The sequence below is a fragment of the Bufo bufo genome, chromosome 2, assembly GCF_905171765.1.
Source record: "Bufo bufo chromosome 2, aBufBuf1.1, whole genome shotgun sequence".
Taxonomy (NCBI): domain Eukaryota; kingdom Metazoa; phylum Chordata; class Amphibia; order Anura; family Bufonidae; genus Bufo; species Bufo bufo.
The window spans coordinates 270,393,648-270,465,736 of NC_053390.1; positions in this window are offsets into that span (position 1 = coordinate 270,393,648).

The following is a 72,089-nucleotide window of genomic DNA, read 5'->3' on the forward strand; positions in this document are numbered from 1 at the left end:
TCCATCTCCACTGTGAAGTGCCGTCCAATGAATTCTTAAGCATTTGGCTGAATATGAGCAAATATTGTCTGAAAAACACTTCAGAATTCATTCTGCTGCTTTTGTCAGCAGTCACATCATCAATATATACAAAAGAACCAGTTCCATTGGCAACCATACATGCCCACGCCATGACACTACCACCAGCATGCTTCACTGATGAGGTGGTATGCTTAGGATCATGAGCAGGTTCTTTCCTTCTCCATACTCTTCCCTTCCCATCACTCTGGTACAAGTTGATCTTGGTCTCATCTGTCCATAGGATATAGTTCCAGAACTGTGAAGGCTTTTTTAGATGTTGTTTGGCAAACTCTAATCTGGCCTTCCTGTTTTTGAGGCTCACAAATGGTTTACATCTTGTGGTGAACCCTCTGTATTCACTCTGGTGAAGTCTTCTCTTGATTGTTGACTTTGACACACATTCACCTACCTCCTGGAGAGCGTTCTTGATCTGGCCAACTGTTGTGAAGGGTGTTTTCTTCACCAGGGAAATAATTCTTCGGTCATAAACCATAGTTGTTTTCCGTGGTCTTCAGCGTCTTTTGGTCTTGCTGAGCTCACCGGTGCGTTCTTTCTTTTTAAGAATGTTCCAAACAGTTGTTTTGGCCACGCCTAATGTTTTTGCTATCTCTCTGATGGGTTTGTTTTGTTTTTTTCAGCCTAATGATGGCTTGCTTCACTGATAGTGACAGTTCTTTGGATCTCATCTTGAGAGTTGACAGCAACAGATTCCAAATGCAAATAGCACACTTGAAATGAACTCTGGACCTTTTATCTGCTCATTGTAATTGGGATAATGAGGGAATAACACACACCTGGCCATGGAAAAGTTGAGAAGCCAATTGTCCCATTACTTTTGGCCCTTAACAAGTGGGAGGCACATATGCAAACTGCTGTAATTCCTACACCGTTCACCTGTTTTGGATGTAAATACCCTCAAATTAAAGCTGCCAATCTGCAGTTAAAGCACATCTTGTTTGTTTCATTTCAAATCCATTGTGGTGGTGTATAGAGCCAAAAATGTTAGAATTGTGTCAATGTCCCAATATTTATGGACCTGACTGTACATGGGAAACTTTAACCCTTTAAAAACTTAAACAATTACGAAGAATTATCCCAGATTTGTCAAAAAAATGTTTTAAAAACTGAAACAGAGGTGAAGCTAAAAAAACATGAAAAATATGTTAAGGTTATGGAGGATTACCACACCAAACGGGTTTATAAATGGAGGGTTAAGGAGAGTGAATGCACAAATGACCATGACAGCAATACAGCCTTATCTGATAAGGAAAAATACACTGCAGCAGATAACCAGTAGTTGTATACATCACAGCAAAGGAGGTATTATGGTGACACACAATACAATTGTGAGACATATTTTAACAGACCAGGAACTTACAATAGGAATTATAGTCCTTGGCATCCGTGGAACAATGGCCAACATTATTATTATTATTATTATTATTTATTATTAAAGTGCCATTCATTTCATAGCGCTGTACATATGAGAAGAGGTATACAGACATAATACAGACAATTGCACTAATCATAAACAAGACGAGTTACAAACTGATACAGAAGGAGAGAGGGCCCTGCCCGTGAGGGCTTACAATCTGCATGGTATGGGAGAAGGACACAGTAGGTGCGGGTGAAGTTGGTCATGGTGGTATAGAGGCAGCAGGGTCACTGGTTGTAGGCTTGTCTGAAGAGGTGGGTTTTCAGGTTTCTTTTGAAGGATTCCACTGTAGGTGAGAGTCTGATATGTTGGGGTAGCGAGTTCCAGAGTATGGGGGATGCACGGGAGAAATCTTGGAGTCGATTGTGGGAAGAGGCTATAAGAGGAGAGGAGAGAAGGAGGTCTTGTGAGGATCGGAGAGTGAGTGTGGGGGTGTATCGGGAAAGTAGCTCAGAGGTGTAGAGAGGGGACAGGTTATGGTCGGCCTTGTATGTATTTGTTAGTACTTTGAAGTGAATTTGGTGGGCAATGGGGAGGCAGTGAAGGAATTGGCAGAGGGGAAAGGCAGAGGAGTAATAGGGTTAGCGGTGGATTAGTCGGGCAGCAGAGTTGAGGATAGATTGGAGGGGTGCGAGAGTGCTAGATGGAAGGCCACAGAGGAGAGTGTTGCAGTAGTCTAGGCGGGAGATGATGAGGGCATGTACAAGCATTTTCGCAGATTTAAAGTTAAGGAAAGCACGGATGCGGGAGATGTTTTTGAGTTGGAGGAGGCAGGTGGTGGAAAGGGCTTGGATGTGCGGTCTGAAGGAGAGGGCAGAATCCAAGGTCACTCCAAGGCAGCGGACTTGGTTGACCGGAGAGAGTGTGCAGCCATTGATCGTGATAGATAGGTCTGTTGGGGGGTTGAGCAAGATGGGGGAAAGATGACGAATTCTGTTTTATCCATGTTAAGTTTTAGAAAGTGAAAGGCGAAGAAGGATGATATAGAAGATAGACATTGTGGGATTCTTGATAGTAAGGTGGTGATGTCTGGACCAGAGAGGTAGATTTGTGTGTCGTCAGCATAAGAGTGATACTGAAAGCTATGGGACTCTATCAGCTGTCCCAGGCCAAAAGTGTAGATAGAGAAGAGCAGGACACCAACAGAGAGGGAATAAGACGAGGATGTGGTGCGGGAGTGGGAGACGCTAAACGTCCGGTCTGTGAGGTATGATGTGATCCAGGAGAGGGCCAGGTCCGTGATGCCAAGAGATGAGAGAGTTTGCAACAGAAGGGAGTGGTCAACAGTGTCGAAGGCAGTGGACAGGTCAAGGAGAAGGAGGACAGAGTATTGTTTCTTGGTTTTGGCTGTCAGTAGGTCATTGGTGACTTTGGTGAGGGCAGTCTAAGTCGAGTGGTGGGGTCAGAAGCCAGATTGTAGGCGGTCAAAGAGGGAGCAGGAGGAGAGGTGAGAGGACAGTTCAGAATGGACATGTTGTTCAAGTAGCTTTGATGCATACGGAAGAAGTGATATGGGGCGATAACTGGACAAAGAAGATGGGTCAAGTGAAGGATTTGTAAAGGAGAGGGGAAGACACCAGAGGTTAGTGATAGGTTGAAGAGATGAGTTAGGGCTGGGATAAACACTGTAACATAGTAACATAGTACATAAGGCCGAAAAAAGACATTTGTCCATCCAGTTCGGCCTGTCATCCTGCAAGTTGATACAGAGGAAGGCAAAATAAAAACCTGTGAGGTAGAAGCCTGTGGTGAGTCTAGGCATGAGGTGGGATGGGATTGGGTCAAGTGCACATGTGGTGAGATGTGATCTGGAGAGTAGAGTGGAGAGTTTTTCTTCTGTAATGGTGGAGAAGCGGTTTTTGGGAGAAGAGGACCGAGCAGTTGTGTAGAGGGTCTGTGGGAACTGTGTACTGAAGCTTTATCTGATGTTGACTATCTTTTGTTTGAAATATTTGGCAAAGTCCTCAGCTGAGAAGAGAGGAGAGGGTGGGGGCGCTGGGGAACGGAGAAGGGAGTTAAAAGTGCTGTAAAGTTGTTTAGGGCTGTGGGCAAGGGAAGATATGAGAGATGAGAAGTAGGTCTGTTTTGCACAGCGAGTGAGGATTTGAATATGAAGAGGGATTGCTTGTATGCGGTGAAATGATCTTTAGAATGGGATTTTTTTCCATCGCCGCTCAGCAGCCCTGGAAGCTTGTTTGAGTTTTTTGGTCAGGTTGGTGTGCCAGGGTTGTCTTTTCATTTTTCGGGTTTTGTTGTGTGTGAGGGGGGCAACAGTGTCCAGAACTGTACTTATTGTGGTGAATAACTGAGACATGGCTGGATGATAGCTATGACTGGGCAGTTAATGTACAAGGTTACAGTCTGTTTAGAAAGGATCGTCAAAACCGGAGAGGGGGAGGTGTCTGCCTTTATATAAAGTCCTGTCTAAAGCCCACAGTCCGAGAAGATATAAGTGAGGGACATGAACATGTGGAGTCACTATGGGTAGAGATACATGGAGCTAAAAACAACAATAAATTACTAATAGGAGTTTACTATAAACCACCTAATATACCAGAGTCCACAGAAAATCTACTACTAAACGAGATAGACGAGGCGGCAAATCATAATGAGGTGGTTATTTTGGGGGACTTCAACTACCCAGATATAGACTGGGAAACTGAAACTTGTATATCTCATAAGGGAAACAGGTTCGTGGCTATAACCAAAGACAATTACCTCTCCCAACTGGTTCAGGACCCGACTAGAGGGACGGCCATACTGGACTTAGTATTAACCAATAGACCTGACAGAACAACAGACGTGCAGGTCGGGGGACACCTGGGAAATAGTGACCATAAAGTAATAACCTTCCAATTATCATTCAAAAGAGCGTTTCTACAGGGAGGAACAAAAATACCAAACTTCAAAAAAGCTAAATTTAGCCAACTAAGAGAGGCCATAGGCCAAACTAACTGGGACAAAGTCCTCACAAATACAGACACAAAATGGGATATCTTTAAAAACATCCTAAAAACTCATTGTCAGAGGTACATACCGTATGGTAATAAAAGGTTAAGGAACAAAAAGAAACCAATGTGGATAAATAGAACTGTAAAGAAAGCAATAAATGACAAAAAGAAAGCATATAAAACACTAAAACAGGAGGGTTGCACGGAAGCACTGAAAAACTATAAGGAAAAAAATAGAACATGTAAAAAACAAATAAAAGCGGCCAAACTAGAGACCGAGAGATTAATTGCCAAAGAGAGTAAAACCAACCCTAAAATGTTCTTCAATTATATAAATGTTAAAAAGTATAAAGCTGAAGGTGTTGGCCCTTTAAAGAGTAATGAGGGGGGAGTCGCAGAGAGCGACGAGGAGAAAGCAAAGCTGTTAAATATTTTTTTCTCCAATGTATTCACTGAGGAAAATAAATTGTCAGATGACATGCAGAATGCAAAAATAAATTCCCCATTAAAAGTGTCCTGTCTGACCCAGGAAGAAGTACATCAGCGGCTTAAAAAGATTAAAATAGACAAATCGCCAGGACCGGATGGCATACACCCCCGTATCCTAAAGGAATTAAGTAATGTCATAGCCAGACCCTTATTTCTGATATTTGCAGACTCTATACTGACAGGGAATGTCCCACAGGATTGGCGCGTGGCATATGTGGTGCCAATATTCAAAAAGGGGCCAAAAACAGAGCCTGGAAACTATAGGCCGGTAAGTTTAACATCTGTTGTGGGTAAACTGTTTGAAGGTTTTCTGAGAGATGCTATATTAGAGCATCTCAACGGAAATAAGCAAATAACGCCATATCAGCATGGCTTAGTGAGGGATCGGTCATGTCAAACTAATTTAATCAGTTTCTATGAGGAGGTAAGTTCTAGACTTGACAGCGGCGAATCAATGGATGTCGTATATCTGGACTTCTCCAAAGCATTTGACACTGTACCGCATAAAAGGTTAGTATATAAAATGAGAATGCTCGGACTGGGAGAAAACATCTGTATGTGGGTAAGTAACTGGCTGAGTGATAGAAAACAGAGGGTGGTTATTAACGGTACACATTCAGATTGGGTCACTGTCACTAGTGGGGTACCTCAGGGGTCAGTATTGGGCCCTATTCTCTTCAATATATTTATTAATGATCTTGTAGAAGGCTTGCATAGTAAAGTATCAATTTTCGCAGATGACACTTAACTGTGTAAAGTAATTTACACTGAAGAGGACAGTATACTACTACAGAGGGATCTGGATAGATTGGAGGCTTGGGCAGATAAGTGGCAGATGAGGTTTAACACTGATAAATGTAAGGTTATGCACATGGGAAGGAAAAATGCAAGTCACCCGTACATACTAAATGGTAAAACACTCGGTAACACTGACATGGTAAAGGATCTAGGAATTTTAATAAACAGCAAACTAAACAGCAAAAACCAGTGTCAGGCAGCTGCTGCCAAGGCCAACAAGATAATGGGTTGCATCAAAAGGGGCATAGATTCCCGTGATATGAACATAGTCCTACCACTTTACAAATCGCTAGTCAGACCACACATGGAGTACTGTGTACAGTTCTAGGCTCCTGTAAACAAGGCAGACATAGCAGAGCTAGAGAGGGTTCAGAGGAGGGCAACTAAAGTAATAACTGGAATGGGGCAACTACAGTACCCTGAAAGATTATCAAAATTAGGGTTATACACTTTAGAAAAAAGACGACTGAGGGGAGATCTAATTAATATGTATAAATATATCAGGGGTCAGTACAGAGATCTATCCCATCAGCTATTTATCCCCAGGACTGTGACGAGGGGACATCCTCTGCGTCTGGAGGAAAGAAGGTTTGTACACAAACATAGAAGAGGATTCTTTACGGTAAGAGCAGTGAGACTATGGAACTCTCTGCCTGAGGAGGTGGTGATGGTGAGTACAATAAAGGAATTCAAGAGGGGCCTGGATGTGTTTCTAGAGCGTAATAATATTACAGGCTATAGCTACTAGAGAGGGGTCGTTGATCCAGGGAGTTATTCTGATTGGAGTCGGGAAGAAATTTTTTATTCCCCTAAAGTGGAGAAAATTGGCTTCTACCTCACAGGGTTTTTTGCCTTCCTCTGGATCAACTTGCAGGATAACAGGCCGAACTGGATGGACAAATGTCTTTTTTCGGCCTTATGTACTATGTTACTATGTTATATAGGGTGGTAGCAGCATCTGGGTCTTGGAGGGAACAGATGGTAGAGAGTGGGAGAAGAGAGTCAGAAAGCAATCGAAAGTCGAGATGTTTAAGGTTCCTGCGGGGGTGTGCTAGTGTGTGGACCAGGGGAGCAGCAGAAGAGACCAATGAAGAGAAGGTGAGTAGGTTGTGGTCGGATAGGGGGAGAGGTGAATTAGAAAGGTTAGATAGGGAGCAGAGGCGGGTAAAGATAAGATCCAAAGTGTGACCATCTCTGTGGGTGGGAGCTGAAGACTACTGTGATAGGCCGAAGGAGGAAGAGAGCGATAGGAGTTTAGAGGTGGTCGAGTGGCAGATGTCAAGAGGGATGTTGAAGTCACCCATGATGATAGAGGGGATGTCGGCAGAAAAAAAGTGTAGTAGCCAGGTGTTAAAGTGGTCAAGAAAGATGGTGGCTGGGCCTGGGAAACGGTAAATAACGGCTACTTGAAGGTTGGAGGGAGAGTAGATGCTAACAGAGTGTACTTCAAATGAGGTGAGCGTAATGGAGGGTGGCAGTGGAGTTGGGCTGTAGGAGCAGGTGTCTGATAGGAGAAGACCAACTCCTCCACCATGTTTGCAGCCGGGGCGGGGGTGTGAGTGAATTTAAATCCACTATAAGAGAGTGCAGCAGGGGAGGAGGTGTCAGAGGGTGTTAGCCATGTTTCTGTGAGACCCAGAAAGGAAAGGTTTTGAGAGATGAAAAGTTCATGAATGTATGACAGTTTGTTACAGACAGAGCGTGTGTTCCATAATGCTTCCTCAAGAGGAACCAAAGGAGCAGGGGTCACAGGAATGGTTATTAGGTTTAAGTGGTTGCAGAAATTTGTAGAAGGAGATTTGTATTGGGACGTAGAAGTTATAGTGGGGATTTGCTGAGGGGGGCCTGGATTTGGAGAGATATCACCAGCAGTAAGGAGAAGTAGAGAAAGTGTTAATAGATGTGAATAGGAGAGGGCAGGAGGTATCTGTGTGTGTTTGGGAAGGAAGTGTTTTATGTTGCCAAACAGGTTTGTGCAAGTGGTCAGATGAGATGGTAAGATGGAGGAAGAGATGAATAGTTCCTTACTTGGTGAATGGATGTGGGGGTATTTCAACATTATAACCAATCAAATTACCAACGGAGATCTAATTATGTGCCCTATTCCAAATATAATAAAGGGAGGAATATGAATGCAGGCAGAGGACAATATGGGTATGCAAGGAACCATATGAATTATGAAGATAGACAGGACAGACCAATTCAACCCTGCAATAACTATGCAAATAGCACTAAGAAAGAGATTCAAAATTTTCCACATCAGGGGAAAAAGGGAACACAGAGGGTAGAAAATGCAGGGAATTAAGAACAGGTTAACAGGTGCAGAACTCCATTAAAAATAAATCTAGTAGAGTATGTAGGGAAAACAGAAAAAAACCTCAGCCCCAGAACCAAAAGAATGAAGGAGAAATAAAAGGTATTTATAATTTAAGTTCATATCAACTCACGGATAATTTAAAAAACTGTCTTAGTAAAAGGTCTGAAATTTGCACCAACTAAAATAATGAATACATTTGAAACATTTTGGAATTTGCACAAATATATCAGAAGATAAAATTTAGCAAAGTATGCAATCCTGAACCCCAGAATAAAAACGAATGGAGGAAAAGATGATAGTGTCATTCACTCGGGGTTGCGGGAAAAGTCTAAATTTTGTCCGGTAATTAAAGGAAATGAATGTGTAGAGGCTTTTAGGAGAGGCATTTTGAAGGAACTAGAAACCATCAATACTAAACCTGTAAACCACTATTTAAAATATGAGGAAAGACAAGCATTGCTAGCCCTGGAATCTAAAACTGAGATAGTGATAAAACCCGCTGATAAATGGGGTGGAGTTGTAATAATGGATAGGACGAAATATGAGGCAGAAATGCTGAGCTTATTGGAGGATAAAATTACGTATGAAGTGTTAAAAGGAGACCCCACTATCGAGTTTAAAAAAGAAATGGAGGCTCTGTTGGAAAAAGGGCATAAAAAGGGTATATTGAGTGAAAAAGAACATGAATACCTGAGGGTTAGACATCTAGTCATACCAGTAATATATCAACTCCCTAAAATACATAAGAGCCTTGTAGATCCACCGGGAAGACCCATACTCTCGGGGATAAATTCAGTAATTAGTAGACTGACGGAATATGTAGATTTTTACCTACAGAAATATGTGACAGCAATGACCTCATATTTGCGGGATACGGGTGATGTATTGAAAATAATAAAAGAGTTTGGATCACTAATTGGTACGGTAAAGGGGGCGAAATTCGCCCTGTCTTTCGCAAATGTATTTATGGACGCTCAGGAAAGTGAATTTATAGACTCTATACTAAATTTGTGACAAGAAAAAAGTAAATTGTGACTATTGAAGCGATTCATTGATGACTGTGTTAATTTGGGAATGTGATCTATTGGGGTTGGAGGAATTTTTGCAGCACATTAATAATAATCACTGGAATTTAACATTCACAAACATCATAAGTTCAGTTAGTGTTAATTTTTTAGATCTCACTATTTTTGTGGAGGATAATGCACTAAAGACAAAAACATATTTTAAACCTATGGATGTAAACACATACATTGATACTACCAGTTGTCACTACGGTCCCTGGATTGAAAACATCCCGAAGGGCCAGTTTAAAAGTATTTTCTGGAATTGTACAGAGAAAAAACCTATAGAGAACAGAGCGATATGATACAGGAGCGGTTCCTGGAAAAAGGATATAAAAAGAAAGATCTAGAAAGATGTAGGGAAGAAATAGAGAGTAAAAAACTGGAAAACTATACCAAAAAAATGGAAAAACAAGATAAGGAGGATTATAAATTTTTATTCATTACCCAATATAACTGCAATGAGGGTTTAATTAAAAACGCCATAAGAAAAAACTGGTCAGTTCTTAAAAATGATCCCGTATTAGGTGAGTTAATCCCTGCTAATCCAGAATTTATATTCAGAAATACACCTAATTTAAAAGACCGCTTATTGCATAGTTGTCTACCTTTAAAAAATGAGGGTGTCAAAAAGCATGTGTTCATAGGGTGTCTATGAGTAATGGTGGTACCTGTAAAATTAGAGGTGAATTGTCCTGTGAGACTATGGTGGTCGTCTACATGCTGGAGTGCCTTTGTGGACCTCCATATGTGCTACAAACTCAGAAAAAACTAAAAACTCGTATACAGGAACATATCAGAAATATAAAGAAAGGGCTGGAAACACATAGTGCTTCGGCCCACTTTAAAAGAGTACATAATAAAAATCCATCCGGGCTAAAATCTGTTGGAGTTGACCGCGTGACCAAGAAATGGCGCCAAGATTAATCGCCGCGAGGTGGAATGGATTCATAAATTGGGTGCTCTGCAACCTGCAGGGCTAAATGTGGAGTTTGATTTAAAACCATGTTTGATATAAAAGGGATGTGTGGCTCCCTGCTAATAAGAAACGGGAACTTGATTATAAATGGATGCCTAGGGGAGAGGACTAATATATTCATGAATGGGATTTGATAGTATTCTCTGATTGGCTACACGGACATGTAATGCTGGAATGAAATGTATATGGATATTTGATGATGTAAGAAGAAGGTCTGATGATTTTATGTATTTTAAAGTTAATGAGTTATTTTATATGTTAAACTGAAGTTTTTATTTGATAAGTAGCGGCTTTTAATTGCTGTATGTGAACTAAGTGAGAGGAGGAGCTTACATTATGTATAAAAAACACGCCCATCTTTTGTGGGATATGCACCCCTGACGAAGCAAAGGTGAAACCCAGGTTGGGTGATAGACGGGAAGCCGTCTGAATGGTTTTATATGCCTATATTCCTTGCATGTTTGTGAGTATAATAAAAACTGGTGTGTGATTAAATCTCATTGCGGTGCTTCACTATCTTTGCCTATCTGGCCTTGGCTGTTATAGGACAGGTGAATAGATGTGTAGCAAGGAACCAGTGATTGGCGTATTGATTAACGTCGAAGGAAGCTGAAGTGGTCTGAGTGGATTCTCTGGTGAACAGTGAGGTTTTAATATTATAAAGTTTGGAATTCGGTGTGAATAGAACCCACCACGCCTGAAACCTGCAGAGTTTAAAGTAGGATTGAACATTCGGAACTGACTGTCTTATTTTAAGATGCAATATCTATTGCCTGGCTCTGTCAATCAATGCTCAGTGAGAGGGGCTAAATAAATGGCTCTTCTGTGTACTGAGGGTTGTGGGAACACTTTCAGTGTACAGAAGTATTAAATTGCATAAAGTTAGAAACTGTTTTCTGCATAGAGAAGGGACTAGTTTGGAAATAAAAGATAGTGTTTTCTTTAGGAGAGCTTAGCCTATACAATATGTCATTGTTCCTGACTCCCTTTAATAGTTGCATTCTACTACATGGCAAAGAAGACAATATGGACAATCACATTAGTAAGTGCCTTATATTAACCTTGTCGATAAATGTCGTTTACTGAAGTGGAACAGCCCCTTTAATATATACTGATTATAAAAATTGTCTTTTGGGTACTGTGTCACTCTAAGGCAGCATAAAACTGCAATGTCTCAACACTACATCACACAATAATATTGGACGTGGTCACATTGTGACCCATTAGTTGCTGCAACTCAATAGTCATCAAAAATCCAAACCTGTTGGATTTCTGTGTGAGCACATTATCCATAATTTCCAACTTACATTCACTATTGCTTGTGAATTCCATATGAACACATTCACTCACAATCAGTACTACTATTATAATTTCATAATTTATTTTTTGTGGTGTAGTTACAATCGTTTTAATGGACATTTCTGATAATCAGTATATAAACTCAATGATAAAAAATAAAATAAAAAAATGCACCCAGATATAAAGGTCGGATTGCTGCAACACTCGTTATGCAGGTATATCTTAGGCCAATTTCTAAATGATTACAGTTGTGGAATTATTAGACACTTCTTCTTGCCACAAGAAGGCATAAAGGCGCTTCCCCTGCTACCCTATAAAAAAGCTCTCAGATCGCTACTTTTGAGTAGTGTATTTCTTGATGAGAGATCATTGACTGTTAGACATGCCTCTACGATGCACTCAAAGACATTTTGCTCCATTGACAGACTTTGAGAAGGGGTGCATAACTGAACCGAGACATTCAGGATGTTCATGTTAAAAAATTCCTGCCTTGCGGGCCACTCAGACCTAGCTGTTGGGAGGTGTTTGGAGCATTGGTTATGCACAGGCGGCAAACTGTCTCTGGAAATCTGATACAAACCACCAGTAGAGCAGATCATTTGATTCACTGACAAGCATAAGCAGCTCCCACAGTTTTATTGTCCACCATGTAGACACAGATGGCACCTTCATTACACACCAAATTGTCTGCCAAGACCATTTCCAGGTACTTATCAGAAAAAAAAATTGTGCCCTGCCATTGACAGCTAGCCATTGTCACCATTTGCAGTGGGGCCATGAATGTGAAACCTGGACTGCTATGGGCTTGAACTGTGTTGTCTTTAGAGGCAAATCCAGGTCCTGTGTGGGATCTCATGATGGGTTCGAGTATAGAGGTTTCATAGTGAGGCATTCAATCCTGCCTTTGATGTGGAGCAACACACTGCCCCAACTTCTGGTGTGATTATCTGGGGACCCATCCCTTATGACAGTCGGTCACTCCTATTAGTGATATGAGAGACACTTTCCCTGCTGCCTATCCACACTGTGAACTCATTTAAAAGCTGTCTGATATCAGGACACCTATATCCTTGCTAATACAGAGCTGCCAATACAACATTCAAACTGAGGGTTGCTTCTCCCCAAGTGCATTATTTTTTATTTGGAAACATTGAACTGCAGTTCCCATTGTTTGGTAGTGAGGAGCGGCATCACTAGACAAAGAAGATTATAGCACTATATTAGCTAAATTGCTCTATATTCGTTTATTTTATTTTTTTCGAATATTCACAATATTGCTATATATTCTTGTTTTAGAATATTACGAATATTCGAAAAAACAAATATATTCAATATAGTGCTATATATTTGTTTTTAAGAATATTCGTCATTTTTCCCATCTAAAGTCATGATTCCTCCCTGCTTAAGTTGCTTGTGGGCCAATGACTCATTGGCCCACAAGCAAGAAGCAGGGAGGAATCATGTTTGCTTGGAAAATTTATCTAGTGAAGCTACATCTTTTCTTTGTTACAAACCCCACCAGGAATATCAACCCTATTACACACTTCTGAATCATTAGTAGTGTTGATCCCGAATATTCTAATCGCAATATTTTATCATTAATATCTGAACTTCGAGAATTTGCGAAGATGTAGATCATAGTGCTATATACACTCACCTAAAGAATTATTAGGAACACCATACTAATACGGTGTTGGACCCCCTTTTGCCTTCAAAACTGCCTTAATTCTACGTGGCATTGATTCAACAAGTTGCTGATAGCATTCTTTAGAAATGTTGACCCATATTGATAGGATAGCATCTTGCAGTTGATGGAGATTTGAGGGATGCACATCCAGGGCACGAAGCTCCCGTTCCACCACATCCTAAAGATGCTCTATTGGGTTGAGATCTGGTGACTGTTGGGGCCATTTTAGTACAGTGAACTCATTGTCATGTTCAAGAAACCAATTTGAAATTATTCAAGCTTTGTGACATGGTGCATCATCCTGCTGGAAGTAGCCATCAGAGGATGGATACATGTTCTCATTCTGTTTACGCCAAATTCGGACTCTACCATTTGAATTGCTCAACAGAAATCGAGACTCATCAGACCAGGCAACATTTTTCCAGTCTTCAACAGTCAAATTTTGGTGAGCTTGTGCAAATTGTAGCCTCTTTTTCCTATTTGTAGTGGAGATGAATGGTACCCGGTGGGGTCTTCTGCTGTTGTAGCCCATCCGCCTCAAGGTTGTGCGTGTTGTGGCTTCACAAATGCTTTGCTGCATACCTCGGTTGTAACGAGTGGTTATTTCAGTCAACGTTGCTCTTCTATCAGCTTGAATCAGTCGGCCCATTCTCCTCTGACCTCTAGCATCCACAAGGCATTTTTGCCCACAGGACTGGCGCATACTGGATGTTTTTCCCTTTTCACACCATTCTTTGTAAAGCCTAGAAATGGTTGTGCGAGAAAATCCCAGTAACTGAGCAGATTGTGAAATACTCAGACCGGCCCGTCTGGCACCAACAACCATGCCACGCTCAAAATTGCTTAAATCACCTTTCTTTCCCATTCTGACATTCAGTTTGGAGTTCAGGAGATTGTCTTGACCAGGACCATACCCCTAAATGCATTGAAGCAACTGCCATGTGATTGGTTGACTAGATAATTGCATTAATGAGAAATAGAACAGGTGTTCCTAATAATTCTTTCGGTGAGTGTATTTGTAATCGCGAATATTCTAGATTTTTTTTCATCAGTAACCAATAGGAAAATTGCCTACCCCTTTACTATATAATAAACTCCCTAGCAGCCATTTTCTGCAGTTATTTTGCAGTTCTGAGAGAGAGAGAGAGAGAGAGAGCAGTGACATTGCTGTGCTCTGTGTTTTCATCTGGGTCCTATTCCTTATCCAATTACATTAGATAGTTAGCTCATATATACTGTATATATAATACAGATAGTTAGTGGGAGATAGTCAGTGTAAGTTAGATACTGATATAGTGTAGCTGATAGGTTCCAGTGCAGGGTGTTAGGTAGTGTGATAGAAATTACTGTTTCTCTGCTGTCCATACATACATGCTACATACATTTTGCTGTGATGTCACAACAATACTTAGTGCACCAATCAGTAATATCTACTCAGACCTGATAAAATGTAAAGTTGCGCAATAGCGAAAATAATGACTGGAAATCACAAATTCTAGAATTTGCGAATTAATGTGAATATTATGCCAAATAATGCTACCTCCTGCATCCAACACTTCTGTGACATAGTCAAAGAATTCAATAAGATTAGTTTGCCATAATTGGTACTCAGTAAAGCCATGCTGTTTTGGGTCCAATAAGCTGTTTTTAGGTGGTAAATCTTTTTTAGGGGGGGTTTCCATTATTTTTACTACTACAGACTTTCAGTTTACTGGCTTTTTGTTTCCAGCTTCCTCTCCGCTACCCTTCTTGTGAATGGGTATAACCCTGGCCATTCTCCAGTCACCAGGAACATCACCTGTTAAGAGGGACTGGTAAAATAAATCCTTTAGAGTAGCAGCAATCACAGACTAAAGTTCTTTAAGGATTCTGGGGTGGATGCAATCTGGACCAATGACCTTGTTTGACTTTAAGCATGTGAGTTTTCCTATAAAATCAGCCTCCAAAAACATCGTAGCTCCTCTCTTACAACTACTGGGACTGCCATGCCCATACAAGTCACAATTCTAAGGGCTGCCAAATGAAAATACTGAACAAATATAACTATTCCAATGGTCAGTTACAGCCTTATCCTCATAAACATAAATATTTGTTACATTTCTAATTTTAGTAATCCCATGTTTTTTTTTTTCTTTCCATCACTAATAAACCTGAAGAAGTTTTTTATCTCCTTTAATATACCTGAAGAAGTTTTTATATCAATGGAACTACAATGCCTCCATACCCAACCGTATCCAGACTATAGGAGGTCCAACTGGATAGTAGAGCCCCCTTTGTCCAGTTTTACCCAATAAACCTATCCTTTTTCTCTGATATTGTAATCACTTACTGTACATACAATATATCATCATTACATTCACACATAAAAAGTTTCATTCAATTCCAGCAACTCCTTCTAAGTTTTTTCATATAATCATATCATAGTTGATTTTTGCAGAGGTTTTTTGAGATATCCATTGACATACCCATCAGTAGCATGGATACGAAGACTGACAAGTGCCGCTCACACAGTACATTCCTCTGAATGCTTATGGTGCTGACAGGTGTTGCAGCCAGCCCATGGCCATCAGTGATGCATCATTTAAGCATATGTGACCAATGAAACTTGTGCTTCTCCACAACAGTCATGGAGCTAAGGTACTTCCTGATCTTCCAGGGACCAGAAGTTGCCAGAAACAGGAAAGTGGTATGGGCACAGCTGAACCAAGGTCAAGTGAGTGTGTTTTTGTTTTATGGGGGACAGGTCAGGCCTATAGATGCAGTCAGCTCCTGGGCCTGACATCCGTTTTTAGTTGTGTAGCCCTACTCCAAATAATTTGTATATTTCTGAGTTAGAAAAAAAATAACAATGATTTATAAACCAACTATAATGGGGGGAGGTATTCCATACATTTAATTAAGACCCAGCATGACAAAAATCCATGGTATTTTCAAGAAGCATCATTATTTTATTTAGAATGTCTATCAATGCAGTATGCAGTCAATCTGGGGAAAAAATCCTTGGTGCCATGAAAAATAGTAATTCATCTAGACCAAGGGTTTTCCACTTCATTTCACATAATCACAATCTCTGTGTCTCTCGATCACTTTCTCATCTAGTTTTTCTTATTGCTGTCCTTATCCCCTGCAAGTGCATCTTAACCTATTTACTTACTAATAAACTACATTTACCTTCCTAAGCCACAGCAGTCCTAATTTTCCACTTTATTCATGTCAATAAGACCCTTCATTCAACATCAACAAAAATAAATTACTTTTAACATCCTTCTTGTGAAACCGTGACATTTTATACTAAAACTCAATATACAATTTACTAGGGTTACTGTTATTATCTTGTTACAGTACTAAATATATGACCATTGCAATGAATACCTAGTCAATAGTATTTCATATAATTGGAATATACTTTTTCAAAATATCTATATGTAACATATGCATGGTCCCTTTCTGAATAATACAGGACATTGCAACTATATTGCAGTAAAAAGTTATATTAACTTGAGCAAATGAACAATCATTTCATACTCATAGTACAGTGTTCATTTTAGGACATGGTCAGATATCATAGTAAAGTATTAGAATAATGCCAGTGTGACACCTGACCCTGATACCTGACACCTGACCCTGACACCTGATCCTAAACCTGACACCCGACTTTGACACCTGACTCTGACACTGACAACTGACCCCGACACCTGACCCTGATTTTAACCACCTCCCGACCGCATAACGCAGGGATGCGTCCTGCAGGCGGACGGGTTATTCCTCCTTGACGCATCTACGCGTCATCTTGCGAGACGCGAGATGACGCGCATATTCGGCCCGCACATGCGCAGTGCGGGTCGGCAAAAGGCGCAGAAGGAGTTGGTCTCCAGCCTGCCAGCCAATGATCAGCGCTGGCAGGTTGGTGACTTTTAAATAAATAGATAATCTAGTAAGATGTCGCACTAGGAAAACTAGACCCCAAACTGGTGCTCCTGTATAATTGAGACCACTCACTCAATCAAAAAAAGGTATATAATAAGTAATATAACAGGGCACTCAAGAAACCGTGACCATGTGGTTCATATGGTTAAACACTTTATTTGCAGTTATAATCAAAATGCTGGTATTGGATGGTATTATCATAAAGATGATTGATATTAGGCAGCAAAAATAAAAATAATTCGATTATCACAATGGATACATCAATTTGTGCAATATACCAATAATGATAAATATAATAATATGACTTGCAACTATGGATCAATAGTCCCAAAAATATCTTGAATGGGTTGGTCAATCAATAGATCAAAACATAATTGTTACACCTGAGTGTCGATGTATAAAATCAGATGTATAGTAGCAAATGTATAAAAATCAAGTCTCTGTGTCCACCCTCAGTATCAGCAGCGTCCCACCGATACGAGGCAAGTAGCGGCGTCCCGCTACGTAATTACTTGCAAGTTTTAAGCTGGTTACCTTGTCTCTGACCACAGATTGTTAGACTTCCTCTCCCTTGATGTGCGCAGCACAATGTATCAGGAGGCTTTTCCTCGACGGCTCTGTCGTTGTATTTCACGTCACTGCCTGGATTTCCGGCTTACGGCCTCTAAGTAAAGGATTCCGCGATGGTATTATACCGGAGGTTTTTGCAGCAGTGTTAGATCAGAGGTTTCTCGTCGGGAACGATGTCCAGTGGTCGATTTAAGGTGCTTGGATCTTTCAGTATAAATAAGCAGGGGGTGTAGCACCAGACGCGTTTCGGGGTCTAACGTATTGCCCCTTCCTCAGTGGTAAATAAACAAACCAAAAGCCATATAACACATTATATTTATAAATATAATGTATTAAATGGCTTCTGTGCTCTTTGCTGGGTCCTTTTCGTTGGTTGGTCCCAGCAGAGAGCACAGATCACAGTGAGTACACCAAACACTACATATTTAGCCCCAGATCACCCCCCCATCACTCCAATTAACCCCTTGATTACCCCTGTCAATCACTAGTGAAAGGGAAAAAAAGTGATCAGTGTAAACTGTCCCTTTTTTTTCCCCACCAGTATTGACTGTTAGGTTTAGGTTAGTTTAGGCCCCTTTGGTAGGTAGGTAGCTTCAGTTAGTGCCCAGCCCACCGCACCGCAGTCACTGATTCGCTGATTAGCGTATCGCTAATCAGCATTGGTACTTTATAGTATCTGTAAGTGATCAGAACTGATCACAGTCAGATCTATAATAGTATTAGTGTCACCTTAGCTCGCCCTCCACCCAAAACACAGTGTTTGCCCGATCAGGCCTGATCGGTCACCCACACGTGTGTTCACCCACGCCCGCCCCGCCGCAGTGACAAAAAAATTCTTATTTTTTTTATCACTGCACAATCACTACACAAGCGCTGCGGCGATAAAAAAAAAATCAGTTTTGATATTTTTTATCAATTGCTTCCTGTACTTCGCTAGCCTCCCATTTGTAAGACAGGCTTGCTTTTTTTCTTGGGTAGTCTCAGGGAATACCCCCTAAATTTAGTTGACCAAATGGCAAGTAAGGGGTATTCTTCTGAAGAGGCCTACAGGCTTCTGACCCAGTTCGATGAGGAATGGGAACCCTCATCTGACGAATCCAGTGGGTCAGAATATGAACCTGTAGAAAGCAGTGGCAGTCTGACCCAAAGTTCGGACGATGAGGTTGAGGTCTCTGATACCACCAGGCGTACTTGGCCCCATGTTGCTAGACCACAGGTTGCGCAGGATCCGCTTCAAGGGCAGCAGAGTGGGGCTAACGCTGTCGGATTACATGGTGAGGCATACACCAGCAGCGCAGCCCATCCTTGACCTAGTACCAGCACTGCCGTAGAACATGGTGAAGTGGCGAGCACCAGAAGGGCAGTTGAAGCTGGTACGGTGGCACGTGCAGTAGTTCCCCCGTCGCAGCCACCGCACAGACAGGCCCGTAAAGCCCCTAGAGTCCCTGAGGTGCTGGCAAACCCTGATTGGCAGCCCCCAACTTGAGCCGCACCAGTAGTTCCCCCTTTCACCGCCCAGTCTGGAGTTCGGGTTGAGACAGCTCAGATCGGATCGGCACTGGGGTTTTTTGAGCTGTTCTTCACTGCGGAGCTCTTTGACTTAGTCGTGGCAGAAACAAACTGGTATGCCACTCAATTTATAGCCGCCAAACGGGAAGCTTTTATGCCCAATCTTTCCGGTGGAAACCCGTCCTAGTTTCCGAACTTAAGACTTTTCTGGGCCTTCTCCTCAACATAGGCCTGACAAAAAAGCATGAATTGCGGTCATATTGGTCCACGAACCCAATTCATCACATGCCCATGTTCTATGCTGCCATGTCCAGGACACGATTTGAGACCATCCTGCATTTCCTGCACTTTAGTGATAACAGCACCTCTCGTCCCAGAGGCCACCCAGCTTTTGACCGGCTCCACAAAATTCGGCCCCCTCATAGACCACTTTAACACCAAATTTGAAGATTTGTATACCCCTGAGCAAACATCTGCATAGACAAGTCCCTGATACATTTTACCGGGCACCTTGGCTTCAAACAATACATCCCAAGCAAGTGCGCCCGGTATGGGGTCAAATTGTATAAGCTCTGTGAAAGGGCCACAGGCTATATGCACAAATTTCGTGTCTATGAGGGTAAAGATCAGACCCTGGAGCCGGTCGGTTGCCCTGACTACCTGGGGAGCAGTGGGAAGACAGTCTGGGACTTGGTGTCACCCTTATTTGGCAAGGGGTACCACCTTTATGTGGACAATTTCTACACAAGTGTGCCCCTCTTCAGGCATTTGTTTCTAGAACAGATTGGCTGCTATGGCACCGCGCGACCTAGTCACCGGGGCTTCCCCCAATGGCTTGTTACCACCCGTCTTGCAAGGGGGGAGAGGGCTGCCTTGTGTAACGAAGAACTGCTCGCGGTGAAATGGAGAGACAAGTGTGACGTTTACATGCTCTCCTCCATTCACGCAGACACGACAATCCAAATTGAATGGGCAACCAGTGTCATTGAAAAGCCCCTCTCGGTCCACGACTATAATTTGCTCATGGGAGGGGTGGACTTCAATGACCAGATGTTGGCTCCTTATTTACGCTCCCGCAGGACCAGACGCTGGCATAAGAAGGTGTCTGTATACCTAATTCAATTGGCTATGTACAATAGTTTTGTTCTCTACAGTAAGGCTGGGAGAACAGGATCCTTCCTCAAATTTCAGGAAGAGATCATCGAGAACCTCCTGTATCCAGGAGGTTCCGTGGCCCCAACAACCAGTGTAGTGAGCCGTCTACACAAGCGACATTTCCCCAATGTCGTTGCTGGTACCTCAAACCAAGCGTCACCCCGAAAAAGATGTTGTGTCTGTAGCAGGAGTGGAATAAGGCGTGACACCCGCTATTTCTGTCCTGACTGCCCTGACCACCCTGCCCTATGCTTAGGGGAGTGTTTCCGGAAGTACCACACACAGGTACACTTAGTATAGAGATTGCGTGACACAGGACAGGCACACAGGGGTCTTAGGGCCCTTTCACACAGAGCTGCTGCAAACCTCTCCTTTCACCTGGGACAAAGTGCATAATGTACTTATCTCTGGGCGATTTGCACTTTGCACATTGTCCCATGGGGAAGGAGAGGTTTGACCTCTAAATGTAAAAAAACAAAAACAAAAAAAATCACAGGTAAGCAAAAAAGTTCCAAAAGTTCAATAAAGTTTCTAAAAGTTAATGTTCTGTTCAAATGTTATATAACGTTAAGGTTAATAAATTTATTGTGTTGCAGCCTGTTTTTTTTTGTTTTTTTTACCTTCTAGGTGGACCAAGCGATCAACCAGCTGCAGCACTGATGTGCATTCTGACAGAAGCATTGCGCTGCTGTGAGATTACACAAAGGTGGAGTATGCGGCGCTGCAAGACGAGATTTCTCCTCTGCAGTAAAAAAGATACGCTTGCCGAGGCTTATGAGCTGAGGGGCGATGTTCATATGCTTTGGCAAACATTTTTTATAAAAAAAATAATAATTCTGGCAATGATTTATTCATCCACATCGATTGATGTGAATGGAGAAATCGGGTTTGCCAGGGCATACGAGCTGAGTGGGTTTGGATGTTGGGCGGAGCTCCTATGTCCTGGCAGACGCCTTTCCCCTCCTACTCATTGGAATTTGGGCCCCTTTGCGCACCTAGGCTGCAAAAAAGTGTCACACATGTGGTATCTCTGTACTCAGGAGAAGTAGGGCAATGTGTTTTTGGGTGTATTTTTACATATACCCATGCTGGATGAGAGAAATATCTCTGTAAATTGACAACTTTGTATAAAAAAATGGGAAAAGTTGTCTTTTACAGAGATATTTATCTCACCCAGCATGGGTATATGTAAAAATGCACCCCAAAACACATTGCCCTACTTCTCCTGAGTACGGCGATAACACATGTGTGACACTTTTTTGCAGCCTAGGTGCGCAAAGGGGCCCAAATTCCAATGAGTACCTTTACGATTTCACAGGGCATTTTTTACGCATTTGGATTCCAAACTACTTCTCACGCTTTAGGTCTCCTAAAATGCCAGGGCAGTATAAATACCCCACAAGTGACCCCATTTTGGAAAGAAGACACCCCAAGGTATTTTGTGAGGGGCATGGCGAGTTCATGTAAAATTTTATTTTTTGTCACAAGTTAGTGGAATATGAGACTTTGTAAGAAAAAAATTAAAATAAAATCATTTTCCCCTAACTTGTGGCAAAAAAAAAAAAAATTCTAGTAACTCGCCATGCCCCTCACGGAATACCTTGGGGCTTCTTCTTTCCAAAATGGGGTCACTTGTGGGTTATTTATACTGCCCTGGCATTTTAGGGGCCCTAAAGCGTGAGAAGTATTTTGGAATCCAAATGGGTAAAAAATGCCTTGTGAAATCTTAAAGATACTCATTGGAATTTGGGGCCCTTTGTGCACCTAGGCTGCAAAAAAGTGTCACACATGTGGTATCGTCGTACTCAGGAGAAGTAGGGCAATGTGTTTCGGGGTGTATTTTTACATATACCCATACTGTGTGTGATAAATATCTCTGTAAAATGACAACTTTGTATAAAAAAAATGGGAAAAGTTGTCTTTTACAGAGATATTTATCTCACCCAGCATGGGTATATGTAAAAATACACCCCAAAACACATTGCCCTACTTCTTCTGAGCACGGCGATACCACATGTGTGACACTTTTTTGCAGCCTAGGTGCGCAAAGGGGCCCAAATTCCAATGAGTACTTTTAGGATTTCACAGGGCATTTTTACGCATTTGGATTCCAAACTACTTCTCACGCTTTAGGGCCCCTAAAATGCCAGGGCAGTATAAATACCCCACAAGTGACCCCATTTTAGAAATAAGACACCCCAAGGTATTCCGTGAGGGGTATGGTGAGTTCATGTAAAATTTAATTTTTTGTCACAAGTTAGTGGAATATGAGACTTTGTAAGAAAAATAAAAAATAAATTCAATTTCTGCTAACTTGTGACAAAAAATAAAAACTTCCATGAACTCAATATGCCCATCAGCGAATACCTTAGGGTGTCTACTTTCCGAAATGGGCTGATTTGTAGGGTGTTTCTACTGTCTGGGCCTTGTAGAACCTCAGGAAACATGACAGGTGCTCAGAAAGTCAAAGTGCGTAAAAATAATTTTTTTGCACCATAGTTTGTAAACGCTATAACTTTTACCCAAACCAATAAATAATACCTATTGCATTTTTTTTTATTTTTTTATCAAAGACATGTAGAACAATAAATTTAGGGAAAAATTTAGATAGAAATGTAGTTTTATTTGAAAAATTTTACAACAGAAAGTGAAAAATGATATTTGTTTGCAAAAATTTCGGTTAATTTTGATTAATATAAAAAAAAGTTTAAATGTAAGCAGCAATGAAATACCACCAAATGAAAGCTCTATTAGTGACAAGAAAAAGAGGTACAATTCATTTGGGTGGTAAGTTGTATGTCCGAGCAATAAACCGTGAAAGTAGTGTAGTGCAGAATTGTAAAAAGTGGTCTGGTCATTAAGGGGGCTTAAGCTAGGGGAGCTGAGGTGGTTAATATTCTCACTAGTCAGCATCACAATGACTTTTTAGGTTCATTGTACTTTTATGCTCAATCACATAGATAAAGAAAATTCTTCACCTCGCTGTCTGAAGCTATAGCACAGTGGTTTAGACGCTTGCCTCACATACAGTGTTTTTGGGTTCAAAACCCCTATCATTCTTTTTTTTTTTATTACATTTTATTGAGCCCTAGAAAAGAGACAAATTCAAATGGTGTGTGATCCTAATGTCTGACTCTTCTCACTAGTCAGCGTCAGCGTCGCAATGACTTTTAGGTTCATTGTACTTTTAATATGCTCAATCGCATAGATGAAAAAAATCCTTCAGGTTGCTTGCTGAAGCTATAGCTCAGTGGTTTAGATACTTGCCTCAAATGCAGGTTTATTGGGTTTAACCCCTTAAGGACCGGGCTCATTTTCACCTTAAGGACCAGGCCAAATTTTTTGCAAATCTGACCAGTGTTACTTTATGTTGAGATAACTTTTAAACGCTTTTACTTATCCATGCCGTTATGAGATTGTTTTCTCGTCACATATTGTACTTCATGACAGTGGTAAAATTAAGTCAAAAATTTTCATTTTTATTTATTAAAAAATACCAAATTTACCAAGCATTTTGAAAAATAAAAAATGTCAATTTCTCTACTTTTATAATAGATAGTAATACCTCCAAAAATAGCTACCCCATTTTGGAAAGGTGGCAGTTTTATTGGAACTATTTTAGGGTACATATGATTTTTGGTTGCTCTATATTACACTTTTTGTGAGGCAAAGTAACACAAAATAGAAATTCTGAAATTTCATCTCCATTTGCCATTAACTCTTGAACACCTAAAGGGTAAAAAAAGCTTGTAAAATCTGTTTTGAATACCTTGAGGGGTGTAGTTTCTTAAATGGGGTCACTTTTTTGGAGTTTCTACTCTAGGGGTGCATCATGGGGGACTTCAAATGGGACATGGTGTAAAAAAAACAGTCCATCAAAATCTGCCTTCCAAAAACCATTTGGCGTTCCTTTCCTTCTGCGCCCTGCCGTGTGGCCATACAGCAGTTTACAACCACATATGGGCCGTTTCTGTAAACTACAGAAACAGGGCAATAAATATTGAGTTATGTTTGGCTGTTAACCCTTGCTTTGTTACTGGAAAAATTTATTAAAATGGAAAATCTGCTAAAAAAATAGCTGTTCTGGCAAAGTTTTTATTTTTTATTATTTACAACGTTCATCTGACAGGTTAGATCATGTGCTATTTTTATAGAGCAGGTTCTTACTGACGCAGGGATACCTAATATGTTTACTTTTTTAAATTTATTTAAGTTTTACACAATAATCTAATTTTTGAAACAAAAAAAATCATTTTATTGTCTCCATAGTCTGAGAGCCATATTTTTTTATTTTTTTTTGGGCGATTGTCTTAGGGCTCTTTCACACCTGCGTTCTTTTCTTCCGGCATAGAGTTCCGTCGTCGTGGGCTCTATGCCGGAAGAATCCTGATTAGTTTTATCCTAATGCATTCTGAATGGAGTGAAATCCGTTCAGGATGCATCAGGATGTCTTCAGTTCCGGAACGGAACGTTTTTTGGCCGGAGAAAATACTGCAGCATGCTGCGCTTTTTGCTCCGGCCAAAAATCTTGAAGACTTGCCGCAAGGCTGGATCCGGAATTAATGCCCATTGAAAGGCATTGATCCGGATCCGGCCTTAAGCTAAACGTCGTTTCGGCGCATTGCCGGATCCGACGTTTAGCTTTTTCTGAATGGTTATCATGGCTGCCGGGACGCTAAAGTCCTGGCAGCCATGGTAAAGTGTAGCGGGGAGCGGAAGAGCAGCATACTTACCGTCCGTGCGGCTCCCGGGGCGCTCCAGAGTGACGTCAGGGCACCCCAAGCGCATGGATCACGTGATCGCATGGCACGTCATCCATGCGCATGGGGCGCTCTGACGTCATTCTGGAGCGCCCCGGGAGCCGCGCGGACTGTAAGTATACCGCTCCCCGCTCCTACTATGGCAACCAGGACTTTAATAGCGTCCTGGCTGCCATAGTAACACTGAAAGCATTTTGAAGACGGATCCGTCTTCAAATGCTTTCAGTACACTTGCGTTTTTCCGGATCCGGCGTGTAATTCCGGCAAGTGGAGTACACGCCGGATCCGGACAACGCAAGTGTGAAAGAGGCCTTAGGTAGGTGCTCATTATTTGCGGGATGAGATGACGGTTAGATTGGTACTATTTTGGGGGACATATGCTTTATTATTTTTTTTTACAGTGTTCACCTGAGGGGTTAGGTCAAATTATATTTTTATAAGGACGGTCATTACGGACGTGACGATACCTAATATGTATACTTTCTTTTATTTATTTAAGTTTTACACAATAATATCATTTTAGAAACCCAAAAAAATAATTTTTTTGTGTCTCCATAGTCTGAGAGTCATAGTTTTTTTCAGTTTTTTGGTGATTGTCTTACGTAGGGTATCATTTTTTGTGTGATGAGATGCCGGTTTAATTAGTACTATTTTAGGAAGGCGCAAGGGTCCGTCATTGACGGAAGGTACATGTCACCGAGGTTCCTGGCCTCGGTGAGATAGGAACTAGTTGTTTTGTGTGTCAGCCGCAGCTTGTGCTCGCTGACACAGTTTTTTCTTAGTGTGGCTGAAAAGCCGATCCGGGCCGGTTCTTATTGGGAGCAGCCAAAGAGCAGGGTGGGTGGCTGTTCCCCACTTCCAAACCAGGTTTTTGGCTGGGGTTTAAAAACCCAGCCAGCAGCTCAGCTGTGTGTGTAATGAACCTCCATGTGATAGTGGAGCTCTGTGTTTTGGGAGCTGAGGAGTTCTACCATACTACAAGGCTGAGAGCTGCATGAGAGCTGCCAGCTGGAAGCCAGGCGCCCTAAAGCCTGCTGTGGACTGCCAGGTGACGTGTTTCGTTGACTTCTGTAAACTTTTGCTGTGTGAATTAACACGAGGATTCCTGCAGTGTGAATCAACACCAGGGCCCTGCCTAGTATTGTGTTTTTTGTTCCTGCTTTTTTTTGTGTGAATAAACACTGACTTTTGTTTATCAGACGTGGTTTTGCCTCTGTATTGCGTCCGCTTAACCTGCCTACCAGAGCAAATCCCTACAATTGGTGGCTTGAAGCGGGCAAGCGCAGTGAGGCTGGCGTGAACGCCAAAATATTTTTGGGTTTACACATGGTTGTGTGTCATTTATTAAATCGGCTAGATTCAAACCGGTATCACGTGACGAAATGGAGGCTGTTATGAAGGCCCTCGTGGAGGCTAACCTGCAGCAACTTGAGGCTAATAAGCAGTAGCAGGAGACGAACCAGTTGCTGCTACAACATGTAATGGCTTTGCAGACAGCAGGATCAACCCCAAGCGTACACGATACCCGGAAAGCATACGTGCAGCGATCCCTAAAATGACCCCCGCAGATGACGTCAAGACCTACCTGGCGATGTATGAAAAAGTGGCCACCAGGGAAAAGCTGCCCCAAGACCAGTGGGCTGAGGTCGTCGCTCCGTCAGAGTCCCAGCGTTTTTTTTCTCGACTTGCCGGACGATCAAGCGGCCGACTACCCAAAGGTAAAGGGGGAGATTTTGGCAAGACTGGGGGTGAATTTGCTGGTCCATGTGCAGCGGGTGCATCAACCCGGCGGAGCCCGTGAGACCCCAGTATTATGACCTGCTTAACCTGTTGCAAAAGTGGCTACAACCAGACGTGTTGAGCCCCACTGCTATGTTGGAACGGTTGTTAGCAGACAGGTTCTGGAGGGCTCTGCAACCCCCTCTCCAGCAATGGATTGACCAGGTCTCCCCAGGTAATGCGCTGGAGATGATCGACCTGGTGGAGCGTCATGAGGCTACCCGGAACTTACAGGGGGGTTCTGTTGGGAGGGGGGCAGTCATATCCCGTAACTCTCCGACCCGGACCCAGCAACCGGTGCCCACCAAACCCGCCCGGGATATAACCCCTCTGGACCCCGCTCCAATAATCTGATGGCGGTGTCGGGAGCCAGGCAATGTTCGAGCGGACTGTCCACGTCCGGGGGAACCCATAGACACGAACTATGGCTTCTGTCAATCATTATATGCCAGGAAACTGTGTGCAGTGGGTGCTCCGGAGTCTCTGAACCACCTGTGCCAGGTTGAAGTGGGAGACATTCCAGTGGAGGCTCTATTGGACTCAAGAAGTCTGGTAACCCTGGTAAGGGCTTCCCTAGTACACTCCACTGAGTACACCGGCCGTCAGGTAGGAGTCATGTGTATCCATGGGGACTTTAAAGACTACCCTACTGCTATGTTGTCTCTGTCTATGGTTTACGGCAGGTGGATCCACGAGGTGGCTGTTGCAACCCACCTCCACTATGAACTTATAGTAGGGAGAGACTTCCCGGGTTTCACAGCACTGTGGCCTGTTCCAAGAGTGACTGATACGCATGAGACAGATGTAACCCTAGCAGAGTGGCCCGGCTCAGGGGGGAGACCAGAACCTTGGGAACCTGAGTCCGAAGGTCCAGCGGTAGGGGTGACCGCCACTTCGGTGGAAGAGGAGGAGACAACCCCGCTGAGTGTAATGGTGGGAGACATGGAGGGGCTGGCAGACCTCAATGTCTCTGGGGATAATTTTGGTATCGCGCAACACCGGGATCCAACCTTGTCCCGAGCCTGGGAAAATGTACTAATAATAGATGGTGAACCAAAAGAACCAGGGGCAGAGTCGGTTTTTCCCCCATTTTGTGGTCCATCAGGATATGTTGTATCGGGTAAATCAGCTGCGAGGTGAATCCGTTGAACAGTTGGTGGTGCCCCAGGCTTATCGCAAACTCGTAGGTCCTGTACCGAAGTCTGCTAGGGGACACCAACACGTTTTGGTTGTCCTTGATTACGCTACTAGGTACCCGGAGGCAGTGCCACTGCGACATACATCGGCGAAACTTATAGCTAAAGAGCTAATGGAGATGTTCTCTCAAGTGGGGCTACCTAAAGAGGTCCTGACTGACCAGGGGACACCTTTTATGTCATGAGGGAACTCTGCAAGTTGCTGCGCATTAAACAGTTACGAACGTCCGTGTACCATCCACAAACAGACGGACTGGTTGAAAGGTTTAACAAAACTCTAAAAACTATGTTAAAAAGAGTGGTGACCAAAGATGGAAAGGATTGGGACCTTCTTCTGCCCTATCTCATGTTCGCAGTGAGAAAGGTGCCCCAGGCCTCTACTGGGTTCTCGCCCTTCGAATTGCTATATGGCAGACATCCTCGTGGCTTGTCGGACGTAGCCAAAGAGGCATGGGAACAACAACCCACTCTGCATAAAAGCGTCCTAGAATATGTTACCAACATGCAACAGCGGATAGAGACCGTGTTGCCTCTTGTCGGGGAACGTATGGAGGCCGCTCAGCGAGCCCAGAGTCGGATCTATAATCGGCAGGCTCGGGTCCGGAACTTTAACCTGGGTGATCGGGTTTTGGTTCTGGTACCGACAGTGGACAGTAAGTTCCTAGCCAGGTGGCAGGGGCCCTATGAGGTACATGAAAAAATTGGAGAGGTAATATACAAGGTACATCAGCCAGGGCGGCGAAAGCCAGAGCAGGTTTACCATGTTAATTTACTAAAACCTTAGAAGGATAGGGAAACCTGTACGGAAGACACTCCGCGGCCGGGCTTTCTTGGACAAGAGATTCCGGCTCCTATATCTGATGCAAGGGAAGCGGTTGCCACCATAAAAATTGATGACAGCCTCTCCTCTAAACAGGCTCAGGAAACTAGGGAGTTTGTTAGTCGGAACACGGATGTGTTCTCAGACTTCCCTGGACGCACTTCCGTAATCCAACAGGACATTGTCACTGAGCCTCAGGCAAAAATCTGTTTAAAGCCATACCGAGTACCCGAGGCTCAGTGAAAAGCCATCTCGGAGGAAATGCAACTCATGTTGCGGCTGGATGTCATTGAGGAGTCTAAAAGTGAGTGGGCCAGTCCTATAGTCTAAATTCCCAAGCCAGACGGGACGTTACGATTTTGTAACGATTTTCGGAAATTAAACAAAATATCAAAGTTTGATGCATATCCAATGCCTCAGGTGGATGAACTAATTGAGAAATTAGGTCAAGCCAGGTATTTTTCTGTTCTGGATCTCACCAAAGGGTACTGGCAGGTACCCTTGATGGAGGCTGACAAAGAGAAAACTGCCTTCATTACACCAGAGGGGCTGTACCAGTATAAGGTGTTACCCTTTGGCCTGCATGGTGCCCCCGCCACTTTCTAACGTCTAATGGATATTGTACTTCGTCAACATCGGCGGTATGCCTCGGCTTACCTGGACGATATTATCATTCACAGTACCGACTGGGAAAGTCACCTGCCCAAAGTACAGGCCCTAGTGGACTCCCTTCGAAAGGCGGGACTAACAGTTAACCCAAAGAAATGTGCAATAGGGTTAGAGGAGACTAAATACCTTGGATGTGTCATTGGGCACGGAGTCATTAAGACCAAGTAAGCAAAATAGAGGCGATACGGAATTGGCCCCGACCTGCCACCTCTAGACAAGTAAAGTCGTTCCTGGGAATGGTGGGCTATTACATGAGGTTTCTCCCCCATTTTGCCACGTTAGCGGCTCCGTTGACAAGGCTCTTAAAGGGACGGAAGTCCATGATAGTCCGCTGGAATGACCAGGCGGAAGAGGCTTTCTCTGCTTTGAAGTCGGCCCTGTGTGGGTACCCGGTTTTGGTGACGCCCGACTTCAAGAGGGAATTTGTGGTACAGACTGATGCCTCCGAAGTGGGCCTCGGTGCGGTGCTGTCTCAGGAAGTCAACGGGGAGGAGCATCCAGTTGTCTTCCTCAGCCGCAAGCTCACTCCAGTGGAGACAGTACAGTATAGTGGAGAGAGTGCCTGGCCATCAAGTAGGCACTCGAGTCTCTCCACTATTATCTGTTGGGGAGGAATTCCGTCTGGTGATCACTCCCCTCTCAAGTGGATGAGCCAGGCCAAAGAGAGGAATGCTCAGGTCACCAGGTGGTTTGTATCACTGCAAAACTTTAAGTTCACAGTAGAACACAGGGCAGGCCGGTTACAGGGAAACGCGGATGCCCTGTCCCGAGTACACTGTCTGCGTGTGTTCACCCCCTCAGGGTTGAACAAAAGGGAGGTATGTAGGAAGGCGCAAGGGTCCGTCATTGACGGAAGGTACGTGTCACCGAGGTTCCTGGCCTCTGTGAGATAGGAACCGGTTGTTTTGTGTGTCAGCCGCAGCTTGTGCTCGCTGACACAGTTTTTTCTTAGTGTGGCTGAAAAGCCGATCCGGGCCGGTTCTTATTGGGAGCAGCCAAAGAGCAGGGTGGGTGGCTGCTCCCCACGTCTAGGCCAGGTTTTGGGCTGGGGTTTAAAAACCCAGCCAGCAGCTCAGCTGTGTGTGTAATGAACCTCCATGTGATAGTGGAGCTCTGTGTTTTGGGAGCTGAGGAATTCTATCATACTACAAGGCTGAGAGCTGCATGAGAGCTGCCAGCTGGAAGCCAGGTGCCCTAAAGCCTGCTGTGGACTGCCAGGTGACGTGTTTCTTTGACTTCTGTGGACTTTTGCTGTGTGAATTAACACGAGGATTCCTGCAGTGTGAATCAACACCAGGGCCTTGCCTAGTATTGTGTTTTTTGTTCCTGCCTTTTTTTGTGTTAATGAACACTGACTTTTATTTATCAACCGTGGTTTTGCTCTGTATTGCGTCCGCTTACCCTGCCTACCAGAGCAAATCCCTACAGTGCATACGCCTTTTTGATCGCTTGCTATTACACTTTTTGTGATGTAAGGTGAAAAAAAATTGCTTTTTGACAATGTTTTTATTTTATTCTTTTAACGGTGTTCACCGGAGGAGTCAGGTCATGTGGTATTTTTATAGAGCAGGTTCTTATGGATGCGGCGATACCTAATATGTCAACTTAAACAATCATGTTTTAGTCTGAGAGCCATAGTTTTTTTTATTTTTTGGGTGATTGTCTTAGGAAGGGGCTCATTTTTTGAGGGATGAGGTGATGATTAGATTGGCACTATGTTGATCACTTGGTGTTGCACTTTTAGTGATGTAAGGTGACAAAAAAAAGTATTATTTAGCACAGTTTTTATTTTTTTACGGTGTTCGTCTGAGGGGTTAGGTCATGTGATATGTTTATAGAGCCAGTCGATACGGATGTGGTGATGCCTAATATGTCTAATTTTCTTTTTTCCCTATTTTTTACAATATTTATTTATTTTTATTTTTTTGGGGGGGAAATGACACTTTTTTTCTTTTACTTGAAACTTTCATTTTTTTTTGGTAAAACTTTAGTTATTTAACTTTTTTTACACTTTTTTTTTGTCCCACTCTGGGACTTCATCTTTTGGGGTCTGATCCCCTTTACAATGCATTCCAATACTTCTGTATTGGAATGCATTGGCTGTATGAGTAATACAGTGAGAATTACTCATACAGCTTTCTGCCTGTGAGATTCAGGGGGCTGGATCTCACAGGATCTCCACCAGAAGGCAGCCACGATGCCTAAGGAAGGCATTGCGCTGCCTTCCATGCCATCGGGTCCCCATTACAGCAGCACAGGGACCCAATGGCTTCCACAATCGCCGCCGGAATGACCCGTAAAAGCTGCAAACTGCAGGTCTGAATTAACCTGCGGTTTGCAGCGATCGTCGATACGGGGGGGGGGGGGGTCACAGGACCCCCCTCGGCATTGTCACAGGGTGTTTGCTGAATGATTTTAGCAGGCACTCTGTTAAATACACAGGGCGTACAGGTACGCCCTGTGTCTTTAAGGACTCGGACATCAGGGCGTACCTGTATGCCCTGTGTCTGTAAGTGGTTAAAACCCCTGTCCGTCTTTAAAAAAAAATACATTTTATTGAGCCCTAGAAAAGAGACAAATTCAAGTGATGTGTGACCCTGATGTCTGACTCTTCTCTTCTCACTAGTCAGCGTCGCAATGACTTTTCGTTTCATTGTACTTTTAATATGCTGAATTACATAGATGAAAGTCATTGTGACACTGACTAGTGAAAAGAGAATGGTCAATCATCAGGGGTTTTGAACCTAAGAACACTGCATGTGAAGCAAGCATCTAAACCACTGAACTATAGCTTCAGACAGCTACCTGAAGGATTTTCTTCATCTATGGGATTGAGCATATTAAAAGTACAATGAACCTAAAAGTCATTGCGATGCTGACGCTGACTAGTGAGAATATGAAATTCAGGTGTCAGGGTCAGGTGTCACACTGGCATTATTCTAATACTTGACTATGATATCTGACCATGTACTAAAATGAACACTGTATTATAGGTAGGGATGAGTGAATTCACATAAAACTTTGTTTTAATACTGTAGGGAGCGGGAGCTCCGTACAGTATTAGAATGTATTGGCTCCAATGAGTTGAAGTTATTACTTCGCAAAGTCTAGCGAGACTTTGTGTAATAACTTCGAAAAATAATTTTTACTGTAAAAACCCTTGATATAAAACTCGGGTTCGGTTCCAATGTACCACTTGGAAACAAACCAGAGTTCTATATCAAGGTTTTTTATATATCATAGGTCCTGATTTATCAAGACTGGCATGTGCCAGTTTCTGGTCTTGATAAGGCCTGTGTGGATGGAGCTTGCATTTAATTTAAGAGCAGGCTCAGTCAGGCTTAGTCAAAAATTAAATGTCTCCTCCGGCAGTCCGTGTGCCAGACAAAGGTTATATATTTGACATCCCTGCCCATGTTTTTGTTTAACATGGGTGGAGACTGGGTGTCCTTTTTTTAAGAATGTCACCTACAGGTTCTCGAATCCTCTTTCAGAATTCCCGCTTTGTCTTGCCCACGTAATCCCATAGGCAGAAATACTTAGGAGATATACCACACCAGTGGATCTGCACTTCATAAAATTAGACATGGTAAAGGTTTGACCTGTCATGGATTACATCACGCTAGAAGAAAAGTACCAGAAGGTGTCATGTTCTAGAGTAGATCCTACAGACCACTAGAACATCTCAGGTAAATACACCAAAGCAAGAAGAGACAAAGACGTGAACAAAACTGAATACTTTAATGACAAGATAAAAACATGGCAGAAAACTGGATAATCAGGTAAGGGACCAGTGGCAGGAAATACCACTGGACCAAGTGCACCGATTTTACTTGGGGCCAAACCCAGAGGGCAGAGACTCAGTAAGCCCTGTTCTTCACAGTGCCCCAGATGGAGAGGTTGAACTTAGCTGAGGCTCACTGGTTGCACCTCCAGGATGGTCCCAGTGCACTTGGTCACTTTACTGCAGAGGGTAATGCTGAGTTCACACCTCAGTTATTTGATCAGTTATTTCCATCAGTTATTGTGAGCCAAAAACAGGTGCGGGTCAAAAACCCAGAACAGGAGCAGATCTTTCCCTTATACCAGTGGTACCGAACCTATGGCATGGGTGCCATAGGCCGCACTCAGAGCCCTCTCCCTGGAAAAAGTCTAAGGTGTACCAACATGCCTTAGACTTTTCCACCATTAATTGCCTGGTTGGCACTTTGCGATAAATAAGTGGGTTTTGGATTGCAGTTTTGGCACTCGGTCTCTAAAAGTTCACCATCACTGTCTTATACCTTATGTCTGAGTAGGCTTGACTACTGGTTTTGGCTCACAATAACTGACCAAATAACTGAAGTGTGAACTCCGCCTAAGGGCTCATGAACACGACCGTATGTATTTTGCGGTCCGCAAAACATGGATCCGCAAAAAAAAAGGATGACGTCCGTGCACATTCCATATTTTGCGGAACGGAACAGCTGGCCCCTAATAGAACAGTACTATCCTTGTCCGTAATGCGGACAATAATAGGAAATGGTCTATTTTTTTGCGGAAAGGACATACAGAAACGGAATGCACAGGAAGTAACTTCAGTTTTTTTTTGGGGGGGACCTATAGAAATGAATGGTTCCGCATATGATTCACAACGAAAAAAACAGAAGGGACAAGGAAAGAAAATACGTTCGTGTGCATGAGGTCTAAGACATACTGGCCTAATGCTAAAATTACTCCTTTCACAATCCCCAGTGACTGTGGCAAATCTCATCCATCCCTTTGGCCCTGTTCTGTCATTGCTGTTTATGGCATCCCATAGGATCTGATATGCTTTCTCCTTGGAGCTTGTAAAATGGATGCCTTAGTGTGAACAGAGTTTATGTTGTCAGTGGGTAATCGCGCAGGCTATTGAAGCCCCAGTCAGATATATTTAGGGCCACCTTGCTTAGCAGCGAAATGTGACGTATGACAGGATTGAAATCCAGGGGACAGTCTGCTCTTGTGACCCATCTATGGCCGGGATCGCACCACTGGGTAAACCAGGCCTGATTCATGAAGTCACTATAAACGCTTAATGCAAGCATGATGCAGCGCGTCCGAGCCTCCGCTACATAACACACAAACATACAGCACAGCCGGTTCCTACAGCCCTGACACAGCTAGGCCCATCAAGACCTCGTCAGCCTCCTACCTGACAGCCCTGAACAGTCAGGTGACAGCTCCGCACAAGCAGCAGATACTGGGCTAAAGGACCTTCTGTGATGTCATGATCATGTGATCAGTCACATGTGTGGGAGGAGTCAGGCTCCGGGCAATGTCCGTGTCGGAGCCTGCTGTTGATGGGGGATGGGCTCCTCTGTGTAATATACTACACCGGCCAAGGAGTTTTCTCGCTATCACCTGCGGCCGGCCGTGCGGCAGTCAGGGCTACCGGCCTAACGGGAATTTTCCCGGTATCCTGGTAGGCCAGTCCGGCAATGGTTTGATGTATACAATTGTGCAGCACTCCACATTTTTGTATCCTGCAGTGTCCATTAAAAAAATGCATACGTTAACGTAAATTATTTTTCTACCATGGAACTGTATGGTGAACGGACGCCACTGTACGGCATCAGTCTGAGGCATCTGTTAACGCATACATTTTTGGTATGCATTAAATGGATGGCAAAAATAGGATGTGAACTCAGCCCTAGTGTCAGAATAAGCACCAGTACACATCGGAGCAGCGTGGCGGATAGGGGAGGCCGCCATGTACTGACATAGCGCTACCTGGTCCTGGTGGTCAGGGATAAGGACTGTGTTTACCAAGGATCATTTTCTACTGGGAAATACAGGGCACAGTATAATACACTTGCATCTATATAATATAAAGACATTAACCCTACCCCCGAATAATAATACAATTAGGTGGTCATTTATTATATAGAAATACGTCTATGTTAGGCGTATTTCTAAATCAGATTGTGGCGCAAAGGTCCTTAGCACCGCAATCTGCATATTTTTACTGCTGATGCCAGGTCTAAAAAAGGATGGTGTGGGCAGGGAAAGGGATACAGTTATGGCCATCCAGTTATTGGATACCACAGCCATACAGTACCTTGACCGGATAACACCTCTGTACAGTGACCGGATAACACCGCCATACCATGACCAGATAAAAGGGTATAGGAGGGCACGGAACAGGGACCCTGTGACATTAGAATAGAAGGTCCTTATGGTGAATGAGATTCATATGCCACCATGATGAGAGGCAGAGGAGTGAGACAGGGGTGTGATTATGTGGCTAGAGAAAACAAATTTAACTGTCGGCCAGTACAGGCCCCAAAAATTACACAATAGGCATTTACCTGAAACCACAGGACTTTGGATTCTGTGGCTGGAGATACATTAGGCGGTCACAGGATAAATATGTAACTAACTAGGCATTCACCTGACAGGAAAGAACTTTTGGATTCTGTGGATGGAGGTACAGTAGGAGGTCACAGGATAAAAATGTAACTGTTGGCTAGTGCACGCCCCAGAAATTAGGCAATTGGTATTTACCTGACAGCAAAGAACTTTGGATTCTGTGGCTGGAGGTACATTAGGCGGTCACAGGATAAATATGTCAGAATAAATCCCAGCAGGCGTATCGATTTTTTTTCTTCAATGCTTAATCGATCCATACACAGATTGATACATACACAGGACGCATGTTTAACAACTGAATTTATCACATATTTATAGGCCTAGTCACCTGACCCTGCCAATCAATTTAAACAGGAAATGACATCACATCACATCACAATTAGTATCAACACATTTGTAACACCCTTGCGAATGCTACGATGAACAGGTGCCCTTATAAATATTTATAGCAAGAGTCTCCTCCCATCATGATCGTGTCGTAGTAGTCTGCAAGGAAACATATAAAAAATCTAATTAAAAACACATCACTTCATAATCCCTATTCAGACCCTTGGGATGTAAAGTTTTAAGGGTGTGGATCCAGAATGCCTCCCTTTTGAGTAACAACTTTTTCAGATCGCCCCCTCTCCATGGTAAATGTACACGCTCAATGACTTGGTATTTCAATTGTGATATGGAATGATTGTGATTATGGAAATGTAACGGTATAGGGAATAAAAGATTCTTATTCCTTATTGTCGATTTGTGTTTGTTGATCCGATCTTTTACTTTCTGCATTGTCTCCCCCTATACAACATGCCGCAATGGCACTTGATTAAATATACCACATTTGTTGTTTCGCATGTATAATAACCCTTGATTTTATAGGATTTTCCTGTCTGTGGATGTTGGAAATACTGACCTTTCTGCACATTGCTGCATTGCATACAGTAGAGACAAGGGAGAGTTCCTCCCTTCTGATTAGTGAGTGTACTCTGTAATGGGGCCTTCTCCATAGTGCCAATATCTGAGCGAACGAGATGATCTCTCATACTGGGATTGCGTCTATTACATATAAGTGGTGGGTTTTTTAATTCCACTATAGTGGGGTACGTTCTCCAAAATATGCCAGTGTTTGTGCACCACATTGTCCAGTTGGTGATTCAGTGCATGATATTTATGTATAAGTGCTATGCGCTTACTGTTATCTCTTGGTGGAGTTCGTACCCCACTACCACTTATTGCTGTGGATAAAATATCACGAGGATAACCTCTCTCCAGAAATTGGGACGTCATCTCGTTCACCCTCACATCCTGCATTTTCGAATCTGTCACAATCTTCTTCACTCTCATATATTGCGATTTTGGAATCGATTTTTTAAGAGAAGGAGGATGTGCACTGCGATAATGCAGGATACTATTCCTGTCTGTATTTTTTTTATATAAATCAGTGCATAAAATTCCCCCTTCCTGCTTGAGTATTGCGACATCCAAGGATGTCTGATCATATGTAATGGTGAATTTTAATTCCTCCCAGACCCCATTCAGATATTCAAACAGCTGGAGGAGGGGTGTGAATGGCCCCGCCCACACGCAAAAAATGTCGTCGATAAACCTTTTCCATACTAGTGCGAATTTTTGAAAATATTCATTCGGATATACAAAGCACTGTTCAAACGACAACATATAAATATTTGCGTAGGGCGGGGCCACATTCGCACCCATCGCTGTCCCACGCTGCTGCCCATAAAAATGATCTCCAAAAATAAAATAGTTGTCATAGAGAACTAAATTCAACAAATCGAGAAAAAAATCGCTGTTGTTCAGCAGAAAAATGACTCTGTTCTAATGCAGATGTAATTGCCACTATACCTTTTTTATGTTCAATTGACGTATATAAGCTCACTACATCAATGGTTACCAACCAACTATCCTCAGGTATATTTTTCCAAATCTCTAATCACCTGCAAAAAGTGAGAAGTGAGACGTATCCAAAAGAAAAGAACGGGTATTCTTAACTAATGGAGTGAACGCCTTTTCCAACACTAATGCCAAAGGTGATAGCACTGAATCTATTGAAGCCACAATGGGTCGGCCTAGTGGATTTATCAAGGTTTTATGCACCTTTGGCAATATGTAGAACACAGGTTTCATCGGTGAGTGATTGACCAAAAATTTGCTCAATTTCTCGTCGATGATTCCCTGAGCCTTATATTTGGTCACTGTCACGGAACCATGAACCAGACGTACAACAAGGGACAAGTGAAAATAAGAAGGCTTTATTGAAAATAAAGCTGTAAAGCAAAAGTCCAAACGGATGGCGAAACCGAAGCAGAGTCTTTGCGAAGCCAGAGGTCAGGAACCAGAAGGGTAGTCAGACGAAGCCAGGATCAGGAACCAGCAGGGTAGTCAGACGAAGCCAGGATCAGGAACCAGCAGGGTAGTCGGACGAAACCAGGATCAGGAACCAGCAGGGTAGTCGGACGAAACCAGGATCAGGAACCAGAAGCAGCAGCAGTCTAGAAGCATGTGAACACAGGAGGACCAAGCAAGGAACTGAAGCCACAGACCTCCTATATATATGAGCTAGGCATCCAGCTCCTCCCAGTGGGAAGGAGGAGCCGCAGGGTGGGAGGCTACAAGAAACCCAGAAACCAAGATGGCCGCCAGCACATGTCAAACGAAGGAGAACAGCAAGAAGGTAAGACCATGACAGTACCTCCCCCTCAAGGGCCCCTCCTCCGCGGAGTAAAGAACGGTTTCTGAGGGAAGCGTGCGTGGAAGGCTCGGAGCAAGGCAGGAGCATGGACATCTGCGGAGGGAACCCAGGAACGCTCCTCTGGACCATAACCACGCCAATGGACCAAAAACTGCACCCGACCGCGGACCAGGCGTGAGTCCAGGATATTGCTCACCTCATACTCCTCACGATTACCCACTTGGACCGGACGAGGCCGAGGAACCGAGGAAGTGAAACGATTACACACCAGTGGCTTCAACAGGGAGACATGAAACACATTGGAGATCCGCATGCCAGGAGGAAGCGCAAGGGCATAGGCTACCGGGTTTACCCTGCGAAGCACTCGGAAGGGACCAACAAAGCGAGGCGCCAGCTTGGGAGTGGGCACTCGAAGGTTGAGGTTGCGGGTGGACAACCATACACGGTCTCCGACCTGGTAGGAAGGAGCAGGCGCTCGTCTGCGATCAGCCTGGAGTCTCTGGCGCTGCGCAGAGACCTCAAGGGACTTCTGGATCAGTACCCAAGAAGCACGTAGGACGGAAAGGTGATCCTCCACAGCCGGAATATCCTGGGGAGAGAATACCTCCGGTAACACGGCAGGTTGGAACCCATAATTGGCCATGAAGGGAGACGTCCCAGAGGAAGAGTTCACCGCCGTGTTCCTGGCAAACTCAGCCCAAGGCAGGAGGTCAACCCAATTGTCTTGGTGATCGAAAACATAGCAACGAAGGAATTGCTCCAAGGCCTGATTGGATCGTTCTGCGGCCCCATTGGACTGAGGGTGGTAGGCCGAGGAGAAGGAGAGATGAATCCCCAACTGGGAGCAAAAGGCGCGCCAGAACCTGGACACAAACTGACTCCCCCGATCCGACACAATCTCCTTGGGCAAACCGTGCAACCGGAAGACCTCCCTGGCAAAAATCGTGGCCAACTCTTGTGCAGAGGGTAACTTCTTGAGAGGAACACAGTGGCACATTTTGGAAAAACGATCCACAATCATGAGAATGACCGTATGGCCTCGGGATGCAGGGAGGTCCACAATGAAATCCATCCCCAGGTGTGACCATGGGCGCTCCCCGGTGGCTATGGGTTGCAGAAGGCCCAACGGAAGGTGCCGAGGGGACTTACTCTGGGCACAAACGGAGCATGCCGCTACATATGCGGCGATATCGGAACGTAGGGAAGGCCACCAGAACAGACGTGAAACAGCCCAGGACAGCTGATTCTTTCCAGGATGCCCCGCGGTCTTGGAGTTATGGTAGGTTCGCAACAACCGAGTGCGCAACTCCTCAGGCACAAAACATCTGCCGTTGGGTATCCCAGAGGGAGCACCAGATTGAGCCGCCAAAATCTGCTCACCCAGGGGAGAGGTCAGGCTGGTGCGAATGGCGGCCAAGATCTGATTCGGAGGTATGACCGAAGTCGGAATCGACTCCTCCCTGGACAGCTCGGAGTACTGCCGTGATAAGGCATCCGCCCTGATGTTCTTGGAACCGGGTAGGTAGGAGACCACGTAATTAAAACGTGACAAGAACAGAGCCCATCTGGCCTGACGTGGTGTCAATCTCTTGGCCTCAGAAAGGTAGGTCAGATTCTTGTGGTCCGTCAGGATGAGGACCGGAACCACCGAACCCTCAAGCAAGTGCCTCCATTCTTTAAGGGCCTGCACGATGGCCAATAACTCCCTGTCACCAATCTGATAGTTGCACTCCGCGGAAGACAGTTTCCGGGAGTAAAACCCACAAGGAAGCAGAGGACCCTCTGGTGTTCTACGCTGAGACAGAAGGGCGCTTACTCCCGTCTCAGACGCGTCCACCTCGAGGACAAAGGGCAACCCAGGGTTGGGATGCGACAGAATCGGAGCCGACACAAAGGCGGACTTTAGAGCCTCAAAAGCTCGGATGGCCTCGAGCGGCCAGACCTGGGAATTACTGCCCTTCCTGGTCAGATCCGTGAGAGGCTTGGCTAGCATGGAAAAGTCCCTGATGAACTTCCGATAATAATTGGCGAAGCCCAAAAAGCGCTGCAGGGAACGAAGACCACTGGGCTGGGGCCACTGTAAGACAGCCGAAACCTTCTCAGGATCCATGGAGAACCCCTCAGCGGAAATGATGTAACCTAAGAAGGTTACCTGGGATCGGTGAAATTCGCATTTCTCAAGCTTACCGAACAGCTTGTTCTCTCGTAACCGTTGCAACACTCGTCTGACATCCAGAATGTGGGCCTCCATGGATTCAGAATATACCAAGATGTCATCCAAATAGACCACCACACACTGCTGCAACAGGTCACGGAAAACATCGTTGATGAATTCCTGAAAGACTGCGGGCGCATTGCACAACCCAAAGGGCATAACCAAGGATTCATAATGACCGGTCCTGGTGTTAAACGCGGTCTTCCACTCATCGCCCGCCTTGATCCTTACCAGGTTATATGCCGCCCTCAGGTCGAGTTTGGTAAAGACCGTGGCCCCTTTAAGGCAATCGAACAGCTCGGAAATCAAGGGTATCGGGTAAGCGTTCTTGATCGTGATGCGATTGAGACCCCTGTAATCGATGCAAGGCCTCAACTCACCGCCCTTCTTTTTCACAAAGAAAAATCCAGCCCCTGCCGGGGACGAGGATTTGCGAATGTGTCCGCGTGAAAGCGCCTCCCTCACGTACTCCTCCATGGCCTCATTCTCCGCTACCGACAGTGGATAGACTTTGCCACGAGGAGGAACGGCACCAGATTGTAACTCTATGGCACAATTGTATGGGCGGTGCGGAGGCAGGGCAACCGCGCGCACATTATCGAATACATCCCGGTACTCCTCGTATTCAGGAGGCAACAGAGAGTCCGAGGAAGTACACAGCAACTTGACAGACCCATGGATGCAACTAGCCCCACACTGCGGTGACCACGAGAGGATCTCGGCCGATCTCCAATCGAAAGTCGGATTATGCTTCCGGAGCCAGGGGTACCCCAAGACCACCGAGTAGTCTGGAGACGAAATAACCTGGAGGCAGACCGACTCTCTGTGAACGGCACCAATGGCTATCCCCACTGGAAGGGTCTCATGAGTCACGTGTGGCGGCAGAAGGGGTCTGCCGTCTATCGCCTCAAGAGCCAGTGGGGAACCTCGAGCCTGCAGAGGAATGGAATTGGCGGCAGCGAACACATTATCAATGAACAAACCACCGGCACCAGAGTCCACCAACGCCTGGGTCGTCACCGAGCCCCCGACCCAGGAGAGGACAACAGTGATTAGTGGTTTGTCAACACGGGAAACCGGGGACGAGGAGACTCCACCCAAGATCTGCCCCCGACAGGATCTCAGGTGCGAGCGTTTCCCGGACGGTTCGGACATGCCAACCGAAAATGCCCACCGAGACCACAGTACATGCATCGGCCCTCGCGTCTCCGGAGTACCCTCTCCCCCTCGGACAGGCGAGCAAACCCCAGCTGCATGGGTTCACCCCCAGACAAGTCATCCCCAGGAGGCGTGGGAGGAGAGGGAGGCACGGGTGGGACAACAAACGTAGGCGCCAATCTGTTAGAAAACCTCCGCAGGCTCTCCTTAAAGGAAGGTCTCTCCCTGAGTCTGGTGTCAATCAAAATGAGGAAAGAAATAAGAGACTCGAGCTCCACTGGTAGGTCCTTAGCTGCAACCTCATCCTTCAAGGCATCCGAGAGACCATGAGAGAAAGCAGCGACCAGAGCCTCATTATTCCAGCCCACCTCTGCTGCCAGGGTACGAAACTCAATGGCGTATTCAGCTACGGATCGTGAACCCTGTCTGATGGACATAAGGAGCTTCGCAGCAGAGGCAGCACGAGCCGGCACATCGAATACCTTCCGAAGAGAAGCAACAAAACCAGAAAACTCGGCAACCACCGGATTGTTGTTCTCCCATAAAGGGCTGGCCCAGGCCAAGGCCTTGTCCGAGAGCAGCGAGATCAAGAAGCCCACCTTTGATCTCTCAGTGGGAAAGGCATGTGGCAGCAACTCAAAATAAATGCCCACCTGGTTAAGGAAACCTCGGCACTGAGTTGGCTCTCCCCCAAAGCGCTGTGGAAGAGGGGCAGAACCGGTCATACCCCGAAACACCGCAGGTGCAACAACAGGTGGCGGGGTAGACTCTGGCGCAACAACCGGAGCGGCAGTAGGAGCGGGCCCAGGAGCGACAACCGACCCATCGGCAACGGGAGCGAAATGAGCCGTGCGTTCAAGCAGGGTTTGCAACGCCACAGCGAACCGACCCAACAGGTGATCCTGCTGATCAAGTCTGGCAACCAGCGTGGGTAGCGAGGATGGCCCTGTACCGTCAGAATTCATGGCTTGGTCCTAATGTCACGGAACCATGAATCAGACGTACAACAAGGGACAAGTGAAAATAAGAAGGCTTTATTGAAAATAAAGCTGTAAAGCAAAAGTCCAAACGGATGGCGAAACCGAAGCAGAGTCTTTGCGAAGCCAGAGGTCAGGAACCAGAAGGGTAGTCAGACGAAGCCAGGATCAGGAACCAGCAGGGTAGTCAGACGAAGCCAGGATCAGGAACCAGCAGGGTAGTCGGACGAAACCAGGATCAGGAACCAGCAGGGTAGTCGGACGAAACCAGGATCAGGAACCAGAAGCAGCAGCAGTCTAGAAGCATGTGAACACAGGAGGACCAAGCAAGGAACTGAAGCCACAGACCTCCTATATATATGAGCTAGGCATCCAGCTCCTCCCAGTGGGAAGGAGGAGCCGCAGGGTGGGAGGCTACAAGAAACCCAGAAACCAAGATGGCCGCCAGCACATGTCAAACGAAGGAGAACAGCAAGAAGGTAAGACCATGACAGTCACCTAATCCATGATCTTTTCCTTAATTCGAAAAACTGGGTTGTGATCCAATTTCCTATAGGTGTCAGTGTCGGACAGTTGTAAATATTGAACCTTATCCATGATGACAATCGATCCGCCTTTATCGGCGGGTTTCACAATATGGGACTTATCCCCCATCAAATCGCGCACAGCTCTCCTTTTTTCTGTGGTAATATTCTGCATAATCGAAAGATAACCCCTCTTTATTATGTCCAACTTCTGTAGTATTTCTTTAACTTCTGTTTGATTTTTTAACAATCCCTACGAGTGAATTAAAGAAAAGGCATTGGGAGAGAGAATCCAGGAGACTAGCATCATACAAACTACATGCTGTAACCCTGGCTGAGTATTTTAAACTAAATTGGATCCCGAGGGGGATGCGAGTTCATCTCCGCCCTACTTTTTTTTCGGAAGATCAACTGTATTGTGCGGACTTTGAGAAGATCATAAATAAATCTTCATTGGACATTATTTTACTAACAGTTGATCGACTTCAGAAAGCGATTGGAGAATTAAAGGAGGGCATTGTTACGACTGAACAGCAGCTGCAAGATTCACTAAACTCAGATGAGTTTGAAAAACTGAAAGGCACTGTGGAAAAATATATCGACACCTACCGAAGGGAGACGCAAGAAAAGAAAAGATCAAAATTCCTCAGAGATAGCGAGGATTATTTATTAAATCGAGTTTATCGATGGCAGGATACATCATTCAGGTCTCGTACTGGTTACAGGGGAGGATACAGGCCGGGAAATCAATATACCTCCAGCTCCGGCAGCGAATCAAACAATTCCCAAGTTACACGCCCTTTTTTCAGGCGGGGCCAAGGACGCCGTCCGCCATGAGGAAACGCTGGGCGGGCCGCAAGCATTGGAGATCCCAAAACATCGATACAGTCGATACAGCTGACGGTGACCACGCAATCCCAGGTAGGACACAGTCCATAGTGATAAATTAGTCATCGAAAGTTATTTAATGTGAAACGATTGAGCTGCTTGAGAAAGGTCTTTCCTTCTCTCCTACAAATAACATGGATACTTTCGAATTAGATGTGGAATTACAAAAGTTTTTTCGTAAGATCAGATTGAAAAACCATTTTGCTCAGAAAGATTCCCCCGGTATTATGAAGGATACGAGTTTGGATGGCGTTGGGGGTGGTGGTTGTTTGAGGTTGACTGACCTGGATTTGCAGGTCAAGAGCCGCTTTACCCCTCCAAAAAGCTATCGTCCCATCGAGACATTTGTTCATCTTGTCACTAAAGAAATACAACAGAAGTTGGACATACAGTAATAAAGAGCGGTGATCTTTCGATTATGCAGAATATTACCACAGAAGAAAGGAAAGGTGTGAGCGATTTGATGGGGGATAAGTCCCTTATTGTGAAACCTGCCGATAAAGGCGGATCGATTGTCATCATGGATAAGGTTCAATATTTACAAGAAGTTTACCGCCAACTGTCCGACACTGACACCTATAGGAAATTGGATCACAACCCAGTTTTTCGAATTAAGCAAAAGATCATGGGGTTGGTGACCAAATATAAGGTTCAGGGAATCATCAACGAGAAATTGAGCAAATTTTTGGTCAATCACTCACCGGTGACACCTGTGTTCTACATATTGCCAAAGGTGCATAAAACCTTGATAAATCCACCAGGCCGACCCATTGTGGCTTCGATCGATTCAGTGCTATCACCTTTGGCAATAGTGTTGGAAGAGGCGTTCACTCCATTAGTTAAGAATACCCGCTCTTTTCTTTTGGATACGTCTCACTTTTTGCATGTAATTAGAGATTTGGAAAATATACCTGAGGATAGTTGGTTGGTAACCATTGACGTAGTGAGCTTATATACGTCAAGTGAACATAAAAAAGGTATAGTGGCAATTACATCTGCATTAGAACAGAGTCATTTTTCTGCTGAACAACAGCGATTTTTTTCTCGATTTGTTGAATTTAGTTCTTTGAGAACTATTTTCTTTTTGGAGATCATTTTTACGGGCAGCAGCGTGGGTGGCGATGGGTGCGAATGTGGCCCCGCCCTACGCAAATATTTATATGTCTTCGTTTGAACAGTGCTTTGCATATCTGAATGAATATTTTCAAAAATTCGCACTAATATGGAAAAGGTTTATCGGTGACATTTTTTGCGTGTGAGCAGGGCCACTCGCACCCCTCCTCCAGCTGTTTGAATATCTGAATGGGGTCTGGGAGGAATTAAAATTCACCATTACATATGATCAGACATCTGTGCATTTTCTAGATGTCGCAATACTCAAGCAGGAAGGGGGAATTTTATGCACTGATTTATATCGAAAAAATACAGACAGAAATAGTATCCTGCATTATCGCAGTGCACATCCTCCTTCTCTTAAAAAATAGATTCCAAAATCGCAATATATATGAGTGAAGAAGATTGTGACAGATTCGAAAATGCAGGATGTGAGGGTGAACGAGATGATGTCCCGATTTCTGGAGAGAGGTTATCCTCGTGATATTTTATCCACAGCAATAAGTGCTAGTGGGGTACGAGCTCCATCAAGAGATAACAGTAAGCGCATAGCACTTATACATAAATATCATGCACTGAATCACCAACTGGACAATGTGGTGCACAAACACTGGCATATTTTGGAGAAGGCGTACCCCACTATAGTGGAAATAAAAAACCCACCACTTATATGTAATAGACGCAATCCCAGTTTAAGAGATCATCTCGTTCGCTCAGATATTGGCACTATGGAGAAGGCCCCATTACAGAGTACACTCACTAATCAGAAGGGAGGCACTTTCCCTTGTCTCCGCTGTATGCAATGCAGCAATGTGCAGAAAGGTCAGTATTTCCAACATCCACAGACAGGAAAATCCTATAAAATCAAGGGTTATTATACATGCGAAACAACAAATGTGGTATATTTAATCAAGTGCCCTTGCAGCATGTTGTATATAGGGGAGACAATGCAGAAAGTAAAAGACCGGATCAACAAACACAAATCGACAATAAGGAATAAGAATCTTTTATTCCCTATACCGTTACATTTCCATAATCACAATCATTCCATATCACAATTGAAATACCAAGTCATTGAGCGTGTACATTTACCATGGAGAGGGGGCGATCTTAAAAAGTTGTTACTCAAAAGGGAGGCATTCTGGATCCACACCCTTAAAACTTTACATCCCAAGGGTCTGAATAGGGATTATGAAGTGATGTGTTTTTAATTAGATTTTTTATATGTTTCCTTGCAGACTACTACGACACGATCATGATGGGAGGAGACTCTTGCTATAAATATTTATAAGGGCACCTGTTCATCGTAGTATTCGCAAGGGTGTTACAAATGTGTTGATACTAATTGTGATGTGATATAATTTCCTGTTTAAATTGATTGGCAGGGTCAGGTGACTAGGCCTATAAATATGTGATATCTTCATTTGTTAAACATGCAGTTGAGGAAGGCTGGACGGGCCGAAACGCGTCCTGTGTATGGATCAATCTGTGTATGGATCAATAAAGCATTGAAGAAAAAATCTATACGCCTGCTGGGATTTATTCAGATTTTATAGTGGGAGCGATCCCGTCCCGTGCAAGTGAATTTACAAGGTGGTGAGCTGTCTTTCTTCTATATCAAAAAGTTAAATATGTAACTGTCGGCCAGTATAGGCCCCAAAAATTAGTCAATAGTGTCACAGTCGTTACCTCTGACTGTGACCTTCCGTCCTTGCTCGTTCGGCGCTCCTCGCTGAAGTTTTGTTCCTGTGTGTTATTTGTGGTTCTGTATGGTTTAACTCCCCTGTGTTCCTATTAGGAGTTAATCCTCTGTCTGCTCCATGGGTGTGGTCTCTCTGCTGCACCCATGGAACCTGTATATAAGGCTAAGGTTTCCTCAGTTCTGGTCAGCTCTCCTGGTGTGTGTTGTCTTGTCCTGCTCCTGTTTGTACTCACTCTCCCATGCTGCTGACCCATGGGATCCGTGTCTGTCTGTCTGTGCTCTGTGGGTTTCCTACATGTTCATTCTGTCACGAGTTGGAGGTCCCAGGAGAGACCACCGCGTCGTCAAGCAATAAACAAATGGAAATCAGGTACAGACACATAAGAGTTTATTGCACAAACAAAAAACAGGGAAGGCAGCACAGACAAAACAAGAGCTCTATGTACCGTCAGCACAGTGGGAGAAAAACCCCACTGCGCCACTGTCTAGTAATACTCCAGAGGGGCGTGACTAAGCAACTCCTGGTATTCACTAGAGCCCTAGATGGTAGGGTTAGACTTTGCCGCAGGAAGTTGCCAGGGTCCACTCTGGAGCGTGAACTAGACAGTGACAGCAGGAACGAATGGACAACAGGTACCAGAAGGTACCGACGGCACATAGGCAAACATAACATAGACAGGCAAATGCAAACAGGGCAACTAATAAAACAAGCAGGAATACATAGCAAGGAAAGAGGAGTGACAATGAGCAGAGAAGAACTTGCTCCACCAGTGGTATACTGCGTGGCCTTGCGCATAGCACTCTGCAGCTAGGCGATTGCTGAACCGAGACATATGAATACACACAAAATAACTAAAACATAACTAACAGAACAGATAACAGAAAAGACAGGAAAGAGGACGTCAAAGAAGACGGGAATGAACAAGTGAACTTTCAGAGTTTTTTTTGTTCTGTTTTCTGCTTATCTGTGGTGTGTGTGCATTCTGTATTTCCCTTTTTTATGGTGCCTTTAGGTATCGGATTTGGTTGCCTTGGTGTACTGGCTGTGGTGTTTTCCGTGTATGCTGGTTGCCAGGGGCGACGTCCGGTGTAGCCTTTTTAGCTTGCAGTTCTGCCTACGGCCGTGTTTTCTGTTATCGGTTCAGGTATCTGCTTCTGTACTCATGCCTCCGGAAGGGGGTGTCAGCATGTCTGACCAATCAGTTCTTGGCAGACATGCCATTCTCCGGAGGGAGAGTGGAGGGGGAGGTGTTAGCACACTGCAGTTCACCATGACTTTTGTGGCCGTGTAGGCTGGCTGCATTCCTCTTGGCGTACTGGCTGCGTTTACCGTGTAGGCTGTTTGCTAGGGGCTGCCTGTACCCCTTTGATTCCAATTTTCTTTGTATTCCTGTCTGGTTCCTGTTCCTGGTCCCAATTCTCCGGAAGGGGGTGTCGGCATGTCTGGCCAATTAGTTCTTGGAAGACATGTCATTCTCCGGAGGGAGAGTGGAGGGGGAGGTAACTTCTTGGTGCTGTTCACTTGACGTGTATGCCGTGTTGGCTGGCTATCTTCCCCTGGCGTACTGGCTGCGGACCCTCCATGTAGGCTGGTTTTCAGGGGTTGGGCTGGTTGCGGTTGTCGTATGTGTTCCTGCCCTTGTACCTCGTCACCCCTTTGATTTCTGTCCCCTTGCCTGGTTCTGTTTGGGTTGTTGCCCCACTTCTTCCCCTTTCTATTTGGGAGGAGAGGGGGGGGCTTTGAGGGGTGGGAGTGTCACAGTCGTTACCTCTGACTGTGACCTTCCGTCCTTGCTCGCTCGGCGCTCCTCGCTGAAGTTTTGTTCCTGTGTGTTATTTGTGGTTCTGTATGGGTTAACTCCCCTGTGTTCCTATTAGGAGGTAATCCTCTGTCTGCTCCATGGGTGTGGTCTCTCTGCTGCACCCATGGAACCTGTATATAAGGCTGAGGTTTCCTCAGTTCTGGTCAGCTCTCCTGGTGTGTCTTGTCCTGCTCCTGTTTGTACTCACTCTCCCATGCTGCTGACTAGAGTTGAGCGAACACCTGGATGTTCGGGTTCGAGAAGTTCGGCCGAACTTCCCGGAAATGTTCGGGTTCGGGATCCGAACCCGATCCGAACTTCGTCCCGAACCCGAACCCTATTGAAGTCAATGGGGACCCGAACTTTTGGGCACTAAAAAGGCTGTAAAACAGCCCAGGAAAGAGCTAGAGGGCTGCAAAAGGCAGCAACATGTAGGTAAATCCCTTGCAAACAAATGTGGATAGGGAAATGAATTAAGATAAAAATAAAAAAAATAAAAATGAACCAATATCAATTGGACAGATGTCCCATAGCAGAGAATCTGGCTTCACGTCAGCAGAGAATCAGTCTCTTCATGCCATAGCAGAGAATCTGGCTTCATGTCAGCACAGAATCAGTCTTCATGTCATAGCAGAGAATCAGGCTTCACGTCAACCACCACTGGAACAGGCCACTGTCACACATTTAGGCCCCGGCACCCAGACAGAGGAGAGCGGTCCCGTAACAGAGAATCTGGCCTTATGTCAGCGCAGAATCTGTCTTCATGTCATAGCAGAGAATCAGGCTTCACGTCACCCACCACTGGAAGAGGCCACTGTCACACATTTAGGCCCAGGCACCCAGGCAGAGGAGAGAGGTCCCGTAACAGAGAATCTGGCCTTATGTCAGCGCAGAATCTGTCTTCATGTCATAGCATAGAATCAGGCTTCACGTCACCCACCACTGGAACAGGCCACTGTCACACATTTAGGCCCAGGCACCCAGGCAGAGGAGAGAGGTCCCGTAACAGAGAATCTGGCCTTATGTCAGCGCAGAATCTGTATTCATGTCATAGCAGAGAATCAGGCTTCACGTCACCCACCACTGGAACAGGCCACTGTCACACATTTAGGCCCAGGCACCCAGGCAGAGGAGAGAGGTCCCGTAACAGAGAATCTGGCCTTATGTCAGCGCAGAATCTGTCTTCATGTCATAGCAGAGAATCAGGCTTCACGTCACCCACCACTGGAACAGGCCACTGTCACACATTTAGGCCAAGGCACCCAGGCAGAGGAGAGAGGTCCCGTAACAGAGAATCTGGCCTTATGTCAGCGCAGAATCTGTATTCATGTCATAGCAGAGAATCAGGCTTCACGTCACCCACCACTGGAACAGGCCACTGTCACACATTTAGGCCCAGGCACCCAGGCAGAGGAGAGAGGTCCCGTAACAGAGAATCTGGCCTTATGTCAGCGCAGAATCTGTATTCATGTCATAGCAGAGAATCAGGCTTCACGTCACCCACCACTGGAACAGGCCACTGTCACACATTTAGGCCCAGGCACCCAGGCAGAGGAGAGAGGTCCCGTAACAGAGAATCTGGCCTTATGTCAGCGCAGAATCTGTATTCATGTCATAGCAAAGAATCAGGCTTCACGTCACCCACCACTGGAACAGGCCACTGTCACATATTTAGGCCCCGGCACCCAGACAGAGGAGAGGTTCATTCAACTTTGGGTTGCCCCGCAATATAATGGTAAAATGAAATTAAAAATAGTATTGAATGAGGAAGCGCCCTGGAGTAGAATAATATATTGCTAAGGGGAGGTAGTTAATATCTAATCTGCACAAGGGATGGACAGGTCCTGTGGGATCCATGCCTGGTTCATTTTTATGAACGTCAGCTTGTCCACATTGGCTGTAGACAGGCGGCTGCGTTTGTCTGTAATGACGCCCCCGGCCGTGCTGAATACACGTTCAGACAACACGCTGGCCGCCGGGCAGGCCAGCACCTCCAAGGCATAAAAGGCTAGCTCTGGCCACGTGGACAATTTGGAGACCCAGAAGTTGAATGGGGCCGAACCATCAGTCAGTACGTGGAGGAGTGTGCACAGGTACTGTTCCACCATGTTAGTGAAATGTGCCTCCTGCCAACACGTTCCGTATCAGGTGGTGGTGCAGTTAGCTGTGGCGTGGTGACAAAACTTTTCCACATCTCTGCCATGCTAACCCTGCCCTCAGAGGAGCTGGCCGTGACACAGCTGCGTTGGCGACCTCTTGCTCCTCCTCTGCCTTCGCCTTGGGCTTCCACTGGTTCCCCTGTGACATTTGGGAATGCTCTCAGTAGCGCGTCTACCAACGTGCGCTTGTACTCACGCATCTTCCTATCACGCTCCAGTGTAGGAAGTAAGGTGGGCACATTGTCTTTGTACCGGGGATCCAGCAGGGTGGCAACCCAGTAGTCCACACACGTTAAAATGTGGGCAACTCTGCTGTCGTTGCGCAGACACTGCAGCATGTAGTCGCTCATGTGTGCCAGGCTGCCCAGAGGTAAGGACAAGCTGTCCTCTGTGGGAGGCGTATCGTCATCGTCCTGTGTTTCCCCCCAGCCACGCACCAGTGATGGGCCCGAGCTGCTTTGGGTGCCACCCTGCTGTGAACATGCTTCATCCTCATCCTCCTCCACCTCCTCCTCATCCTCGTCCTCCAGTAGTGGGCCCTGTCTGGCCACATTTGTACCTTGCCTCTGGTGTTGCAAAAAACCTCCCTCTGAGTCACTTTGAAGAGACTGGCCTGAAAGTGCTAAAAATTACCCCTCTTCCTCCTCTTCCTCCTGGGCCACCTCCTCTTCCATCATCGCCCTAAGTGTTTTCTCAAGGAGACATAGAAGTGGTATTGTAACGCTGATAACGGCGTCATCGCCACTGGCCATGTTGGTGGAGTACTCGAAACAGCGCAACAGGGCACACAGGTCTCGCATGGAGGCCCAGTCATTGGTGGTGAAGTGTGTCTGATCCGCAGTGCGACTGACCCGTGCGTGCTGCAGCTGAAACTCCACTATGGCCTGCTGCTACTCGCACAGTCTGTCCAGCATATGCAAGGTGGAGTTCCACCTGGTGGTTTCGTCGCATATGAGGCGGTGAGCGGGAAGGCCGAAGTTACGCTGTAGCGCAGACAGGCGAGCAGCGGCAGGGTGTGAACGCCGGAAGCGCGAACAGACGGCCCGCACTTTATGCAGCAGCTCTGACATGTCGGGGTAGTTGTGAATGAACTTCTGCACCACCAAATTCAGCACATGCGCCAGGCAAGGGATGTGCGTCAAACCGGCTAGTCCCAGAGCTGCAACGAGATTTCGCCCATTATCGCACACCACCAGGCCGGGCTTGAGGCTCACCGGCAGCAACCACTCGTCGGTCTGTTGTTCTATACCCCGCCACAACTCCTGTGCGGTGTGGGGCCTGTCCCCCAAACATATGAGTTTCAGAATGGCCTGCTGACGTTTACCCCGTGCTGTGCTGAAGTTGGTGGTGAAGGTGTGTAGCTGACTGGATGAGCAGGTGGAAGAAGAGGAGGAGGAAGCTGAGTAGGAGGAGGAGGAGACAGGAGGCAAAGAATGTTGCCCTGCGATCATTGGCGGCGGAAGGACGTGCGCCAAACAGCTCTCCGCCTGGGGCCCAGCCGCCACTGCATTTACCCAGTGTGCAGTTAGGGAGATATAGCGTCCCTGGCCGTGCTTACTGGTCCACGTATCTGTGGTTAGGTGGACCTTGCCACAGATGGCGTTGCGCAGTGCACACTTGATTTTATCGGACACTTGTTTGTGCAGGGAAGGCACGGCTCTCTTGGAGAAGTAGTGGCGGCTGGGAACAACATACTGTGGGACAGCAAGTGACATGAGCTGTTTGAAGCTGTGTGTGTCCAAAAGCCTAAATGACAGCATTTCATAGGCCAGTAGTTTAGAAATGCTGGCATTCAGGGCCAGGGATCGAGGGTGGCTAGGTGGGAATTTACGCTTTCTCTCAAATGTTTGTGAGATGGAGAGCTAAACGCTGCCGTGTGACATGGTTGAGATGCTTGGTGACGCAGGTGGTGGTGTTGGTGGTACATCCCATGTTTGCTGGGCGGCAGGTGCCAACGTTCCTCCAGAGGCGGAGGAAGAGGCCGAGGCGGCGGCAGCAGCAGAAGAGGCCGAGGCAGCAGCAGCAGAAGAGGTAGCAGGGGGAGCCTGAGTGACTTCTTTGTTTTTATGGTGTTTACTCCACTGCAGTTCATGCTTTGCATGCAGGTTGTGCTAAGGTTCAGAACGTTAATGCCTCGCTTCAGGCTCTGATGGCACAGTGTGCAAACCACTCGGGTTTTGTCGTCAGCACATTGTTTGAAGAAGTGCCATGCCAGGGAACTCCTTGAAGCTGCCTTTGGGGTGCTCGGTCCCAGATGGCGGCGGTCAGTAGCACGCGGAGTCTCTTGGCGGCGGGTGTTCTGATTTTGCCCACTGCTCCCTCTTTTGCTACGCTGTTGGCTCGGTCTCACCACTGCCTCTTCCTCCGAACTGTGAAAGTCAGTGGCACGACCTTCATTCCATGTGGGGTCTAGGACCTCATCGTCCCCTGCATCGTCTTCCACCCAGTCTTGATTCCTGACCTCCTGTTCAGTCTGCACACTGCAGAAAGACGCAGCAGTTGGCACCTGTGTTTCGTCATCATCAGAGACGTGCTGAGGTGGTATTCCCATGTCCTCATCATCAGGAAAAATAAGTGGTTGTGCGTTAGTGCATTCTATCTCTTCCACCCCTGGGGAAGGGCTAGGTGGATGCCCTTGGGAAACCCTGGCAGCAGAGTCTTCAAACAGCATAAGAGACTGCTGCATAACTTGAGGCTCAGACAGTTTCCCTGATATGCATGGGGGTGATGTGACAGACCGATGGGCTTGGTTTTCATGCGCCATCTGTGCGCTTTCTGCAGAAGACTGGGTGGGAGATAATGTGAACGTGCTGGATCCACTGTCGGCCACCCAAATTGACTAATGCCTGTACCTGCTCAGGCCTTACCATCCTTAGAACGGCATTGGGCCCCACCAAATATCGCTGTAAATTCTGCTGGCTACTGGTACCTGAGGTCAGTTGGTTCACTAGGACGTGTGGCTGTGGCAGAACGGCCACGTCCTCTCCCAGCACCAGAGGGCCCACTAACACCACCACGACCATGTCCACGTCCGCGTCCCTTATTAGATGTTTTCCTCATTGTTCCCGTTCACCACAATTTTGAGAATGGCAAATTTGGGAATGGTTTTTCAAAACAGAAAAAAAGGTGTGCTTTTACGGTCACTACAAATAACTTGACCAGCTAAAACAGTACAGATTTGGTTAAATAGAGATGTGAGGCCTGTTTTTTTTTGCGCTGTGTGACAGGTATAGGTTTAATCACAGAATCAGATTTCTATCAGCACGCTAGCGTGTGTCTTAGGTTTTTCTGAATGACACTATCAGTACCTTCAATGTAAGATATTCTTTTTGGGATAGATTTCAAGTAGGCCTCAAATTCCAGAAACTAGTTATTTTTAGGGATGAGCGGACCCGAACTGTATAGTTCCGTACTGAATTTTGGGGTGTCCGTGACACGTCCCGAACCCGAACATTTTCGTAAAAGTCCGGGTTCGGGTTCGGTGTTCAGCGCTTTCTTGGCGCATTTTGAACGGCTGCAAAGCAGCCAATCAACAAGCGTCATACTACTTGGCCCAAGAGGCCATCACAGCCATGCCTACTATTGGCATGGCTGTGATTGGCCAGTGCACCATGTGACCCAGCCTCTATTTAAGCTGGAGTCACGTAGCGCCGCACGTCACTCTGCTATGATCAGTATAGGGAGAGGTTGCAGCTGCGACGTTAGGGCGAGATTAGGCAGATTAACTCCTCCAAAAGACTTCATTCTGTGATCGATCTGCAGCTGTGGATCATTGAAGTGCTATTATTGACTTGCTCACTTTTTTGAGGCTGCCCAGAGCGTTTTTAGATCACTTTTTTTCTGGGGTGATCGGCGGCCATTTTGTGACTTGTGGTGCGCCAGCACGAGCTATCACCAAGTGTATTTAACCATCGATAGTGTGGTTATTTTGTGCTATATCCTACATCAGCTGCAGGCTGAGCCTGTGTCACCGAAGTGCATTTAACCATCAACAGTCTGGTTATTTTTTGGCCATATACTACATCAGCTGCAGGCTGAGCCTGTGTCACCCAAGTGCATTTAACCATCAACAGTCTGATTATTTTTTGGCCATATACTACATCAGCTGCAGGCTGAGCCTGTGTCACCCAAGTGCATATAACCATCAACAGTGTGGTTATTTTTTGGCCATATATTACATCAGGGGCAAGTTGAGCCTGTCACCCAGCGCCTAAAAAATAGACCTGACATTTCTATTCAACCAAATCTGCACAGTTTTAGCTGGTCAAGTTATTTGTAGTGACCGTAAAAGCAGACTTTTTGTTCTGGGTTGAAAAAGCATTCCCAAATTTGCCATTCTCAAAATAACTAGTTTGTGGTATTTGAGGCCTACTTGAAATCTATCCCAAAAAGAAAATCTTACATTGAAGGTATTGATAGTGTCATTCAGAAAAACCTAAGACACACGCTAGCGTGCTGATAGAAGTGTCATTCTGTGATTAAACCTATAACTGTCACACAGCGCAAAAAAAAACAGGTCTCACATCTCTATTCAACCAAATCTGCACAGTTTTAGCTGGTCAAGTTATTTGTAGTGACCGTAAAAGCAGACTTTTTGTTCTGGGTTGAAAAAGCATTCCCAAATTTGCCATTCTCAAAATTGTGGTGAACGGGAACAATGAGGAAAACATCTAATAAGGGACGCGGACGCGGACGTGGACATGGTCGTGGTGGTGTTAGTGGACCCTCTGGTGCTGGGAGAGGACGTGGCCGTTCTGCCACAGCCACACGTCCTAGTGAACCAACTACCTCAGGTCCCAGTAGCCAGCAGAATTTACAGCGATATTTGGTGGGGCCCAATGCCGTTCTAAGGATGGTAAGGCCTGAGCAGGTACAGGCATTAGTCAATTGGGTGGCCGACAGTGGATCCAGCACGTTCACATTATCTCCCACCCAGTCTTCTGCAGAAAGCGCACAGATGGCGCATGAAAACCAAGCCCATCGGTCTGTCACATCACCCCCATGCATATCAGGGAAACTGTCTGAGCCTCAAGTTATGCAGCAGTCTCTTATGCTGTTTGAAGACTCTGCTGCCAGGGTTTCCCAAGAAAAATTCACCTAGCCCTTCCCCAGGGGTGGAAGAGATAGAATGCACTAACGCACAACCACTTATTTTTCCTGATGATGAGGACATGGGAATACCACCTCAGCACGTCTTTGATGATGACGAAACACAGGTGCCAACTGCTGCGTCTTTCTACAGTGTGCAGACTGAACAGGAGGTCAGGGATCAAGACTGGGTGGAAGACGATGCAGGCGACGATGAGGTCCTAGACCCCACATGGAATGAAGGTCGTGCCACTGACTTTCACAGTTCGGAGGAAGAGGCAGTGGTGAGACCGAGCCAACAATGTAGCAAAAGAGGGAGCAGTGGGCAAAATCAGAACACCCGCCGCCATGAGACTCCGTCTGCTACTGACCGCCGCCATCTGGGACCGAGCACCCCAAAGGCAGCTTCAAGGAGTTCCCTGGCATGGCACTTCTTCAAACAATGTGCTGACGACAAGACCCGAGTGGTTTGCACGCTGTGCCATCAGAGCCTGAAGCGAGGCATTAACGTTCTGAACCTTAGCACAACCTGCATGACCAGGCACCTGCATGCAAAGCATGAACTGCAGTGGAGTAAACACCTTAAAAACAAGGAAGTCACTCAGGCTCCCCCTGCTACCGCTTCTGCTGCTGCCGCCTCGGCCTCTTCTGCTGCTGCTGCCGCCGCCTCGGCCTCTTCCTTCGCCTCTGGAGGCACGTTGGCACCTGCCGCCAAAACAAACATGGGATGTACCACCAACACCACCACCTGCGTCACCAAGCATCTCAACCATGTCACACGGCAGCGTTCAGCTCTCCATCTCACAAACATTTGAGAGAAAGCGTAAATTCCCACCTAGCCACCCTCGATCCCTGGCCCTGAATGCCAGCATTTCTAAACTACTGGCCTATGAAATGCTGTCATTTAGGCTTTTGGACACACACAGCTTCAAACAGCTCATGTCACTTGCTGTCCCACAGTATGTTGTTCCCAGCCGCCACTACTTCTCCAAGAGAGCCGTGCCTTCCCTGCACAAACAAGTGTCCGATAAAATCAAGTGTGCACTGCGCAACGCCATCTGTGGCAAGGTCCACCTAACCACAGATACGTGGACCAGTAAGCACGGCCAGGGACGCTATATCTCCCTAACTGCACACTGGGTAAATGTAGTGGCGGCTGGGCCCCAGGCGGAGAGCTGTTTGGCGCACGTCCTTCCGCCGCCAAGGATCGCAGGGCAACATTCTTTGCCTCCTGTCTCCTCCTCCTCCTACTCAGCTTCCTCCTCCTCTTCTTCCACCTGCTCATCCAGTCAGCCACACACCTTCACCACCAACTTCAGCACAGCCTGGGGTAAACGTCAGCAGACCATTCTGAAACTCATATGTTTGGGGGACAGGCCCCACACCGCACAGGAGTTGTGGCAGGGTATCGAACAACAGACCGACGAGTGGTTGCTGCCGGTGAGCCTCAAGCCCGGCCTGGTGGTGTGCGATAATGGGTGAAATCTCGTTGCAGCTCTGGGACTAGCCGGTTTGACGCACATCCCTTGCCTGGCGCATGTGCTGAATTTGGTGGTGCAGAAGTTCATTCGCAACTACCCCGACATGTCAGAGCTGCTGCATAAAGTGCGGGCCGTCTGTTCGCGCTTCCGGCGTTCACACCCTGCCGCTGCTCGCCTGTCTGCGCTACAGCGTAACTTCGGCCTTCCCGCTCACCGCCTCATATGCGACGTGCCCACCAGGTGGAACTCCACCTTGCATATGCTGGACAGACTGTGCGAGCAGCAGCAGGCCATAGTGGAGTTTCAGCTGAAGCACGCACGGGTCAGTCGCACTGCGGATCAGACCCACTTCACCACCAATGACTGGGCCTCCATGCGAGACCTGTGTGCCCTGTTGCGCTGTTTCGAGTACTCCATCAACATGGCCAGTGGCGATGATGCCGTTATCAGCGTTACAATACCACTTCTATGTCTCCTTGAGAAAACACTTAGGGCGATGATGGAAGAGGAGGTGGCCCAGGAGGAAGAGGAGGAAGAGAAGTCATTTTTAGCACTTTCAGGCCAGTCTCTTCGAAGTGACTCAGAGGGAGGTTTTTTGCAACACCAGAGGCCAGGTACAAATGTGGCCAGACAGGGCCCACTACTGGAGGACGAGGAGGACGAGGATGAGGAGGAGGTGGAGGAGGATGAGGATGAAGCATGTTCACAGCAGGGTGGAACCCAAAGCAGTTCGGGCCCATCACTGGTGCGTGGCTGGGGGGAAACACAGGACGATGACGATACGCCTCCCACAGAGGACAGCTTGTCCTTACCTCTGGGCAGCCTAGCACACATGAGCGACTACATGCTGCAGTGCCTGCGCAACGACAGCAGAGTTGCCCACATTTTAACGTGTGCGGACTACTGGGTTGCCACCCTGCTGGATCCCCGGTACAAAGACAATGTGCCAACCTTACTTCCGACACTGGAGAGTGATAGGAAGATGCTCGAGTACAAGCGCACGTTGGTAGACGTGCTACTGAGAGCATTCCCAAATGTCACATGGGAACCAGTGGAAGCCCAAGGCGAAGGCAGAGGAGGAGCAAGAGGTCGCCAACGCAGCTGTGTCACGCCCAGCTCCTCTGAGGGCAGGGTTAGCATGGCAGAGATGTGGAAAAGTTTTGTCAACACGCCACAGCTAAGTGCACCACCACCTGATACGGAACGTGTTAGCAGGAGGCAACATTTCACTAACATGGTGGAACAGTACCCGTGCACATCCCTCCATGTACTGACTGATGGTTCGGCCCCATTCAACTTCTGGGTCTCCAAATTGTCCACGTGGCCAGAGCTAGCCTTTTATGCCTTGGAGGTGCTGGTCTGCCCGGCGGCCAGCGTTTTGTCTGAACGTGTATTCAGCACGGCAGGGGGCGTCATTACAGACAAACGCAGCCGCCTGTCTACAGCCAATGTGGACAAGCTGACGTTCATAAAAATGAACCAGGCATGGATCCCACAGGACCTGTCCATCCCTTGTGCAGATTAGATATTAACTACCTCCCCTTAACAATATATTATTCTACTCCAGGGCACTTCCTCATTCAATACTATTTTTAATTTCATTTTACCATTATATTGCGGGGCAACCCAAAGTTGAATGAACCTCTCCTCTGTCTGGGTGCCGGGGCCTAAATGTGTGACAGTGGCCTGTTCCAGTGGTGGGTGACGTGAAGCCTGATTCTCTGCTATGACATTAATACAGATTCTGCGCTGACATAAGGCCAGATTCTCTGTTACGGGACCGCTCTCCCCTGCCTGGGTGCCTGGGCCTAAATGTGAGACAGTGGCCTGTTCCAGTGGTGGCTGACGTGAAGCCTGATTCTTTGCTATGACATGAAGACAGATTCTGCGCTGACATAAGGCCAGATTCTCTGTTACGGGACCGCTCTCCTCTGTCTGGGTGCCGGGGCCTAAATGTGTGACAGTGGCCTTTTCCAGTGGTGGGTGACGTGAAGCCTGATTCTCTGCTATGACATGAATACAGATTCTGCGCTGACATAAGGCCAGATTCTCTGTTACGGGACCTCTCTCCTCTGCCTGGGTGCCTGGGCCTAAATGTGTGACAGTGGCCTGTTCCAGTGGTGGGTGACGTGAAGCCTGATTCTCTGCTATGACATGAATACAGATTCTGCGCTGACATAAGGCCAGATTCTCTGTTACGGGACCTCTCTCCTCTGCCTGGGTGCCTGGGCCTAAATGTGTGACAGTGGCCTGTTCCAGTGGTGGGTGACGTGAAGCCTGATTCTCTGCTATGACATGAATACAGATTCTGCGCTGACATAAGGCCAGATTCTCTGTTACGGGACCTCTCTCCTCTGCCTGGGTGCCTGGGCCTAAATGTGTGACAGTGGCCTGTTCCAGTGGTGGGTGACGTGAAGCCTGATTCTCTGCTATGACATGAAGACAGATTCTGCGCTGACATAAGGCCAGATTCTCTGTTACGGGACCGCTCTCCACTGCCTGGGTGCCTGGGCCTAAATGTATGACAATGGCCTGTTCCAGTGGTGGGTGACGTGAAGCCTGATTCTCTGCTATGACATGAATACAGATTCTGCGCTGACATAATGCCAGATTCTCTGTTACGGGACCTCTCTCCTCTGCCTGGGTGCCTGGGCCTAAATGTGTGACAGTGGCCTGTTCCAGTGGTGGGTGACGTGAAGCCTGATTCTCTGCTATGACATGAAGACTGATTCTGCGCTGATATGAAGCCAGATTCTCTGCTATGGCATGAAGAGACTGATTCTCTGCTGATGTGAAGCCAGATTCTCTGCTATGGGACCTCTGTCCAATTGATATTGGTTCATTTTTATTTTTATTTTTTTTATTTTAATTTTAATTCATTTCCCTATCCACATTTGTTTGCAGGGGATTTACCTACATGTTGCTGCCTTTTGCAGCCCTCTAGCTCTTTCCTGGGCTGTTTTACAGCCTTTTTAGTGCCCAAAAGTTCAGGTCCCCATTGACTTCAATGGGGTTCGGGTTCGGGACGAAGTTCGGTTCGGGTTCGGATCCCGAACCCGAACATTTACGGGAAGTTCGGCTGAACTTCTCGAACCCGAACATCCAGGTGTTCGCTCAACTCTAGTTATTTTGAGAATGGCAAATTTGGGAATGGTTTTTCAACCCAGAAAAAAAAGTGTGCTTTTACGGTCACTACAAATAACTTGACCAGCTAAAACAGTACAGATTTGGTTGAATAGAAATGTCAGGTCTATTTTTTAGGCGCTGGGTTACAGGCTCAACTTGCCCCTGAAGTAATATATGACCAAAAAATAACCACACTGTTGATGGTTAAATGCACTTGGGTGACACAGGCTCAGCCTGCACCAGATGTAGTATATGGCCAAAAAATAACCAGACTGTTGATGGTTAAATGCACTTCGGTGACACAGGCTCAGCCTGCAGCTGATGTAGGATATAGCACAAAATAACCACACTATCGATGGTTAAATACACTTGGTGATAGCTTGTGCTGGCGCACCACAAGTCACAAAATGGCCGCCGATCACCCCAGAAAAAAAGTGATCTAAAAACGCTCTGGGCAGCCTCAAAAAAGTGAGCAAGTCAATAATAGCACTTCAATGATCCAACAGCTGCAGATCGATCACAGAATGAAGTCTTTTGGAGGAGTTAATCTGCCTAATCTCGCCCTAACGTCGCAGCTACAACCTCTCCCTATACTGATCATAGCAGAGTGACGTGCGGCGCTACGTGACTCCAGCTTAAATAGAGGCTGGGTCACATGCTGCACTGGCCAATCACAGCCATGCCAATAGTAGGCATGGCTGTGATGGCCTCTTGGGGCAAGTAGTATGACGCTTGTTGATTGGCTGCTTTGCAGCCTTTCAAAAAGCGCCAAGAAAGCGCCGAACACCGAACCCGAACCCAGACTTTTACTAAAATGTTCGGGTTCGGGTCCGTGTCACGGACACCCCAAAATTCAGTACGAACCCGAACTATACAGTTCGGGTTCGCTCGTCCCTACTGCTGACCCATGGGATCCGTGTCTGTCTGTGCTCTGTGGGTTTCCTACTTGTTCATTCCCATCTTCTTTGACGTCCTCTTTCCTGTCTTTTCTGTTATCTGTTCTGCCAGTTATGTTTTAGTTATTTTGTGTGTATTCATATGTCTCGGTTCAGCAAGCGCCTAGCTGCAGAGTGCTATGCGCAAGGCCACGCAGTATACCACTGGTGGAGCAAGTTCTTCTCTGCTCATTGTCACTCCTGTTTCCTTGCTATGTATTCCTGCTTGTTTTATTAGTTGCCCTGTTTGTATTTGCTTGTCTATGTTATGTTTGCCTATGTGCCGTCGGCACCTTCTGGTACCTGTTGTCCATTCGTTCCTGCTGTCACTGTCTAGTTCACGCTCCAGAGTGGACCCTGGCAACTTCCTGCGGCAAAGTCTAACCCTACCATCTAGGGCTCTAGTGAATACCAGGAGTTGCTTAGTCACGCCCCTCTGGAGTATTACTAGACAGTGGCACAGTGGGGTTTTTCTCCCACTGTGCTGACGGTACATAGAGCTCTTGTTTTGTCTGTGCTGCCTTCCCTGGTTTTTGTTTGTGCAATAAACTCTTATGTGTCTGTACCTGATTTCCGTTTGTTTATTGCTTGACGACGCGGTGGTCTCTCCTGGGACCTCCAACTCGTGACAAATAGGCATTCACCTGACATCAAAGAACTTTGGATTCTGTGGCTAGAGGCACATTAGGGGTTAACAGGATAAAAATGTAACTGTCGGCTAGTGCACACCCCAAAAATTAGGCAATAGGTATTTACCGGACAGCAAAGAACTTTGGATTCTATGTCTGGAGGTACATTAGGCGGTCACAGGATAAAAATTTAACTGTTGGCCAGTATAGGCCCCAAAATTTATTTAGGCAATAGGCATTCACCTGACAGCAAAGAAGTTTGGATTCTCTGGATGGAGGTACATTAGGCGGTTACAATAAAAATGTAACTGTCGGCCACTATAGGCACCAAAAATTAGGCATTCACCTGACATAAAAGGCCTTTTATGCCGCTGTATATTCTGTATATAAGGCAAGGACCATTGTTTGTTCTGGGTGGTGGCGGATATGTGTGGGCTGGCATGAGGAAATTCAATTACATGTGGTCATCACAGGTGTTGAAGTCCTCCGAAAACCATGCTTCATTTATTTTTAGAAATGTGAGGTAGTCCACACTGTCGTGAGCTAGGCGAGTGCAATTATCGGTCACTATCCCCCCTTGTGCGCTGAACGTCCTTTCGGACAGGACACTCGACGAGGGGCAAGCCAAGAGTTCCATGGCAAATTGTGGCAGCTCTGGCCATAGGTCAAGCCTGCACACCCAATAGTCAAGAGGTTCCTCACTTCTCAGAGCGTCCACATTGGCCGTTAACCCGATGTAGTCAGACACCTGTCGATCTAGGTGTTCCCTGAGACTGGATCCGGAGGGCGGCTGTCGATGGGGTGTTTGCAAGAATGATCTCATATCCGATCCAAAGTGACCAACACATCTTCAAACTGCCCTATTTTTGCAGGCGTGGTAGGATTGGTACCCACACCTGTTTTGCTGTGGATGGAAATTCTTCTGCCATTGCCTTCAACAGCAGAATGCAGCATCTCTCGCAGCAAAGCCTGGAAATGCTACATCCTGACAGCCCTCTGGTAACATGTTCGCAATTTTGTGTTTGTACCGGGGGTCTAAGTACGTTGCCACCCAGTACAGGTCCATGACCTTTATGCCTTTTATACGGGGGTCCCTCTTCAAACACTGGAGTATGAAAGCCCCCATTTGCACTAAATTGAAAGCGGTGGAGCGCCCTGGCTCCTGATTATCACCCAGGAGAATGTCGTCCTTGGTCTCCTCCACCCAGCCATGAACAACACCAGGGATCCACGAAAAGCTTAAAGCCTGCTCTTCTTGCTCCTCCTTCTCCCCCCAGCCACCATCCTCCTCCTACTCCTCTTCAGACTCCTGCAGACTTGTCTTAGATGGAGTAGCCCCCCCGGGAATTCATTCAGCATTGCGACTTCCTTATCTTCCAGCTCCTGCTCCTCGACAGCTTGATCAATGACACGATGCAATGCAAGCTCCAGAAAGAAGGTGTAAGGTACGATGTCACTGATGGCACCCTGGCTGCGACTGACCAGTTTGGTGATCTCATCAAATGGCCACAGAAGTCTGCATGCATCGCGCATGAGCGGTGAAAAGAAACCAAGCTCCCCAGAACCTGTCCTGCCAAAGAGTTCGTATAGGTAGTCGTTAACTGCACGTTTCTGCTGGAGCAGCCTATAAAGCATATACAAGGTGGAGTTCCAGCACGTCGGGAAGTCACAAATTAGACGTCTGACGGGCAGGTGGTGTCGCCGCTGAACATCAGCAAGGCGAGCTATGGCCGTGTAAGATTATTCTTAAATGGCCAGAGATTTTCCTGGCCTGCCTCAAGACGTCCTGGACCCTGGGGTATTTGGCAACGAATCGCTGCATGACTAAGTTCAGGACGATTGCCATGCACGGCACATGAGTAATTTTGCCCTGTTTCAGCGCGCTCAGCAGATTGGCACTATTGTTGCACAACACTTTACCAACTGTAAACCGTGACCGCAAAGCTGAAAGGAGTGCAGGACCAGTGTGGCTCTTGGCTTCCAGGCACAATAGCCGCAGAACAGCATGGCAACGTCTCACCTGGCATAGGTTCTGGGGAGTTTGGGGGGCGCAGCGGAAGAGGCAATAGCAGTGGAAAAGAAGGAGTCAGCCGAGAAGTAGACAGAGGATGGAGTAGGAAAATTAGAAGAAGAGGCAGGCCTGCATGCAATCCTTGGTGGTAACACCAAATCCACACGGGTGCCACGAGTTGCATGCTTGACGGCTGTCAGAAGGTTCACCCAGTGGGCAGTAAAAGTTATGTACCTTCCCGTGTTTGCTAGACCACGTGTCTGTGGTCAGATGTATCTTGGCACCGACACTGCCAGAGATACATTCACTTGCCGCTGAACGTGGCCATATAGCTCTGGGATGCCCTTCTGGGAGAAATATTTCCTTCCAGGGACCTTCCATTGCGGTGTGCCAATGGCCACAAATTTTCTAAAGTGCTCCAAGTCCACCAGTTTATATGGCAGTAGTTTGCGGCTAGCATTTCTGACAAGCCAGCGGTCAGCCTTTGGGCAAGAGGGTTATCAGGCGTCATCATCTTTTTACGCTCGAACATTTGGGCCACGGAAGCCTGCCTTGTGCCAGATGAATGCAACGACTGCACGGTGGAAGGTGGAGTGGAGGACAAATAGGAGGAGAGAGGAGAAGAGGCAGGACGTGGAGAGTCGGGAGTGTGGCTTTGTGGGTTCTGGCGGTGTTGCTCCCACTGGGCTCGGTGATGGGAGGCCAGGTGCCTTCCTAAAGCGGTCGACCCTAGTTTAGTGTTGGGCTTACCGCAACTTATGCGTTGACAGTACAGGCTGCAGATGGCAACACTATTGTCAGCAGCTGACACGTTAAAAAAAGCCCACACTGCGTAGCCATGTGCCGGCGTCCTGGGAACGCCAGATGCGACCGTGCATGGTTCATGGCTTGCTCCAGATACATTTGCAGTTTTTGACTCCTGTGCACTGCGAGTTATGCCTTTTTCTCCTCCTTCTCCTCCCTATCTGCTGCTCTGTCTCTGCCTCTGAACTTCCCTCCTCTTCCTCTCTTGTGGTAAACCACGTGACGTCCATCGACACATCATCTTCACCTTCACCACCACTGACATTAGAGATCTCAGAGTAGTCTGCAACAGCGGGGACCACCCTCCTTGGGCTGATCTGGGTACTGTCGTCAGACCGCTGGGTGGCGGCCGTTGCTACCCCCTCTTCCTCATCCAATGCCAAGAATGGCTGCACATCGGTAAGGTCTGGGAATGGATGGGAAAATAATTCCTCTGACTCGAGTGGAGGGGCTATGGTGGTGGAGGTGGTGGTGTCTTCATGGGTTCACACAGCAGAGAGTGAGGAGGTTGCAGATACAGAATATGAGGACGGTGCAGAAGTGATTGAGCCACTCAACCAACTCTGGTGCGTCCTTTGACATAATGGCAGGCACCTACTCCAACTTCCCACTTAAGTTCCGGCCTGGTGCACCTGCCTGACCCCTACCACCCCTGTGGAACGGCCTGCCTCTTCCTCTGCCTGTCATTTTCAAAATGACCCTGTGCGAAAGTCCCTAGATAAGAGCAGAATTTGTGGAAGCAGGTATATCGCAGGCCTCAATCAGTTGTTAGTTGAAGCCGGTATATCACCCTCAAGCAGTAATTTTGTGGGCGCAGGTATATGGAAAACCTCAATCACTATTTTGTGGAAGCTGATATATGGCAGGCCTCAATCAGTTGTTAGTTGAAGCTGGTATATCACCCTCAAGCAGTAATTTTGTGGACGCAGGTATATGGAAAACCTCAATCACTATTTTGTGGAAGCTAATAGATCACAGCCCTCAATCAGTATTTTCTGGAAGCATACAAATGCACTATAATATACTTTCTATGTTAGAAAGTATATTATAAGTATATCACACCCCTCTGTGTATCACATCTATCGATAGCACAACATTACCAGTCCTTAAAAGGACTTGTGTGGCCCTATTAGCTAGCGTTTGGTGTCACTAAGTTCCTAACAGCCTGTCCCTGCTCCAAAATGCAACTTTTCCCTACAGTGGCAAAACACATAATGTAAAATTGCCGCCGGATCGGGTTCTGTTATAGGGTTAGGGGTGTGTCCATGTGCTGAAACGTCTCAATTGGCTGTCCTGTCCCACCTGATGGATGTGTCATGGGTCAAAGTTCAGCGCAATGCAAATAAATATGGCGTCGGCGGACATTGCCATATGTTTCCATGTTCGGCAAATTGCAAACGAGCAAAGTTCGCCGCAAAACGACCGTCGGGCGAACCACAAGGCCATCTCTATTATTGACATCAAAATAAAGGAAACGTCGACAGACCCCATTATTTCAGCAGAGTGTAAACAGAGCCTTATCGTGTACATACAGCTGCACTTAGTTTAGCAACAACAGCACATACAGCAAGTGTCACGCTTCGGTTGTGGAGGGAAACACCACACCGAGCATAGGAGAAAAGGGGCAAACAGGGAATCAGGCCTGAGAACTAGGGAAGGAAGATGGACACCTCCTAGTGAAAACCCTAATCAAAATCCTGACTGACTACCAGTATGAACAGACCCCAAAGGTAGGTGAGTTCATATGCAGGAATATCTAGAGTCCTATGTAGCCCTATAGGACCCTGGTAATGATGGTATGGACGAGACTACCTGTTTCTCCAAAAGGAAGGACAAACAGGAGTTTACTTCAGGCCTAATACAAACAATAGGGAAATGCAACACACATAACCCAAACAAAATACTAAATGGAAAGGAATGACTTAACTACAAAGGGGATATGGAAGCACCAGGAACTCAGCCGAGATCCAACCACAAACTATCCACAGGCACAGAAGCTATAAACCGCACAGCATAGTGGGAGAAGCAACTAATAACTATAAATAAGGAAGATTAAATGACCACATAAGCAACACCTGGAGGCATGGGATGTGGCCATTACCAGAAACAACCTATTGATCCACAAGGAAAACCTATCAGATCAAACCACGTGTTGCCAGTCTCACAGATCTCCTGCCACTCACTGTTGCCGGGACATCCATATGTCTCGGTGCGTCCATGACAGTAAGATGCCTTTGCATCTATTTCAAATATTTTTCTTCCTTCCTTCCTTCCTTCCTTCCTTCCTGTGATCTATCAATACAAGGATAGCTTCTTTAGTCATATTTAATGCAATACCAGTTTGTGAAAAATGTGAACTTATACTGTTGTCTTTGTTAAGTGTCACGTTCTCAGTATTTGCAGGTTTAATATTGCCAGTCAGAGAGAGTAGAGAGAGGAAAAATTCCAGGCATTAATAAATGTTTTATGCACATTTATATGTGAACAAGGTAGATGAAGCTACTACTTGCTCTTTACTCACTTGGAATATTAATTGGGATATTTATAAGCTAAGCATGTACAAAATAAATATGGAATGATGATGGTGGTCCTCACTGGGCAAGTGTTTGGCAGTTCTGCTGCTCTTTGAAAACAAGGCACCTTAGAAAATGAAGTACTTGTCTTGTGGCTCATTTGGAATGCAGAAAGCATCCGAGTCACTGTGCAGCACTGCAAGAAAACCCTGAGAAGACAAGAAAAATGAAGGCAGCCACAATCTCATTTTCTGAGGGCTGCAAGTCAGCCAGGAAATGGCTATTATTCCATCGACACTGTCGGTATTAAGTTATTTCCTTCACTAAATACGAGAATGTTCATGAATATCTATTGAGTCCCAGATACTGGTGTCTAGTGGCAGTATGGCTCACTGATTGTAGCTTTATATTCCTCTGACTACACACCTCAATCTCACATTGAAGTGAAAGACAATAGTATTTTAAATTGGTTAATAAATCTCCAGATTGATGCTCTGGGAAGGTGCATGAACTTAGTCTCTATTACAAGTATAAAAGCAATAACATTTTAACCATTAAAATACTTTAACCTACCAAAAGAGTGATCTGGCCCTGAAAATCTGTAAACCTTTATTATACCTGTAATTTGCTTAAATATTGGATATAGTACATGCTAGAATTATAGGTGAACTGAGTATGATATGAACTGAGTATTGATTGACTAGGTGCTTTGGAAAAATGATATCAGTCTGTTTTTATGACCAGTGGGGAATAAAACACACATGGTTCATTCAGATTTTCTGCTTTTATTCTAAGAAATATATATTTTGTTTTATTCAAGTTTTACATATGAATCGATTTGACACTTTTGAAATGCAAAACAGTAGCATGCTTCTTAAATGCAAAACAAGGGTATGGCTGCTGCGACATTTGTTGCATGACACTATTGAAATACATCACATGTCGCTGTGTAGCTGTACCCAAAATGAAAAACAGTAGCATGTTCCTAAATGCAGAACAGTAGCATGTTCCTAAATGCAGAACAGTAGCATGTTCCTAAATGCAGAACAGTAGCACACTTTCTAAATGTAAAACAGTAGCCAGTTCCAAAATGTAAAACAGTAGCATGTTCCTAAATGCAGAACAGTAGCATGTTCCTAAATGCAGAACAGTAGCATGTTCCTAAATGCAGAACAGTAGCACACTTTCTAAATGTAAAACAGTAGCCAGTTCCAAAATGTAAAACAGTAGCATGCTTCCTATATGTAAAGCAGTAGCATGCTTCCTATATGTAAAGCAGTAGCATGCTTCCTATATGTAAAGCAGTAGCATGCTTCCTATATGTAAAGCAGTAGCATGCTTCCTATATGTAAAGCAGTAGCATGTTTCCTATATGTAAAATAGTAGCATGCTTCCTATATGTAAAGCAGTAGCATGCTTCCAATATGTAAAGCAGAAGCATGCTTCCTATATGTAAAGCAGTAGCATGCTTCCTATATGTAAAGCAGTAGCATGCTTCCTATATGTAAAATAGTAGCATGCTTCCTATATGTAAAGCAGTAGCATGCTTCCAATATGTAAAACAGTAGCATGCTTCCTATATGTAAAACAGTAGCATGTTTCCTATATGTAAAACAGTAGCATGTTCCCAAATGTAAAACAGTAGCATGCTTCCTATATGTAAAGCAGTAGCATGCTTCCAATATGTAAAACAGTAGCATGCTTCCTAAATGTAAAACAGTAGCATGTTTCCTATATGTAAAACAGTAGCATGTTCCCAAATGTAAAACAGTAGCATGCTTCCTATATGTAAAACAGTAGCATGCTTCCTATATGTAAAACAGTAGCATGCTTCCTATATGTAAAACAGTAGCATGTTTCCTATATGTAAAACAGTAGCATGTTCCCAAATGTAAAACAGTAGCATGCTTCCTATATGTAAAACAGTAGCATGTTTCCTATATGTAAAACAGTAGCATGCTTCCTATATGTAAAACAGTAGCATGTTTCCTATATGTAAAACAGTAGCATGTTCCCAAATGTAAAACAGTAGCATGCTTCCTATATGTAAAACAGTAGCATGTTTCCTATATGTAAAACAGTAGCATGTTCCCAAATGTAAAACAGTAGCATGTTTCCTATATGTAAAACAGTAGCATGTTTCCTATATGTAAAACAGTAGCATGTTCCCAAATGTAAAACAGTAGCATGCTTCCTATATGTAAAACAGTAGCATGTTTCCTATATGTAAAACAGTAGCATGTTCCCAAATGTAAAACAGTAGCATGCTTCCTATATGTAAAACAGTAGCATGTTTCCTATATGTAAAACAGTAGCATGCTTCCAATATGTAAAACAGTAGCATGTTCCTAAATGTAAAACAGTAGCATGCTTCCTATATGTAAAACAGTAGCATGCTTCCTATATGTAAAACAGTAGCATGTTTCCTATATGTGAAACAGTAGCATGATTCCTATATGTAAAACAGTAGCATGTTCCCAAATGTAAAACAGTAGCATGCTTCCTATATGTAAAACAGTAGCATGTTCCCAAATGTAAAACAGTAGCATGCTTCCTATATGTAAAACAGTAGCATGTTTCCTATATGTTAAACAGTAGCATGCTTCCTATATGTAAAACAGTAGCATGCTTCCTATATGTAAAACAGTAGCATGCTTCCTATATGTAAAACAGTAGCATGCTTCCTATATGTAAAACAGTAGCATGCTTCCTATATGTAAAACAGTAGCATGCTTCCTATATGTAAAACAGTAGCATGTTTCCTATATGTAAAACAGTAGCATGTTTCCTATATGTAAAACAGTAGCATGTTCCCAAATGTAAAACAGTAGCATGCTTCCTATATGTAAAACAGTAGCATGCTTCCTATATGTAAAGCAGTAGCATGCTTCCTATATGTAAAACAGTAGCATGTTTCCTATATGTAAAACAGTAGCATGTTCCCAAATGTAAAACAGTAGCATGCTTCCTATATGTAAAACAGTAGCATGCTTCCTATATGTAAAACAGTAGCATGCTTCCTATATGTAAAACAGTAGCATGTTCCCAAATGTAAAGCAGTAGCATGCTTCCTATATGTAAAACAGTAGCATGCTTTCTATATGTAAAACAGTAGCATGTTCCTAAATGTAAAATAGTAGCATGTTTCCTATATGTAAAACAGTAGCATGCTTTATATATGTAAAATAGTAACATGTTTCTAAATGCAAAACAGTAGCATGCCCTCTAAACGCATGCACAGCATTGAAATGCTGAAAAGTGCATAAATAGACCATTTACCTAAAACATTATTTTGCTCTGATTAAAAATCAGGAGAGAATACTAAAAAGATAAGTGAAAGACCTAACACAACCTAGATAGGTTTTCACATGTCATGATGACATATTGCTAGAAAGTACCATCACTGCCTGGAAATCACTGCTAGAACATTATGGCATTGTGCAACTTTTTATTAAGTGCTACAATGTAGAGTGTGGATTTTCCTGATAGAAGAATGTCTTGCGACGACCCTCTTTTGACACATGTCTGTGCCAAAAGTTTACATGTAGGGATCAAAGTGCAGTGAAGACATTATTGGATCCACAAAGCTCATACCGAGTATCAGGAGCAGGAAAGTGTGCTTCCCTTAACCACCTCAGCCCCTATGGCTTAAACACCCTGAAAGACCAGGCCACTTTTTACACATCTGACCTACACTACTTTCACCGTTTATTGCTCGGTCATGCAACTTACCACCCAAATGAATTTTACCTCCTTTTCTTCTCACTAATAGAGCTTTCATTTGGTGGTATTTCATTGCTGCTGACATTTTTACTTTTTTTGTTATTAATCGAAATTTAACGATTTTTTTGCAAAAAAATGACATTTTTTAACTTTCAGTTGTAAAATTTTGCAAAAAAAACGACATCCATATATAAATTTTGCTCTAAATTTATTGTTCTACATGTCTTTGATAAAAAAAAAAAATGTTTGGGTAAAAAAAAAATGGTTTGGGTAAAAGTTATAGCATTTACAAACTATGGTACAAAAATGTGAATTTCCGCTTTTTGAAGCAGCTCTGACTTTCTGAGCACCTGTCATGTTTCCTGAGGTTCTACAATGCCCAGACAGTACAAACACCCCACAAATGACCCCATTTCGGAAAGTAGACACCCTAAGGTATTCGCTGATGGGCATAGTGAGTTCATAGAACTTTTTATTTTTTGTCACAAGTTAACGGAAAATGATGATTTTTTTTTTTTCTTACAAAGTCTCATTTTCCACTAACTTGTGACAAAAAATAAAAAATTCGAGGAACTCGCCATGCCCCTCACGGAATACCTTGGGGTGTCTTCTTTCCAAAATGGGGTCACTTGTGGGGTAGTTATACTGCCTTGGCATTCTAGGGGCCCAAATGTGTGGTAAGGAGTTTG